This window comes from Mercurialis annua, linkage group LG6, assembly GCF_937616625.2.
Source record: "Mercurialis annua linkage group LG6, ddMerAnnu1.2, whole genome shotgun sequence".
Lineage (NCBI taxonomy): Eukaryota > Viridiplantae > Streptophyta > Magnoliopsida > Malpighiales > Euphorbiaceae > Mercurialis > Mercurialis annua.
In genome coordinates, this window is record NC_065575.1 from 8,286,738 (window position 1) to 8,358,826 (window position 72,089).

General features: G+C 31.3%; 7 protein-coding genes, 1 long non-coding RNA gene and 1 pseudogene across 9 annotated transcripts in view; 3 read left to right on the forward strand and 6 right to left on the reverse strand.

Moving 5' to 3' along the window:
* LOC126686425 (uncharacterized) overlaps positions 1-3,278 on the forward strand; it is a 3,493-nt gene extending 215 nt beyond the window's left edge. The window contains exons 2-3 of the long non-coding RNA XR_008791063.1: positions 1,242-1,314; positions 1,717-3,278. This is a non-coding gene — a long non-coding RNA (uncharacterized LOC126686425). The remainder of the gene's footprint in view (positions 1-1,241; positions 1,315-1,716) is intronic.
* Positions 3,279-12,526: 9,248 nt separating this feature from the next.
* Positions 12,527-15,107, forward strand: LOC126685948 (uncharacterized; annotated as a pseudogene).
* Positions 15,100-16,693, reverse strand: LOC126685947 (putative F-box/kelch-repeat protein At4g22430). The gene has a single exon (XM_050379956.2). The coding sequence runs from the start codon at positions 16,614-16,616 to the stop codon at positions 15,450-15,452; it is 1,167 nt and encodes a 388-aa protein (XP_050235913.1). The 5' UTR covers positions 16,617-16,693; the 3' UTR covers positions 15,100-15,449.
* An 840-nt stretch (positions 16,694-17,533) lies between these two features.
* LOC126687515 (serine/threonine-protein kinase PBS1-like) lies at positions 17,534-23,144 on the reverse strand. The gene is made up of 13 exons (XM_056106317.1): positions 22,748-23,144; positions 22,548-22,636; positions 22,437-22,468; positions 21,379-21,587; positions 21,160-21,248; positions 21,049-21,080; positions 19,976-20,184; positions 19,757-19,845; positions 19,646-19,677; positions 18,556-18,781; positions 18,282-18,489; positions 17,984-18,204; positions 17,534-17,836 (listed from the first exon to the last, which is right to left on the reverse strand). Exons 1-13 carry the CDS (start codon positions 22,809-22,811, stop codon positions 17,534-17,536), a joined length of 1,803 nt encoding a protein of 600 aa, XP_055962292.1. The 5' UTR covers positions 22,812-23,144.
* A 9,784-nt stretch (positions 23,145-32,928) lies between these two features.
* On the reverse strand, positions 32,929-35,050 carry LOC130015680 (putative F-box/kelch-repeat protein At4g22430). The gene is made up of 4 exons (XM_056106318.1): positions 34,987-35,050; positions 34,702-34,813; positions 33,130-34,213; positions 32,929-33,012 (listed from the first exon to the last, which is right to left on the reverse strand). Exons 1-4 carry the CDS (start codon positions 35,048-35,050, stop codon positions 32,929-32,931), a joined length of 1,344 nt encoding a protein of 447 aa, XP_055962293.1.
* LOC126686959 (probable serine/threonine-protein kinase PBL6) lies at positions 34,809-37,963 on the reverse strand. Of its 2 annotated transcripts, none has more exons than XM_056106446.1 (7): positions 37,533-37,963; positions 37,333-37,388; positions 37,222-37,253; positions 36,147-36,372; positions 35,873-36,080; positions 35,585-35,795; positions 34,809-35,437 (listed from the first exon to the last, which is right to left on the reverse strand). In XM_056106446.1, the coding sequence occupies exons 1-6, from the start codon at positions 37,594-37,596 to the stop codon at positions 35,695-35,697; spliced, it is 687 nt and encodes a 228-aa protein (XP_055962421.1). In that variant the 5' UTR covers positions 37,597-37,963; the 3' UTR covers positions 34,809-35,437; positions 35,585-35,694. The 2 variants fall into 2 exon arrangements, with proteins under 2 accessions (XP_055962421.1, XP_050237234.1); XM_050381277.2 differs by having other exon boundaries at positions 37,333-37,421; positions 37,533-37,958.
* Positions 37,964-48,926: 10,963 nt separating this feature from the next.
* Positions 48,927-50,373, reverse strand: LOC126687516 (probable pectinesterase 66). The gene is made up of 4 exons (XM_050382076.2): positions 50,144-50,373; positions 49,891-50,050; positions 49,464-49,676; positions 48,927-49,170 (listed from the first exon to the last, which is right to left on the reverse strand). The coding sequence occupies exons 1-4, from the start codon at positions 50,371-50,373 to the stop codon at positions 49,000-49,002; spliced, it is 774 nt and encodes a 257-aa protein (XP_050238033.1). The 3' UTR covers positions 48,927-48,999.
* A 12,802-nt stretch (positions 50,374-63,175) lies between these two features.
* On the forward strand, positions 63,176-65,779 carry LOC126686958 (uncharacterized). The gene is made up of 2 exons (XM_050381276.2): positions 63,176-64,293; positions 64,819-65,779. Exons 1-2 carry the CDS (start codon positions 63,224-63,226, stop codon positions 65,597-65,599), a joined length of 1,851 nt encoding a protein of 616 aa, XP_050237233.1. The 5' UTR covers positions 63,176-63,223; the 3' UTR covers positions 65,600-65,779.
* A 4,936-nt stretch (positions 65,780-70,715) lies between these two features.
* LOC126687517 (uncharacterized) overlaps positions 70,716-72,089 on the reverse strand; it is a 5,158-nt gene continuing 3,784 nt past the window's right edge. The window contains exons 2-4 of the mRNA XM_056106319.1: positions 71,961-72,070; positions 71,241-71,457; positions 70,716-71,141 (exon numbers count right to left, since the gene is read on the reverse strand). Coding sequence (XP_055962294.1) covers positions 70,716-71,141; positions 71,241-71,457; positions 71,961-72,070 — 753 coding nt within the window. The remainder of the gene's footprint in view (positions 71,142-71,240; positions 71,458-71,960; positions 72,071-72,089) is intronic.

Sequence of the window (72,089 nt, forward strand, 5' to 3'; positions counted from 1 at the left end):
GATTTCTTAGAATGTTTAGATCCTTGCGTTTGAGTGATTTATTCATTAAACACTTACTGATTTCCCTCGATAAATTCATGAATTCTGTTCTTGAATTTCTCGGTTGCCATTGTTATATATGGAGCTCGGTTTTTGAGTGATCATCCATGATTGTTTGATTCACGGTGATCATTTGGATTGTTAGGTTAATGATGATGGGTTGAGTTGAATTGTTAATGTTGTTAGGTTGTTTTGATAGCATGAAAAATTGAAGATCCTTGGCTTGATAATACGATTTCTGCATATTTGGAATGCAGTGTATGGGTTTGTAAACATTGATTAAATGAGGAAGATGACTAGGTGTCATCAAGTGATTGGTTTGTTTAATTGCTTTTTGGTTAAATGATTGTACTAGTCATTGAGTTTTTGTGTCTAAAATATAATGGTTCCTAAACTTATATTTTAACTGTTTTAATTGATTTTTGACTTCAATTTACGAAATTGGTTTCGACTTATTAACAAGCGATTTAAATAATATTATTATTTATAGTTTGGAATTATTTTGAGGTTTAATATTTTTAAAATTAATATTAAATTTATTATGGATTATATATGATTTTATTTTTGACTACTTTAAGTGAGAATTTGGAGATTTTATTTAAATTGAAAATTTGTCAATTTAATTATATTATATTAAGACCTAAAAATAATATTCGAGCTATTTAAAAATTAAATTAATAATTATAAATTATTATTTAATAGTTAAATTGGTATTTTTGGCTTAGAATGCCTTTGGAATTAATTTTATATTTTTGCTTTATTTTGTTATTTAATTATTTGATATATTTGCCGGTAATAATTAATTACTTGGGTTTCAAGCTATTGAGTTCTATTTGAATATTGATTAATATTTTTAGTAAATATTAAATTATAAACTGTGGTTTATAACTCTGGTTTTATGGTTGGGTCGGGTTAGACTTGGGTCGCCCGACATGTGGAATTAGCTTGGTAGTTTTAAGAAACTCGGCTACCCCACTATTTGAGGAATTGATTTTATTTATCAATTAAATATTATTTTAATAATATTTTTGGATTGGATTTAAGTACGAACTCAATAGTCTTGAATTAATTACGGCATTATAATTTATTGAGAATTGTGTTCTTCTGTGATTTATCTGGTTATTTAATTGTGCTAGTCCTACGTGGTGTCTAGTGATCTTAGAGTTAGGGGTCAACGGATTTTAACCTATTTATTATTTTAGACCCGTCGACTGTTCGTGCTTCGGAGTCTACGCAGGGTTAGCTGTTTGCCAAGATCACGTGGATAAGCAAGCAGTGAGTTTGTAGTGCTATTTACCGCTTTATTAAGTACCGCATCGTATTTTGATATTATAAATGCTTTTAAACTGTTTTTACGAATTATGGATCTGGATTGAAACGAGCTACTCGATAGGCTTGTATCGAGACTGTGTGCACCGGTGAGTACTCTGGGAAACGGCGGACTAAAGTCTTGCTTACGCTGGTATATATTTATGACGAGGATTTGTTCCCGTCCACTCTGGGTTTATCAGTATGCTATGTCATACTTACGCTGGGATCATTTCAATACTGTTTTCCATAATCATATTATATTAGTATAAGCTGTTTTGATTTAAGGGTTTTAAACTTAATAAATGTAAATAGTATTGCGAACTCATCTCAGTATATCTGACCCCGTTGTTTTCCCAAATTTTCCAGGTTTATGATTTGAAAGCTGGTCCACTCCGATTCTTTTGATTCCTCGGAGGTTTTTATGTTATTTAAACTAGTTACTGTTTTCGAACTCTTAGACCGCAGTAGAACTAGTTTATACATTACTTATTATTGCACTTTGGGATTGTCGATTTGATCGACTAATTATTATTGGCATATTTACTTTGTAATATTTTATTACTATATTTGAGGCATGCTGTTGAGCATTTCAGATATTTAAGTTATTTTTATTAGAACTGTAATATAAATTGTTAGACTTAGGTTGGAGTCTCGGTTGCCCCCGAGCAGCTTTCTGCAGGTTTAAATGTTTATTTGGTTTCCGCGAGGCTTGCTACGGGTTTTGGTACAACCATACCCATACCCTAGCGCCGGTCACGATTCATGAATTTGGGTCGTGACAAAGTTGGTATCAGAGCTTTGGTTTCAAACCAAGGCCATTTGCTTGCTATGTGTTTACTTTGTTAGGCCGCTATTGAGTCATAGGTACTACTGCGGAATTAGGATTCATGTCTTGTCTTTTGAAACGTCATCATTTGTTTTCAAACCTTCAGCCTACATCCTATAGGTGATGTCTGTCAGTCATTATTTGGTATTGATGTTTTGATTTACAATTTATTTCACTTGGATGTTAATTGCTGTGTTTTATTATGTTGAGATTATTTCACTTGGGTGATTATAATTGCTTTCGATTTCTCGGGAAATCATAGGTTGGATAATTTTTCTAAACTCATACTTGGATATGGTGTTGTGTGATATTTTTGGCGACTATGCCTGATACAATTTAGAATATATGGAATGGTTACGGTTATTTTAGATGATGCGATGAGCTGCTTTTGCCTTGTTAATAAAGTACATCTTGACTTTGGCCTCGATTGTTGATTTTAAATGTGATCGTATGTTGGGCGTTAGCCTTATTTTTCAATTAAAGAGATTTTGGGTTAGATTATAAAACGTGTTTTGATGGTCATGCACTGTTTGACCACATGTTGATTTAAAGATTTTCATTGGGAATATTATTTTATCCGATTTGTGTTTCGACACAAAATCATAAGAGAAGTTTGATATTAAATTCTTAAAAGGTTTGATTTCTGATTGAGTTACCAGTAAAAAGAAATTCTTGTATTTTGAAATATTATGTTTGGTTTGGTGTTAACAAGCGATGATTTCAAAATGATATTTTATGAGATGAGCCATTGTTTTAAGAATTTAACGATGAAATTATTTTATCATGTTGTAATATGTCAGCATTTTAACTTTTTGGGATTTACGGAATAGATGTTGGAGATTAAAGATTTCTCACCTGAGTTTTAAATTACTGTTTAGCGGTTGGGTTAAGTTGAGCTCCCAAATTTGAAAGAGTGGAAATTGGATTAAAATATTTTTTCGAAGTTACAAATATTTTGAATACGTTTTATAAACGATTGTTTTGGGTTGGACTTGGGTCACCCAAATTTAGGAGTTGAGCTTGGTAGTTGTAATGACTCGGCTAGCTCGATGATTTTATGGTTTGAGATACTTGGGTATTCGTTTTAAAGCAACTGATTATTAAGAAGAGACTTTTATAAATTGTGATTTTGTTTTAACCGTGGGGCTCAAAAAAAAAGGGAAGTTTTCGTATTTGACTTTAAATTTCAGAACGAATTTTGAAACGTACTATTAAAGGATGATATAATTACATGGTGATTTTGTAATGAGATTTTGAAAAGATATGCTGTGATAGATACCTGATGTTTGGTTTGAGTGTGAGTCGAACTTTGTTCAGACCCCGTTTTGATATAGTATCAACTGGGGATAAGCTGGGTTTGCTATTTTGTTTTATGAATCGAAATCCTTGGATTTCGATATCGAGGAAGATGAGGGAAATATTCCCTTGGGTTGGATTATGATTTATAATTATCCTAAAACGGATATTGGAAATTCTGAACCGAGAAGATAGATCGGTGTATTAATGCACTGATGTTTCCATCAAGTCTGGTGATGCGATGTGGTAGCTGGCGATAAATTTGGTAGGAAAGTTTTGATGTGTTATTTCTTTGGGAATGAGTTTCAATTAGGGGTTAGGATAGTTTGATGTTTATGCGGAAGAGTTGTAACAGAAAGGTTGAATTGTTTTATAGCATCGAATGTTGCTAGGTTACAAGTAAGGAATTTTGAGAAATATTTTGAGGTTATCGAGTGCACGTCTCACAGAGTGTAACGTCTAGCAAATGTTTTTATTGAGGAATGGATTTCAAAGATTGATTTGCTGAAATGTTTGAAATATTTTCAACACGTAATTGTGCCCAGACATATCATGAACATGCATTTTGAATGTCACGAATAGGTTTGCATTAAACACAGAGTTTGTTCACTAAATATAAGATAAATTAATAATTGATAAATGCATAATAGTACATGCATCACGTGCATAGAAATTATTAGGGTTGGATGCAACTCTTTGGGGATGAGAGATGTCATCACCCTGGCGCACAATTATGTAAAACGGATTTTATCGATAAATTGTTTTGAGGAAGATGTTTTGAAACGAACTCGCGAGTCACATTGTGATATATTTATTTATAAAGTTGTTGGATTTCAAATGATTTTAAACTGTTACCGAAAGGTAGCTAGACAAATACTCTGTGATGATGGTGATGGGTTTTGGACGATTATGTTGTGAGATATTGGTCTGTAGAATTAGAGTCTTGTGGTTATGAGTAAGAATGATTTTGAGATTTGAGATATAGTTGTGCTATGTGCGGTATAGTGTATTTTAGAATAGAAAGTTTCATGATAATTAAGGATTTATGGATTAAGAATGTTGGTTATGCTCCACGTGTATATATACACTATATTTTTGTTTTAAACGAAACTTTATCTTTCCAGATTTGAAATTGTCCAAAGTATTTTGGTGTATTGATATAAAGATATGTTTATAAACAGGAGATTTACAATGCTGATTTTACCTTTCTGAGGAAAGGGAGAGATTTTGTAAAAATTTGGTTCAAAAGAGACAATAATTTTTTTTTTTTCGATTGAACGATTCTTCAAATTTTGTTTTGTGTGAGAAAATTTAGAAGCGACTTAAATTTTGAGATGTTTTGAAACATTAATGTGTATTTTCAATACGAAGTGTGCTTCCACAGTTGGTGTATTTTCAAAAAGGGGATAAATTGATTATAGAAAGTTTGGTTTAAAGAGAACATAAATTTTTCTTTCAAATGAACTGTTTTATAACCGTATTGAAAGGTAAGGGAAAATTTCAGATTCAAATTGTGGATATTTTTGAAATTTTTCAAGGATTTACAAAACCGATGGTTTTTCAACGGTAAAGATATTTCGATTTGAAATGAAAAAGGAGGTGTAAGACGTATAGTCTTTTAAACAGGGTGAAAAAAAAAAATTTATATATAAAATATTTTGTAATAAAGGTTTTATACCCTTAAGGGTTGACATTGAGTATAACTAACTATCCGGTCGCAGTAAACTGGTCGTAGTGATCTCTCGTTGTGTTCGAGGTTTTAGTCAATTGATTGAAAAATTTTGTGTATTTGAGTTCGATTTAGTTATATGAGATAGTTGATTTTGAGAATCGGGAATCACAGTTAAGAGGTTTCGGCAACTATGAGTGGTTGATCGATTTTGTTATAGATGGAATCATCGTAATGATAGATATCGTTGGGTCAGTGGTTGAACCCTTGGTGAGGGCGACAAAATTTTATGTTGTCAGATACAGTCAATGTTCAGAGTAGACGTGGCGTTATGTTTCTGAGTGATTGGAAGAATCATTATGATGGATATTGCTTATCATTGATATAGAAATTTATTTTGTTATCGCGATAGAGGTTCGCTTCTCTCTGGATTGCGTTATGGTTTTATGGTATTGTTGATTCACAAGTTAATAGTATTATCGAGCTGGTACTAATTGTTAGAATTAGATGATTATTATAATGTTTGTTTTAGAACCGAAATATTATCTGAAGTTATTGGGTTTTGTTGCCGGTTATTTTGATGTAGAGATGCTATAAGTGGAAGGATAGGTTTTACTAGTTATATTTGCAGTGTTATTGTTTTGCTTGAGGATTTTAGAATTTGTGGAATTATAGTTGAGCTTAGCGCTTAATCTTGTATTTGACATTGAGGAAATTTATAATAGTTGAGTTTCGAGCTGGTTTTGGAAGTCACTCCAGTATAGAGTAGTTGTGACTCTAAGTTGAATAATTGTGTTATTATTAGTTGGAACACCTAATTGTTAGAAGTGTGTGTTGTGACCGCTTATATTGCAAACCAATGTCAGTTTTGAGTTTCGAGGTTCGTTTTTTTTTATGCTAAGTATATCAGTCGAGTGTTGTGTAAAAGAGTCTGTTTTATCTTAGTTGATCTCAGCAAGAGTGGTGTTATCGTTTATGTCTAGTGGAAGTTGTGTCGGTACTTGGTAACTTTTGAGTGTGTTCGGGTTGTACAAGTGGTGTTATTGAGTTATCGTTCAGGTTGGGTTTTGTTTATGCAAGTGCGTTAGCCGTTGAGACTGTTTTGAAAAACAGAGGTTGTTTGCAGCATAGTTGGGTATCCTGTTTATACATTTTGCGTTGGTTTTATGCGTTTTGTTCGGACAGTAGATAATTTTATTATATGACTTCGTGGGTTAGGTTTTGTTTTAAATTCGAGGACGAATTTTTAATAAGTTGGGGAGAATGTAATATCCCGTAAAATTTTGAAGTTTAAGTTACGAGTTCCGGTAATATTTTAATTGTCGACGTAATTAAATTTGTTATATGAGTTGATTCGGAAATGGTTTAATTTAGGTCCGGGTTTCGAAAGGGGTTAATTGAAGTGCGGGTTTCGTTAATAATTTTGAATCAATTACGTATTTGAAATTTGTATCGGGGTATAGTTCGTGGTTCGGTTCGATTATTGGTTCGATTAAAAAAAAAATTTTAAAAAAAAAAGAAAAAGTTGAAGGTCTCGTTCGAAATCATGATTCTCGAACGAGACCTTCATGAATTTTTGAAGGTTCTCGTTCGAGAACCAAGGTCTCGAACGAGACCTTACTTATTTAGCTGGTCTCAATCCTCCCTCAACCTCACGTAATTTGCGTCCAACTTCTCACGATTTTTACTCCGGATTTTCAGCTAAAGCTTCTCCCATTTCAAACGTTTCTGAACCCTAATACTATCCTCTATATATTCATCAATCTCCAGCCGCCTTCTGACTCCAAATTGCTGTGAAACTCGTATGCTATCCATCACGTTTCTGAACCATAACTCTGTTCTTCAAACTGAAAACGACACCTCCGTTTGTAATCGATATCTCATCCGTTTCTGAGCCAAATTACGTTCCGTTCGATTCCAGAGATTATAGACTCAGTCCTCTACAAGTCCGAGCTTAGTTTTCACACAACGGTACGCTATCGTTCACGTAATTTCTGTAACCGTTGCCGCGTTTACGTAAATTCTGTTTTTGAGTTCTAAATCGATCTCTTTGAATTTCAATTCGTTTGGCAGCCGTTCGGAGGTCGAAATCAATTCCGTTTGTTTCCCGTGAAAATAGACTCACGCATCTACGTTGCTACACTTTTCGTTCGTCAAACGGTACGTAAACGAACTCGTACTAATCGCCGCCGTCTCACCGTTTTTCATTGTATTAAACTGTTTTTGGAATTGAGTTACTGCCTATGTGGTTTCTTTCATGAATATCGTTTTTGATTTCTTAGAATGTTTAGATCCTTGCGTTTGAGTGATTTATTCATTAAACACTTACTGATTTCCCTCGATAAATTCATGAATTCTGTTCTTGAATTTCTCGGTTGCCATTGTTATATATGGAGCTCGGTTTTTGAGTGATCATCCATGATTGTTTGATTCACGGTGATCATTTGGATTGTTAGGTTAATGATGATGGGTTGAGTTGAATTGTTAATGTTGTTAGGTTGTTTTGATAGCATGAAAAATTGAAGATCCTTGGCTTGATAATACGATTTCTGCATATTTGGAATGCAGTGTATGGGTTTGTAAACATTGATTAAATGAGGAAGATGACTAGGTGTCATCAAGTGATTGGTTTGTTTAATTGCTTTTTGGTTAAATGATTGTACTAGTCATTGAGTTTTTGTGTCTAAAATATAATGGTTCCTAAACTTATATTTTAACTGTTTTAATTGATTTTTGACTTCAATTTACGAAATTGGTTTCGACTTATTAACAAGCGATTTAAATAATATTATTATTTATAGTTTGGAATTATTTTGAGGTTTAATATTTTTAAAATTAATATTAAATTTATTATGGATTATATATGATTTTATTTTTGACTACTTTAAGTGAGAATTTGGAGATTTTATTTAAATTGAAAATTTGTCAATTTAATTATATTATATTAAGACCTAAAAATAATATTCGAGCTATTTAAAAATTAAATTAATAATTATAAATTATTATTTAATAGTTAAATTGGTATTTTTGGCTTAAAATGCCTTTGGAATTAATTTTATATTTTTGCTTTATTTTGTTATTTAATTATTTGATATATTTGCCGGTAATAATTAATTACTTGGGTTTCAAGCTATTGAGTTCTATTTGAATATTGATTAATATTTTTAGTAAATATTAAATTATAAACTGTGGTTTATAACTCTGGTTTTATGGTTGGGTCGGGTTAGACTTGGGTCGCCCGACATGTGGAATTAGCTTGGTAGTTTTAAGAAACTCGGCTACCCCACTATTTGAGGAATTGATTTTATTTATCAATTAAATATTATTTTAATAATATTTTTGGATTGGATTTAAGTACGAACTCAATAGTCTTGAATTAATTACGGCATTATAATTTATTGAGAATTGTGTTCTTCTGTGATTTATCTGGTTATTTAATTGTGCTAGTCCTACGTGGTGTCTAGTGATCTTAGAGTTAGGGGTCAACGGATTTTAACCTATTTATTATTTTAGACCCGTCGACTGTTCGTGCTTCGGAGTCTACGCAGGGTTAGCTGTTTGCCAAGATCACGTGGATAAGCAAGCAGTGAGTTTGTAGTGCTATTTACCGCTTTATTAAGTACCGCATCGTATTTTGATATTATAAATGCTTTTAAACTGTTTTTACGAATTATGGATCTGGATTGAAACGAGCTACTCGATAGGCTTGTATCGAGACTGTGTGCACCGGTGAGTACTCTGGGAAACGGCGGACTAAAGTCTTGCTTACGCTGGTATATATTTATGACGAGGATTTGTTCCCGTCCACTCTGGGTTTATCAGTATGCTATGTCATACTTACGCTGGGATCATTTCAATACTGTTTTCCATAATCATATTATATTAGTATAAGCTGTTTTGATTTAAGGGTTTTAAACTTAATAAATGTAAATAGTATTGCGAACTCATCTCAGTATATCTGACCCCGTTGTTTTCCCAAATTTTCCAGGTTTATGATTTGAAAGCTGGTCCACTCCGATTCTTTTGATTCCTCGGAGGTTTTTATGTTATTTAAACTAGTTACTGTTTTCGAACTCTTAGACCGCAGTAGAACTAGTTTATACATTACTTATTATTGCACTTTGGGATTGTCGATTTGATCGACTAATTATTATTGGCATATTTACTTTGTAATATTTTATTACTATATTTGAGGCATGCTGTTGAGCATTTCAGATATTTAAGTTATTTTTATTAGAACTGTAATATAAATTGTTAGACTTAGGTTGGAGTCTCGGTTGCCCCCGAGCAGCTTTCTGCAGGTTTAAATGTTTATTTGGTTTCCGCGAGGCTTGCTACGGGTTTTGGTACAACCATACCCATACCCTAGCGCCGGTCACGATTCATGAATTTGGGTCGTGACAAAGTTGGTATCAGAGCTTTGGTTTCAAACCAAGGCCATTTGCTTGCTATGTGTTTACTTTGTTAGGCCGCTATTGAGTCATAGGTACTACTGCGGAATTAGGATTCATGTCTTGTCTTTTGAAACGTCATCATTTGTTTTCAAACCTTCAGCCTACATCCTATAGGTGATGTCTGTCAGTCATTATTTGGTATTGATGTTTTGATTTACAATTTATTTCACTTGGATGTTAATTGCTGTGTTTTATTATGTTGAGATTATTTCACTTGGGTGATTATAATTGCTTTCGATTTCTCGGGAAATCATAGGTTGGATAATTTTTCTAAACTCATACTTGGATATGGTGTTGTGTGATATTTTTGGCGACTATGCCTGATACAATTTAGAATATATGGAATGGTTACGGTTATTTTAGATGATGCGATGAGCTGCTTTTGCCTTGTTAATAAAGTACATCTTGACTTTGGCCTCGATTGTTGATTTTAAATGTGATCGTATGTTGGGCGTTAGCCTTATTTTTCAATTAAAGAGATTTTGGGTTAGATTATAAAACGTGTTTTGATGGTCATGCACTGTTTGACCACATGTTGATTTAAAGATTTTCATTGGGAATATTATTTTATCCGATTTGTGTTTCGACACAAAATCATAAGAGAAGTTTGATATTAAATTCTTAAAAGGTTTGATTTCTGATTGAGTTACCAGTAAAAAGAAATTCTTGTATTTTGAAATATTATGTTTGGTTTGGTGTTAACAAGCGATGATTTCAAAATGATATTTTATGAGATGAGCCATTGTTTTAAGAATTTAACGATGAAATTATTTTATCATGTTGTAATATGTCAGCATTTTAACTTTTTGGGATTTACGGAATAGATGTTGGAGATTAAAGATTTCTCACCTGAGTTTTAAATTACTGTTTAGCGGTTGGGTTAAGTTGAGCTCCCAAATTTGAAAGAGTGGAAATTGGATTAAAATATTTTTTCGAAGTTACAAATATTTTGAATACGTTTTATAAACGATTGTTTTGGGTTGGACTTGGGTCACCCAAATTTAGGAGTTGAGCTTGGTAGTTGTAATGACTCGGCTAGCTCGATGATTTTATGGTTTGAGATACTTGGGTATTCGTTTTAAAGCAACTGATTATTAAGAAGAGACTTTTATAAATTGTGATTTTGTTTTAACCGTGGGGCTCAAAAAAAAAAGGGAAGTTTTCGTATTTGACTTTAAATTTCAGAACGAATTTTGAAACGTACTATTAAAGGATGATATAATTACACGGTGATTTTGTAATGAGATTTTGAAAAGATATGCTGTGATATTCACGCAAGCAAAACACCTTCAAGAAAACAACAGCAGAAACAAATTCATTCTCAATTTCAATTACAAGAGAAACACTGTTTTTGCATAAATTCTAAATTCTAAACCTAAAATTAGTAAACATGACTCAAAATTAATAACAATTAAATAAAGCTGTTAACCTAGAAGACAACAGTTCAATTGAAACAAAATTATTTACAAATAGCCAAAAGAACCAGATAGTTCCGTCTCTGGTTTATCTTCCTTCCTCACAGGAATCACGATGTGCGTAGCACCAGCTACCGGCCGCATTATATGAAGCAGCGGCGGCGGAGGAGAAATGAAACCGTCAAGTAATTGCGGTGGCGGTGAAGAAGTGGAAGCACCGCCATGATGATGATCATAATGCCGGTAAGAAAAATCAATCAGATTCCCAGACTGTAGCTATCAAAATCGAACCGCTCACTGAGTCGATCCAATTCATCATCTGACGCCCATTTTAATTGATCGAGATCAAATTAAGTACTAAAATAATTAGTGAAAAGAAGGTAAAGGCTGAGTGTTAAAAATAACTAGTTGAGTTCGTTTAAAGCTGTATTTAATAATAGGATGCTATACAAATTCTTATATGATCTACACTTATTCAATTTTTAGTGCACATAACAGAATATAGATGCATTTTTATGTCAGGCCTTAATGTCTTATCATGTTAATTAATATTGTTTGCAGTATGTTCTCTTGTATATTGACGAGAGTTGTTATCCTGTCAACAAAGTATACTACTGTCTGCACTTCCTCAAGGTCTTCAAGGTTTCACGGGAAGAAATGACTTGCTCCCATTTACTAAGTTGGTTGATGAATTTAGCGGACAGTATATTGCCGTTGCAAATGATTCTGAGTTACTTGAGTGATGTGAAATGTGATCTACAAGTAAGGGACCTGAAATCAGGATCCCTACTGCATCGGTTTCCGATTGACATTGGCATAGTCAATGGCATATCTGCACGGCGGAAGGATAGTACATTATTTTTTGGATTTACTACTTTCCTTACCCCTGGTGGTATCATATATCAGGAAGATACTGTTGTATGCAAACACAGGAAGATACTATTTTGAATCGAATAAATAGAAGATTTAGATTCACTTCGGTTATTCAATTTGGTTGATTGTCCACACTCCTTTGTTTTAAATTATACTGTGACATCAGTGACATCAAGCTGCAGGATCTCAGTTCTGCATCCTTACCCCTGATATCATATATCGGTGCAATTTAGACTCTGAAGTTCCGGATATGAAGATATTTTGTGAAATTAGTGTGGCAGGGTTTGACTGAACAGAGTTCCATGTATGATGTACATCAGGAGTTTATCCTCCCTACATTGTTTCGTTGATTTTACTATTACTTCATGGCATCTGCCTATGCTATCTTATACACATCCTGTAAATGAAAATGGAAGATTTGTCTCTTTTCTGTGCATGCATCTGTGTCTGGATATGCACTCATATGGCTTGATTATTTAACCGGGTTCTTTATCTGCAGGTGTTTGTTCCCAGCAAGGATGGTACCAAGATACCAATGTTTATTGTGGCCAAGAAGAACATAAAACTTGATGGTTCACACCCATGTTTATTATATGGATATGGTGGATTTAACATTAATCTGACACCACCATTCAGTGTTAGTTACATCTATCCTTCCAAACAACTGTAAATCTAATTTGTTTGTCACCTAAATGCTTGTCCATAACAGCGATGCAGTATATGATCTAACAAAACTATAATGCTCGGTCAAATTTTACTAAATGCATTGCAAAATAATATACACATAGAATCCTGGTCAACTGCTAGACAGATACGGTGGTTTATAAACATCAGTCTTTCTAGCTTAAGTGCGTATTTTCAGAAAATGAATTTCATGAATGAAATCAGAATACCAACTGACTGCACATGAATGTTGCTGCTTTATGTTAAATGGAAATGAAAATGCTTTGAAGGGAATGAATGCCAAGCATAGACAGAATTAGTCTTAAATGTTAAAGAAATATGTTCATATAGTTTTTTTGGCAAAAAGAATCTAATTCTGTATAGACAGATACGCGTATTTACAATATGGACATAGTCTATTGGCAAACTCCATATTGGTAAACAAATTTAAACAATTGTAATTCAATAATGCTTTTACAACATAATCCCATGTCTAGTTCCGTTTATTTATTATGGTAAATTAAGCAAATAATGAAATTTGTATTGTTAATTAATGATGTTTAGATGTTAATAGAAGTTTGAATGTCTTGAAGAACCAAATACAACAATTATTATGATTTTTATCTTCGTCTCATAGGTTGGAAAAATTATTTGTGATGAGGTTGGAATTGAAAGTAAAAAAACTATTCCTCTCAACCTCATTTAAGATTTATAGCATAACATGAATGTTGAAGATTCAATATTAAGTAATCTGACCTGAATATATATTTTCAAGTGAGAAATAAGACGAATAACTGCACCTTCCTAAAAAAACTCTGCTGCAACAGACATTGATGTGTGATTGAGGTGTTGTGTTGGATATCATTTTGTAAAAATTACTTGATTTTTTGTTATTGTTGAAGCTGTATCTGTTCGGAAGACTAAAGATGGCTTAATTACCACTTCAGATGTCATGCTTGTGTTTGTAACGCTTTTTATGAATACAGAAGAGAATAACAGTTATCTTGAATATGAAAGAGCAAGCAGACGAAGGATCAATAGAACTTTCTACAGTTTTAGAAGTCCACTTGTCTTATTTAGGGGAATCCACTTGTCAAAATAATGTTGAAACTTATTTAGTATGTTGAAACTTATTTTATATAGTATAGATATAGATAGATATAAATATAGACAGATTATAATGTCTTGAGGTCGTGAACTTTACTCTAACACATAGCTATAGTTTAACATTTACGGCATCTTAACTAGGCATATAAGGCTGTTAGACACTTTAAACTTTTGAGTTCTCGAGCCTGATTAAAATATGCTTCAATTTTTAGGATACGAGGGTCTTGCATTAAAAAAATTCCAATTGGTTGCCTTCTTTTTTCTCAGGTATTCTCCACTGCATAATGTGCAAAGACCATGGGAACAGCGTAACGATCAACCTCGTCAGTATCCATCCACCATGCTGCTTACTGCTGATCATGATGATCGAGTTGTGCCGTTACACTCATTGAAGCTGTTAGTGGTTAGTTGTCAGTGTAGTCTCCTCAGAGTGCTATATCATACTATGTCATTTGCTTTTGAAATTTAATCGTAATAGCATAATGAATTAATGAATAGTCTTTCATTTTTAATCAATAAACATTGTTATTTCATGTAGCACCAATAAAATAAGTCTGTGTCACCATGTTTGTATTTATAATTACTTGGCTTCCACTGACATTATGGTTTTCTCACAAAACGTGTGGCAGACCATGCAGCATGATTTATGCACGAGCTTGGAGAATAGCCCCCCAAACCAACCCAATAATAGGTCGCATCGAGTGTAAAGCTGGACATGGAGCTGGGCGTCCAACACGAAAAATGGTATGAGTTCGATGCTATTTACTCTTGCCAATAAAGATCCATACCAGCCTTCAACTTTGCATAAAAATCGTGTTCAAGTTGGTAGTTTTGAATAAACAAACCCACAGCTTGGTGAATTTGGTGGCAAATGACAGGACACATGAAATCACAGATCGGGGTTAAAATGATCCACTTTTACCAAGCTGTGGATTTATTTGCCGAAAATCCCTTTTTTTACACTTTTGATCTTTTGTGCCTAATTGGAAGAATGAAATCGACTTTGTTGATTTACTTGTGTTGAATCTTGCTATTTTTTGAATGTGGAATCGTACTAAACTTATCGTGTCATTTTACCCTCGTGTAGATTGATGAAGCTTCTGATCGATATAGCTTCATGGCAAGGGTGTCGGACGCTACTTGGAACGATTAGTAGCTCACTTTGTTGTAAGAAACGGACAATAGTTCAACAGATGAATGAAAAAAACGATGCTTTTCCCCCTTTTTAGCAACTAGAAAGGAGTGATTACCACCATAAATATCAATTACAGATCCATTAGATTTTTACTTTTTTCAATTCTATAACAGTAATGTATTTTTTTATACTTCAAACGCAAGCAACAGTGTTTTGCAAAAAAGGTCATGTAACATCACTGCACTGTTGTATGCAAACGCAGGAAGATACTATATTGAATCTAATAAATAAAAGCTTTAGATTCACTCCGATTATTCAATTTGGTTGATTGTCCACACTCCTTTGATTTTAATAATACTGTGAAAACATGTAGTTCAAAACCTCAAAATTGAGGTGGAAGGAACAGAGCATTCTAAGTCAAACTGATAATATCTGATTTTTTTCTACGCGTTAATGATGAAAAATCAGTAAAAAAATATAGGAAAATAAAAATGAAGAAAAAAGGAAAAACAAATAAACAGCGACGGCTGCGACGAACAAAGCCTAGATGATGACAGACGAAGATGGAGCTGCTTCTTGTTCAAGACCACAGCGATGGTGGATTTTTGTTGTTCGGACTAGGCATAACTTTTAGTGTTTGCCACAACAAAACATATAGTGTCTAAGATGGGAATGGAGGCAGTGGAGTTGGCCAATGTGGGATCAAAAGTGAAACAACACTGGGAAAAAAAAACTGATATGGAACCTTTCCAATAATTTTGAAGGTAAAACGTCTTAAATTGCACGAAACAAGAAGAGTAGTTGAGCCTAACATAACGTAGACCGTGTCTTGATCATCACAGCTTAAAGCTACAACATATATATCTTTTGCACCTGAACATCCGGGATTCAAGACTCTCAAGTTAACTTTGTGCACCATACTCCACTCCTTGTGATCGTCAAGCTCCCAAATTCTTAGGAAACATCCCCACGTATGAGATACCCGCAACGAGTTTTGACAAACACCGAGATATGTTCCCCCAATGTATGTTGTTGGAGGCCCGTCAAAGCAGTGAGCCTTGACAGTGTTGGGATCATAGACGAGAATTTTCTCAGCGGAAGCCGGCCAATGCATCATCTGATTGTAAATGACAGCTGATCGAGAGATGTAGAAACAGTTAATTAAACAAAGTTCATCCGCTGCAGGTACGGCAACATATTCTTGAACCCATTCTCCACTTTTGGATGAAAATATATCCATCTGAATGATACGGGGATTCGCATAAGATGTAACAAAAGTTCTAGAAATAGCCACCACCTTAAATTGTAGACAATCAGGACTGATGATGCCGACACGCCCTTGGTCATCCATATCATAGTAAGGATCACAAATCAAACCTATATATGAAGGTTCACTCGGAAGAGAAGGGATTTCAGCCCATTGCTTCGTAATAGGATTGCAAATAAAGCATCGTAACGTAATAGCATCAAGGCATAACAATAAACCATTGCAAGAAGCCACAATTTGGACATATTCGTCTACTCGGGGACTTAAAATCTGATGCACTTTCTCACTGTACGTCAACAACTCTTGTCGTGGGAGGCGGTTTTTGGTTCGGTGGGCAATGAAGGCTGTGATAAAATCAGGATTGTTTATAAGATTGAACCAACGTTTACACACTAACTTGTATTGGATAATAGATTTGCTGCAACTAGTGCTGCGATTCAGAATTTCTAACAAAATATCGTCATTCATCACATCGTTCATGCATATTCTTCCACTATTATCACCACTGCTCAGACAGGAACACCCTACTTTTTTCTTTATCTTGCTCCAACCAATACCCATTCTGCGATAAAACCAACTTCAGAATTGCAACATAAAATTAAGTGTTCTGGTTATAAGTAGACAAAAGAATTCACCAAAATTAGGGTATCGGACTCCTTTACTAATACAACCACATGACCCTTCCTCTAATAAAACACTATAAGACTCCTACTTTATTTTACAAGAAATTTAAATTTAAGCTGCATTCTTTATATAAAAAAGAATGATAAAATTTTACAAGAATAAATTAAATATTAAAGTTTATAAGTTTCTGAACCGTTACTAATATAAAAAAGCTGAAACGAAATAATGTAAAAACATTTTATATGTCATTGATTTAAAGTTTTGAAATTTTAAAAGCAATTTCAGAAAGAGAGAAAATATTGAAACTAATGGCTACTTCGCCATTGATTACACTCTATCTTCTTCCTCAACTAATGGCTACTTCAATGCATATTGAGACACACAGAACCTCACCATCAGCCTCTTCAATCCGGACCGGCCGTTCGAACATGAAGGTCAAAAAGTATATTTTCAGCCTAAAACAATCAATTCTAGGGTGAACATTGCAATCCACTCAATAACAGAGATATCAAACAAGTATAAAATATCCAGTACAAACATTTTCTGGTTGATCCAAACACATTCGCCGAATGCATTGGAAAACTCATATTTACCTGAAAAACCAAAAGATTATCTCATTTGTATCAGTAGCACCATATGATGATACCTCTGTACAACCATATTACCTAACTTTATGGAAGAAATATTGTAAACAAATCTACAGATCCCATCTCAAATGTACAAGACTTATGAAATCACCTTAACCCATAATGCAAAATCTACACACTAAGATTGAAGAATTCTACAATAGAATCTCCATGTTCAAAATTTCTTCTGTCTATATCTACCATTTACACACCCCAGTACTAGCGAAATCACGCTAAGTGTTCCCAGTCTTCATCAGAACTCTTCTCCGATCCGTCCTTCGTTGGCTGGCCATCCATGGAGGACTCATGAACAAGATCATTGCTCAAATACACAAAGCCATCTTTCTTCATAGACATTTCTTCCAGAACTCCAAATAGTTCTGATAAAGCAGGTTGCCTGCTAGGGTCCTCCTGAGCACATTGTTGAGCAAGGTTGAGAATTTGATGTAGTTCTTCAGGAGGGTACTCACCAAACAGAAAAGGGTCAACCATGTACACAGGATTCGTGTTATTAATGAGCATATCTTTGGCCTGCAAATAATTCAATCGAGCTCTGCCATTAGCCGAAATATCTGAGCTATAAGGAACTGAGGATTTACAATTCGCTCATACATAACACATGGTCAGCAAGTTCAGTGTTAACAAGCAATAAAAACAATCAAATAATCACAATCTTACCCAGTCTACTAGGTTTTCCAGTCCACTACTTTTATCCTTGACGGGCTTCAGGCCAGTTAAAAGTTCCAAGAGAAACATCCCAAAGCTAAAAATATCACATGCCATTACCCTCAAATCACCGCAAATCATTTCACTGTGCATACTTTGCAATCCCTTTGCAGCGGCTACAGCGATGTTAACTCTCGTGTTCCAGTCCAGTTCTTGTTGAAGTTGTGGATAATCTGTAAAGAAAATGCATAAACATGGTAATAGAATAAAATATTTAGGCGTGAAAACTCTAATACAGTGACTGACATACCATGGAGATAACTTTCATAAAAACCTATAGGCATGAGCTCAAACAAGGGTACAGTATGACCTTCCGCGAAATAGACTCCAATCAATTTCACAAGATCTGGATGACCTGGTTTTTTCAGTGTAGCCATTTGAACTTCAAATTGCCTCCTCCGTTGTGGTCCGTGATAAAGAGGCACCCCATCGAAACCAAGATGCTTAGATACAACCACCTAAAAATTCTTACTCTTAGAACATGCTGAAAGCAATCTAAAAAGAGAAAAAATACAGTTACTGACCTTTCTAATTGTAGGCAAATATCCCTTGTAGGAGTACTCTCGACCAAAAGGACCTACAATTAGGCAATATTCTGGTCTAGAGTTATCTGTTGCTACAGAGGAGGTGTGTGATATAACCGAGGAGGACTCCGATTTTACAATATGATTAACGAACGATGAGGGGCTCCTCCAGTCAGTAATTTGCAGTGAAGAGCCATCAGTGGCGGATGAGGGATTGCCTTCAACTCTGCGAAAACATAAACAGCACAACTCACTTAAAATGAAAGAAAACATGACACGTAGAATGTAGATTAGTGACAGCCTAGGTGGCACGCACACTTCATGCAATTACGGTATCTAATAAAAATCTAATTGATTTTTCAGATTTGCTACAATACATTAAAGCAATCAAACACATCTTTAACACCAATGCAACCGCACTTATTCAACACCAATGCAACAATTCTAATAATATCAAAGGCTCCATGAAAAATCATACCACATAAATCACCACAAACCCGAAAATAGAAATTAAGAAATTCATGGTTTGCAAAAGTTATGCTCCTCAAGCCAATGGCCAACACCATTCAAGTAAGCATTTTTGAATCATAAGAAACTTGATCACTTTGCATTCATTTCTCTGATTAGCTATACCAGACACGCACACATTTATGCCCGTGAATAAAAAGATTATCTTAGCAATTAAACACACAGAACAAAACATAACATGAACAAACAAATCCCGAATGTTGAGTTACAAAAATATCATAAAGTTCATCAAAAGGATGAATAAATTAGCAGTTCATGCTTGTCTCAGTTTCACGATCAAAGAAAGCAACAACAAAACAATAGAAATATATAAGATGAAACCTAATTGGGCATAATTTTCTCAGAATTCAGTCGTACCCTTGTATGCTTAGCACCGACTGAAAACCTCCGTGAATTTCTAAATCAATGATAATTTGGATAGTCCAAACGGATGTTACTGACCAAACCGATTACTTTCAGTTGACTCGTTTTAGTGATACATTTTGATTATGTTGATTCACAGATGATTTCTTACATAAACAACTACTGAAAGATTGAGTTAAGAAAGTGAGAGAAGGCTTACTGCAATGTGGCTGGACCATGAAAGTGTGCGAGCTGCAGGAAAAAAAGAATAGATTAATTAGTTTACACCACATGTGTTTAAATACCTCAAGATTCAAGAATTACACAATACCATGATGTCTTCTTGTTCAGCAAGAGGAACCAACTTCTGATTCTCAGCAGTCTCCTCTGGTGGAGAAACATTTGGACAGGGCAGGGTCGCTGAAGAAACACAAACAAAGGAGATTAAGATTCAGCAAAGAATGATTGAAAAGAAAAAAGAAAAACAAGAACAAAGAAAAGTTGGTATCTTTAAGCAACATCAAAAGAAAAGAAAAGAAAGCAAGATTACCTTGATCAGTAGTTGGTTCGACTCGTGTGGAGTTATCTACAATTAGGCAATATTCTGGTCTAGAGTTATCTGTTGCTACAGAGGAGGTGTGTGATGTAACCGAGGAGGACTCCGATTTTACAATATGATTAACGAACGGTGAGGGGCTCCTCCAGTCAGTAATTTGCAGTGAAGAGCCATCAGTGGCGGATGAGGGACTGCCTTCAACTCTGCGAAAACATAAACAGCACAACTCACTTAAAATGAAAGAAAACAGGACACGTAGAATGTAGATTAGTGACAGCCTAGGTGGCACGCACACTTCATGCAATTACGGTGTCTAATAACAATCTAATTGATTTTTCAGATTTGCTACAATACATTAAAGCAATCAAACACATCTTTAACACCAATGCAACCGCACTTATTCAACACCAATGCAACAATTCTAATAATACCAAAGGCTCCATGAAAAATCATACCACATAAATCACCACAAACCCAAAAACAGAAATTAAGAAATCCATGGTTTGCAAAAGTTATGCTCCTCAAGCCAATGGCCAACACCATTCAAGTAAGCATTTTTGAATCATAAGAAACTTGATCACTTTGCATTCATTTCTCTGATTAGCTATACCAGACACGCACACATTTATGCCCGTGAATAAAAAGATTATCTTAGCAATTAAACACACAGAACAAAACATAACATGAACAAACAAATCCCGAATGTTGAGTTACAAAAATATCATAAAGTTCATCAAAAGGATGAATAAATTAGCAGTTCATGCTTGTCTCAGTTTCACGATCAAAGAAAGCAACAACAAAACAATAGAAATATATAAGATGAAACCTAATTGGGCATAATTTTCTCAGAATTCAGTCTTACCCTTGTATGCTTAGCACCGACTGAAAACCTCCGTGAATTTCTAAATCAATGATAATTTGGATAGTCCAAACGGATGTTACTGACCAAACCGATTACTTTCAGTTGACTCGTTTTAGTGATACATTTTGATTATGTTGATTCACAGATGATTTCTTACATAAACAACTACTGAAAGATTGAGTTAAGAAAGTGAGAGAAGGCTTACTGCAATGTGGCTGGACCATGAAAGTGTGCGAGCTGCAGGAAAAAAAGAATAGATTAATTAGTTTACACCACATGTGTTTAAATACCTCAAGATTCAAGAATTACACAATACCATGATGTCTTCTTGTTCAGCAAGAGGAACCAACTTCTGATTCTCAGCAGTCTCCTCTGGTGGAGAAACATTTGGACAGGGCAGGGTCGCTGAAGAAACACAAACAAAGGAGATTAAGATTCAGCAAAGAATGATTGAAAAGAAAAAAGAAAAACAAGAACAAAGAAAAGTTGGTATCTTTAAGCAACATCAAAAGAAAAGAAAAGAAAGCAAGATTACCTTGATCAGTAGTTGGTTCGACTCGTGTGGAGTTATCTACAATTAGGCAATATTCTGGTCTAGAGTTATCTGTTGCTACAGAGGAGGTGTGTGATGTAACCGAGGAGGACTCCGATTTTACAATATGATTAACGAACGATGAGGGGCTCCTCCAGTCAGTAATTTGCAGTGAAGAGCCATCAGTGGCGGATGAGGGACTGCCTTCAACTCTGCGAAAACATAAACAGCACAACTCACTTAAAATGAAAGAAAACAGGACACGTAGAATGTAGATTAGTGACAGCCTAGGTGGCACGCACACTTCATGCAATTACGGTGTCTAATAACAATCTAATTGATTTTTCAGATTTGCTACAATACATTAAAGCAATCAAACACATCTTTAACACCAATGCAACCGCACTTATTCAACACCAATGCAACAATTCTAATAATACCAAAGGCTCCATGAAAAATCATACCACATAAATCACCACAAACCCAAAAACAGAAATTAAGAAATCCATGGTTTGCAAAAGTTATGCTCCTCAAGCCAATGGCCAACACCATTCAAGTAAGCATTTTTGAATCATAAGAAACTTGATCACTTTGCATTCATTTCTCTGATTAGCTATACCAGACATTTATGCCCGTGAATAAAAAGATTATCTTAGCAATTAAACAAACAGAACAAGACATAACATGAACAAACAAATCCTGAATGTTGAGTTACAAAAATATGATAAAGTTCATCAAAAGGATGAATAAATTAGCAGTTCATGCTTGTCTCAGTTTCACGATCAAAGAAAGCAACAGCAAAACAATAGAAATATATAAGATGAAACCTAATTGGGCATAATTTTCTCAGAATTCAGTCTTACCCTTGTATGCTTAGCACCGACTGAAAACCTCCGTGAATTTCTAAATCAATGGTAATTTGGATAGTCTAAACGGATGTTACTGACCAAACCGATTACTTTCAGTTGACTCGTTTTAGTGATACATTTTGATTATGTTGATTCACGGATGATTTCTTACATAAACAAGTAGTGAAAGATTGAGAGTGAGAGAAGGCTTACTGCAATGTGGCTGGACCATGAAAGTGTGGGAGCTGCAGGAAAAAAAGAATAGATTAATTAGTTTACACCACATGTGTTACAATACCTCAAGATTCAAGAATTACACAATACCATGATGTCTTCTTGTTCAGCAAGAGGAACCAACTTCTGATTCTCAGCAGTCTCCTCTGGTGGAGAAACATTTGGACAGGGCAGGGTCGCTGAAGAAACACAAACAAAGATTCAGTAAAGAATGCTTGAAAATAAAAAAGAAAAACAAGAACAAAGAAAAGTTGGTATCTTTAAGCAACATCAAAAGAAAACAAGATTACCTTGATCAGTAGTTGGTTCGACTCGTGTGGAGGGTGTTTTGGGGCCACAGAGACAGTTCCCCATTAGTAACTTTTAAAGAATATTAAAATGGCGAGTAACGAGGGTTTAAAGAAGTATTAAAATGGCGAGCTGAGTTTTAAAGAAGTATTAAAATGGCGAGCTGAGTTTTAAAGAAGTATTAAAATGACTTTAAAGAAGCTGAGTTTTAAAATGGCAGGGTTTCATCTTTCTTTCTGCACCAAATGCTTTCTTTGGGAACGCTCAGTTGTTTGTAACTGCGCTCCAAATAAACTTTATATTGACAAATGTACCCTGGCCTATATTTTTCCGAAAACAACAATGCAAGTCCTTTAATTTCAGAAATATAACAATACACAATTTAGTCATTTAAATTATATTTTTTATTACTCTCACCATTCTATATAATTAGTTTCATAAATTATAAAGTACACAAATTTATAATTAAGATGAGCATCTTCATTAAAATATTTTAATTAAAAATTACTCTATTTGAATATTTATTTATTTGCAATTCAATATTAGTTGCTCTAATTATTTATTACTTGGACCAAATTTGCACATTTATATTGTACATGAATCCCGATCCGACTTTGATATGAAACTTATTTTTACATGGAACTTAGGGGGTGTTTGATAACCTGAATAAATAATTTTGGAGTGCGAATATTAATAGTTGGAGTGGGGAAATCGCTACCCGCTTTGTTTCTTTCTTTTACTAATGTGCTCACGTGGCAACTCTCTCACTTTATTAGATCCCTAAAACGGTACCGTACAAATGTCATCTTTTTCTCTTCCCTAACGGTAATTTCTCCATCCCCCAATTTATGTGTCGCCTCTATAGCATCGCTGCCCCAACTCCAGTCTCATTATTTTATTTTTATTTTTTTGCCAAAGAGTCTCATTGTTTTATGGAAAAAGGGTCAAATGAGCCCTTCATGTTTGACCTGAGGAGCAGATTGACCCTCTATATTTAGAAAGGTGCTAAAACACACTCAACGTTTACAAAACAGCTCAAGTAAGCCCCTCCTTCTAACACCGTTTTAAAAACCGTCAATTCTTGCTTAGGTTGAACTTTGAGGTGGTTCAAATATGCCTTTAATGTTTGACATGTGGTTCAAAAACATGCCCTTCATATATAAAGGGCTTTTTTGAAAAATACTCTATTTATATAAAATAATTAGAAAAATACGCATTATTAATTATTTTTGGGAACAATACTTAATTACTTAAACTAATTGCATTTGCACGGATTATCTGAAATAATTTGCAGCAAACACGTGCTTCCGCTCCTACCGTTAGATTTGTATTCCTTAAACTTTGACTAAAAAAATGGAAAGGCAATAACCGCTTAAATGGGCATGTGTTGTCCCTTCCCAAATATTATGATTTTGATGACGTGGCCTATGTTGTTCCTCTCCTCTCTCATGTGCATGCACTTTTTTTTGTCTTTAGTTGCTTTTGGCTAATATGTTGAAATGTAGCTCCACTGATGATAGAACGGGTATCCCTCTCCAAGATTATTCATTGCACTCTTTTTTTTTTTTTGAATATTCGTTTCTTTAAAATATAATGGACTTTCTTCTCAAGAAAATAAAAAAACTAGAATGGAGCAATTAACGAGTTAAGCACTAAGCAATTATAAGATAAATAATATATCAAAAGCATACAAAAATAATAATTTATTTTTAAATATATTAAAAAACCAACATTATATACTAAAAATTAACAAAAAATCAAAATTATATATATTTTAAATTAAAAATATATAAAAAGTATATATAAAATATACGCATTGCATATTAAAAATGTACATAAAGCATAATATGGATATATCTTTTATATATTTTTAGTATTTAGTAGTTTTATTTATATAATTCAATTATAAATTAATATTAAATATAACAAATAAATTTTTTTATTTCTTATATGTAAAAAATATATCAAAATCATGCAAATAGTGTATTAAAGCACACAAAAAAATTAGTTCTAATACGATTTTACATTTTATTTACATCTTAAATATACATTTAGTATATCATCCGCATATTTTTGGTATATTTTGTTCATATTTTATATATATCGTAATTATATAATTTTTTTATACTTTATGTATATTGTAATTATGAAATTTTTGTATATTTTCTGTATACTTTATATATACCATAATTATGTAATTTCTGTATACTTTATGTATACTTTATATATACTGTAATTATGTAATTTATGTATACTTTATGTATATTTTATATATAGCGTAATTATATAATTTTTGTATGCTTTCTGTATAATTTATGTATACATAAATTTTGTACTTTATGTATACCATAATTATGTAATTTTTATACTTTATGTATACCATAATTATGAAATATATATATATATATATACTTTATGTATACCGCAATTATATAAAATATGTATATTTTATGTATACCATAATTATATAATTTCTGTATATTTTACGTATATTTTATGTATGATGTAATTATGTAATTTATGTATACTTTATGTATACCGTAATTATGTAATTAATCTATACTTTATGTATACCGTAATTACTTAATTTTTTTTGTTTTATGTATACTGTAGTATAATTTGTGTATGTTTTATGTATGCTGTAATTATTTAATTTTTTTTTATTTGATGTATATTGTAGTATAATTTGTGTATGCTTTATGTATACTGTAATTATTTTATTTTTATTGTTCTGCTTGCAGAATTTTGAATTATATATATATGCAGAAAATATACATATTATATAAAAAAAATATACGTCTTGTATAACAAATCAAATATTAATATTAAGTAGGCAGATACTATCACTATAAAAGTATACACAAAAAGTACACAAAATATACATAGAGTATATATATATTTTTTTATGAAATATTTTTTTTTATAATTGGGGAGGGGGGGAGCGCTTGTGGGAGGATTTGAACCCACGACCTTGACAGTTTGCTGTCTAGCGCTTATACCATTTGAGCTACAGCTCGTTTATGAAATATATACTAAAAACACACAAAGTATGAGATTTTATTGTTGCTTCATCTCTTCGAATACAGTTTGCACATCTAAATACCATGTAAATAAATGCAATAAGTGAAAACGGATAAACTTGAAAAGCAACGCATTCTCCAAATAGACCAGAATCAAAAATGCTATTGTCCTAATGGCCTAGGTTTTTGATTGATGTCAACATAAATTGGTTCACTTTGAATGAGATGCTAAAAGCATAGTTGAAGCCTTGACAGATATCAATTGATGTAGTCACTGATGTGGTCATTCAAAATTGTAAAAAGCTTAGTAAACCTTTTCCTTTCTTTACTTTTAATTTTGTTAGAAGGTCGACTAATTGGGTGGCACATTCCGTTATTAAGAAAGCCCTTTAAAATTTTAGTTTTTGTTGTAATTTTCAGCCCAAATGTATCAAATTAATTTTTTTTAAATATTATTTTAAAAAACAATATTATTGCTCTCTATAAGTGGAGACGCCCTCTAAGTCACATACACTATAGCGAAAAAACAATATCAATCTTATTCTTATCGTATGTTAAAAAGAGATTATCCTAATTAGTTTTATTAGTTTTGCTAAAACTAATACTGTAATAACATAAAAATTTGATATATTTGAGGAACAAATACATGGAAATCAGGGATATGTAGCCACTAAAAACCAACAAAAAAATCATTAACCACATCATCATCATCATCATCATCATCATCTATATCCGTCATTTAGCTATCAGTTCTAAATCTTGGCTCCAATTCTAAACTTTAATCCATCCCTCTTTTCCTCATTTCTTTTTAAACAATACCTCAAAATATTAGAAATCCAAAATCCAACACACACTTCTGCAGAATTGATCAAGAAACTAACTCGGTGGGTTCAACAATTACATTTCAACTGGTCAAAAAATGAGGGTTTCCAACAGATATGAATGAAGGTGTTGACAGTGGATTAGTTGAGTGGAGGAAGGTAGCGTGGCTGTACACAATTTTCTCAAACTTTAATTCAAAGAAAAATCATCAAGGCACCCATAATTATTGTTACTTTAAAATTTGAAGAAAATGAATTAATTGATGAAAGTGAATAAAATAATTTGAACCAGAACAAAATGACAGAGAAAGAAAGTTAGAGATAGAAAGAGAAAGTAAAAGAGAAGAAGGGAATGGAGAGAAATAAAAAGAAAAGAAAACATGAGTTATTTCAAATTAAAAAAATTAATACGTGCCCAATCAAAATGAAAAAAGTGCCAGTACGTGGTAAACAAATGGTCTAAACTTTATTTGCAATAAATTAGCTGAACACGTTTTTTTGGGATTATTTTTCCAAATCACGTGTCCTGCCTAATTTCCTCATATATAAAAGAGTTCAAATATGCACTTCAAGTATAAAAAGGTTCAAATATATGCCCTTCATGTATAAAAAAGGTTTAAATTAAATTTAATCATCAAAATACTCAACTTATAAGCCTGCGAGTCTAGTCAAGTTTTAATAAATCTTTTAATTTTTTATTATTAAAAATATAAACACAATATCTTTATTTTTTTATAAAACTAAATTTTTAAATATTTATACAAATAATCCTGTCGAATCGCGCTCGAGTGTCAACTCGAGCTTCTATAATAATATTTGTTGAGTTTGAATTAAATTTTAAAATTGAATTGACCTCGAAAGTGATTGTATTTTTCTTAAAATCTACTCGATTACATTGCTAATATCAAGTGATAATAATGTCTTTTGATACGAGACAGATTTTCCAAGACTTCGATAGGCCATTTCATGTACAAGTAACAAAATAAGTTCAAGACCAAACAAATAAGAAATTCTCATCAAAACTAAATCAATTGAATAAAAAAATAAAATCAAACTAACCGAATAAAGCGCTAATTCGGCCATTTCTGTTAAAACCGACAAAAATACAAAAAAAAAGTCAAAATTTTGGCTTATTCGGTTAATTTGGATAATTCAAATCTCAAAGCGAACCAAAAATTAAAAATCTATATTTTTTTATCAAACCGACCGAAAAGTCATCAATTTTGTTGGTTAATTTTGTCGATCGATAATTTTACTCACCCTTACTGGTAATGTTTGAACCTGTTCATATATGAAGCGCATATTTGAACTTATTTGTTTATATATAAGGCATATTTGAACTTTTCATATATGAAAAATACATTTGAACATTTTCATACATAAAGGACATATATGAATCGTTTTATACATGAATGACATACTTGAACTGTAGGTCAAACATTAAGGCATATTTGAACCACCTCAACTTCAAAAAGTCACGTTAGATTCCACCTAAGCAAGGATTGACAGATTTTCAAACGGTGTTGAAAAGAGGGGTTTATTTGAGCTTTTTTAAAAACATCAAGTTATTTTAACACCTTTCCAAACATCAAGGGCCAATTTAATCCTCATGCTAAACATGGAGGGCATATTTGACCCTTTAAAGACACTGAACTAAAAATTAATTTTTTAATCAATATGTACTTAATTAATATTTAATCAAACAAATATTATCGACATGCCAAAATTTACAACTTTTTAATCACGTCGCCGCCATATTATAACGCTATCAAACGCAAACAAAACACAATTAAAATATTAGATATTCCACCCATCTCATCATTCCAAGAAACTTTCAATTAAAATATTAGATATTCCACCCATCTCATCATTCCAAGAAACTTTCAAATTCAATTACCCTCATCACCAAACCAATTAAAAGCAATTTCATTGTCATCCAAGAAACACTTGTTAGGAGGGACATTTGAATATGCCAAGAAATTCCCACCACCTTTAACTTCAATCTTGACAGTGAATTCACCATTTTCACTCTGGAAGTACTTGAGTTCTAGAATCGTTCCGCCATTGTTGAACATATCGGTTAGCCCAACCGGAGAGTAATTTAACGCCTTTGACAATGAAATTTCCGTCGGATAAATGGAAGTTATCGTTAGAAGTCTTTGATTTGAGTGTTTTAACGAGTGATTTAGCGGGATTATTCGGTGGAGTCATAATATAAAGAAACGGAGTAAAAAACAGAACAAATAACAGAGTAATTTGAGGAATTTGTCTTAATGAAAGATTTTGAAGGTGGAATTATAATGTCAAAATGATATGTTGTTGATCAAAATGTAGTGAAATGGTATGAAAGCTAATGAAAACAAAGAGAGGAAAAAATTGATATGTATACTTGTTAGTTGCTGCGAGTGTCACTTGCTATGCATGCAACTCAAATATTTTGCATGTATGTCAAACTTTCATATAATCTTGGCTTTGTCTTTTTTTTTTTTTTTTTTTTGCCAAAGATGGCAATATATAAATATATAAGAAGAAAGGCCATTTCTTGAAGATGATGAACCATTCTTAAACAAAAAATAAAAATGGACTTCGCGGCTACTATTGAGCCATCCAAATACACATTCGTTTAACAAATTAGAACGCCAAAGCGTAAATAATTTGCTAAACAAACGGTAGCAATATAGAATAATAAAAAACTTAAAAGAGGAAATTACTTACCATTGAAAAAGATATTAATATAAGTATTACCTTAATTGTAGAGCGCAGTACTCAAAGATGGCAATATATAAATATATAAGAAGAAAGGCCATCTCTTGAAGATGATGAACCATTCTTAAACAAAAAATAAAAGTGGACTTCGCGGCTACTATTGAGCCATCCAAATACACATTCGTTTAACAGATTAGAACGCCAAAGCGTAAATAATTTGCTAAACGAACGGTAGCAATATAGAATAATGAAAAACTTAAAAGAGGAAATTACTTACCATTGAAAAAGATATTAATATAAGTATTACCTTAATTGTAGAGCGCAGTACTCAAACATGGCAATATATAAATATATAAGAAGAAAGGCCATCTCTTGAAGATGATGAACCATTCTTAAACAAAAAATAAAAGTGGACTTCGCGGCTACTATTGAGCCATCCAAATACACATTCGTTTAACAAATTAGAACGCCAAAGCGTAAATAATTTGATAAACGAACGGTAGCAATATAAAATAATAAAAAACTTGAAAGAGGAAATTACTTACCATTGAAAAAGATATTAATATAAGTATTACCTTAATTGTATAGCGCAGTACTGAAATGTCGGGACCATACAGAACAAAACACACCTGCATAACTTACCTGATAATAGCAGAGTTCCACCAACTGACGGCCGAGGACGAAGTTAGAGGGGCAATTGAGAAGCACCTCTAACGTAATAAAAAAAACTCTTCATGTATGATATGAACACCCATAAAGAGAAAATGAATACCCAATTGGGGGATGATTTTTTTTTTTTAAATGACCCGATTGCTATGTTTATAACTCTGCTAGCCATTACATCCTTTTTTCATAATAAATTCTAATTTCACATCCTAACATTAAACTCCCTTTTAAAATCTCACAAACTCATCTATTACTAATTTATAAGAAAATGATTAGTTTTGACGGTTTTCATTTCTTAAAATGATATATAACAAAATAATATGAATTCAGAGAACTAATTTATAAGAAAATGATTGAATTATAAACCAATGAGACGACAACTAGGAAAATGGTTCATAAAAAGAATCAGTTTTTTCATGTGCAAGATGCCAATGAATAATGAAGAAACAGACATAAATTATAAAAAAATTAGTTTTAATTTTGAAAATTGCAGGAAGTAACAGATACCCATTGAACATTAAAAAAAAAAAGAAACAAACCTTAAAACAGACATTATATGTGCATAAAAGTAATGCTTAGAATAAGGTGGGTTTGGTTGATCAACAATTGGTTCATTGATCATCATCGCCATTTCAAAAATCATCAGGAAATTGTTAATACGCAATTAACTATAGTTAAATATATAATTAATTAATATACTCCCTCCGTCCCACTTTAGAAGTCCCATTTGACTTTACACGCAAATTAAGAAAACATTAATTATTCTTGTCTTTTCATGTTTTTTAATGTTTTGCCCCTATTAATGATAGTGGAATTTTCCATAAAACTCTTTTAAGATAATTAAAATAAGGGTAAAATGGGGTATTCAATGGAAAAGTATTCTAAAAATAGTAATGAGATTTTTTAAATGGGACATCCCAAAATAGAATATGGGACTTCTTAAATGGGACGGAGGGAGTAATAGTTAATGATTGGTTATCACATTTATTATTGTCATGTATCTCACGATGAATGAATGATTCATACTCTTATGTAGCGAACTTGGTTCACACAACTATTTCTCCATTATCTAATATATTTTTATCATCATTTAAAAAAGACATTATTTTTGTTTACATAAATATTAATAAAATTACAAAATCTTTCTTGCGTCTAATTAAATTTTTTTATTTATTTTTATCACACAATTTAAAAAATATAATTAACATCTTATTATTTTCTATCTATAATTTTTTAGATATAACTAATTAATGAAATTTGATTTCGACAAATTTCAAAGGAAACCGAACCAGAGGGTTCGTCTACTTTAAATCATACCGAACTTCACATTGACTCGCCAATACAAAGAGTCCCTCTTAATTAGGAGATCTTTCCTAACCAGGACTCTTCCGATATGGTAGGTAAGATAGACCTGCCACGATTCAAGAAATCACTTTCCTTATCAACCTTCTTTTTAAAATTATGCATTATAGAAAAATACTGTAGCCTACCTTTTCATGTTGTAATATATTATGTTTTATTATATTGTAAGCATTAGACGACCTATTTAATAAACAATTTAAGTTTTTTTTCATTAACATTAATTATTCTAGTTTTATGACGTGTTTTTATCGTACATTTATTTAAGTGATTCCTATGAATTTATGATTGCTCTTGTTAAAATGGCAAAAAAAAAATATGTAAGAAAAAAAGTGTAAAATTCTTAGATTTGTAATTTAATAACAAAAAAAATCTTTGCCGTCTTTCTATTATTTTTTCTCTTTAAACATTTTAATTTTGTTACTGCTGATTATTTTATTAATCATTGTGGTCTATTTTTTATATCAGTTTAATATTTAGTTTATCTTTATTCGGACTCTTTTGTCATTCAATTTTTTGTGGTTGAGCTAATGTAGTGATCACTTATCTAAAAAAAAATTATATTTGCTATTTTTTGTGGATTCTTTTTTGAAAATTATTTTATATTCTCCCCGTTTTATAAATGTATAAATTTTCTTGACACTTTTTGAATTGTACGTAAATTAGAAAATATTATTAGTGCTACATATTTTGTTTATAAATTTTTTAAAATAACCTCAAAACTTATTCTAAAAAGTGTATTTCTAATGCTACAAATAAACTATCCATTGAAACTATTAATATTATTCCATAATTGTGACTATCCATAAAAATAGTTAAGAATTTTTTTTAAAAAAAAAATCTAAATAAGAACATTTAAAATATAACAAAAACAATTATCAAAAAAAAGTATAACAAAAGATAAAAAAAAACAATATATTTTGAGACAATTCAAATAGAATTTTCTTATATATATATATATACATATATATATATATACATATATATATATATACATATATATATATACATATATATATATATATATATATATATATATATATATATATATATGTATGTGACTGAAAAAGTATTATTACTGATAATCTTTTTATTTTTATTTTTATTCCATCACACTCATTTAAAGATCAAGTTACCGACGTATGCTTTTCCCCCTTTTTAGCAACTAGAAAGGAGTGATTACCACCATAAATATCAATTACAGATCCATTAGATTTTTACTTTTTTCAATTCTATAACAGTAATGTATTTTTTTATACTTCAAACGCAAGCAACAGTGTTTTGCAAAAAAGGTCATGTAACATCACTGCACTGTTGTATGCAAACGCAGGAAGATACTATATTGAATCTAATAAATAAAAGCTTTAGATTCACTCCGATTATTCAATTTGGTTGATTGTCCACACTCCTTTGATTTTAATAATACTGTGAAAACATGTAGTTCAAAACCTCAAAATTGAGGTGGAAGGAACAGAGCATTCTAAGTCAAACTGATAATATCTGATTTTTTTCTACGCGTTAATGATGAAAAATCAGTAAAAAAATATAGGAAAATAAAAATGAAGAAAAAAGGAAAAACAAATAAACAGCGACGGCTGCGACGAACAAAGCCTAGATGATGACAGACGAAGATGGAGCTGCTTCTTGTTCAAGACCACAGCGATGGTGGATTTTTGTTGTTCGGACTAGGCATAACTTTTAGTGTTTGCCACAACAAAACATATAGTGTCTAAGATGGGAATGGAGGCAGTGGAGTTGGCCAATGTGGGATCAAAAGTGAAACAACACTGGGAAAAAAAACTGATATGGAACCTTTCCAATAATTTTGAAGGTAAAACGTCTTAAATTGCACGAAACAAGAAGAGTAGTTGAGCCTAACATAACGTAGACCGTGTCTTGATCATCACAGCTTAAAGCTACAACATATATATCTTTTGCACCTGAACATCCGGGATTCAAGACTCTCAAGTTAACTTTGTGCACCATACTCCACTCCTTGTGATCGTCAAGCTCCCAAATTCTTAGGAAACATCCCCACGTATGAGATACCCGCAACGAGTTTTGACAAACACCGAGATATGTTCCCCCAATGTATGTTGTTGGAGGCCCGTCAAAGCAGTGAGCCTTGACAGTGTTGGGATCATAGACGAGAATTTTCTCAGCGGAAGCCGGCCAATGCATCATCTGATTGTAAATGACAGCTGATCGAGAGATGTAGAAACAGTTAATTAAACAAAGTTCATCCGCTGCAGGTACGGCAACATATTCTTGAACCCATTCTCCACTTTTGGATGAAAATATATCCATCTGAATGATACGGGGATTCGCATAAGATGTAACAAAAGTTCTAGAAATAGCCACCACCTTAAATTGTAGACAATCAGGACTGATGATGCCGACACGCCCTTGGTCATCCATATCATAGTAAGGATCACAAATCAAACCTATATATGAAGGTTCACTCGGAAGAGAAGGGATTTCAGCCCATTGCTTCGTAATAGGATTGCAAATAAAGCATCGTAACGTAATAGCATCAAGGCATAACAATAAACCATTGCAAGAAGCCACAATTTGGACATATTCGTCTACTCGGGGACTTAAAATCTGATGCACTTTCTCACTGTACGTCAACAACTCTTGTCGTGGGAGGCGGTTTTTGGTTCGGTGGGCAATGAAGGCTGTGATAAAATCAGGATTGTTTATAAGATTGAACCAACGTTTACACACTAACTTGTATTGGATAATAGATTTGCTGCAACTAGTGCTGCGATTCAAAATTTCTAACAAAATATCGTCATTCATCACATCGTTCATGCATATTCTTCCACTATTATCACCACTGCTCAGACAGGAACACCCTACTTTTTTCTTTATCTTGCTCCAACCAATACCCATTCTGCGATAAAACCAACTTCAGAATTGCAACATGAAATTAAGTGTTCTGGTTATAAGTAGACAAAAGAATTCACCAAAATTAGGGTATCGGACTCCTTTACTAATACAACCACATGACCCTTCCTCTAATAAGACTCCTACTTTATTTTACAAGAAATTTAAATTTAAGCTGCATTCTTTATATAAAAAAGAATGATAAAATTTTACAAGAATAAATTAAATATTAAAGTTTAGAAGTTTCTGAACCGTTACTAATATAAAAAATCTGAAACGAAATAATGTAAAAACATTTTATATGTCATTGATTTAAAGTTTTGAAATTTTAAAAGCAATTTCAGAAAGAGAGAAAATATTGAAACTAATGGCTACTTCAATGCATATTGAGACACACAGAACCTCACCATCAGCCTCTTCAATCCGGACCGGCCGTTCGAACATGAAGGTCAAAAAGTATATTTTCAGCCTAAAACAATCAATTCTAGGGTGAACATTGCAATCCACTCAATAACAGAGATATCAAACAAGTATAAAATATCCAGTACAAACATTTTCTGGTTGATCCAAACACATTCGCCGAATGCATTGGAAAACTCATATTTACCTGAAAAACCAAAAGATTATCTCATTTGTATCAATAGCACCATATGATGATACCTCTGTACAACCATATTACCTAACTTTATGGAAGAAATATTGTAAACAAATCTACAGATCCCATCTCAAATGTACAAGACTTATGAAATCACCTTAACCCATAATGCAAAATCTACACACTAAGCTTGAAAAATTCTACAATAGAATCTCCATGTTCAAAATTTCTTCTGTCTATATCTACCATTTACACACCCCAGTACTAGCGAAATCACGCTAAGTGTTCCCAGTCTTCATCAGAACTCTTCTCCGATCCGTCCTTCGTTGGCTGGCCATCCATGGAGGACTCATGAATAAGATCACTGTTCTGAGATAACCCCGATGAGGCTAGGATGTTACCTGTTTGGCTCGAGAAAGCAGACTTGCTCAAATACACAAAGCCATCTTTCTTCATAGACATTTCTTCCAGTACTCCAAATAGTTCTGATAAAGCAGGTTGCCTGCTAGGGTCCTCCTGAGCACATTGTTGAGCAAGGTTGAGAATTTGATGTAGTTCTTCGGGAGGGTAATCACCAAACAGAAAAGGGTCAACCATGTACACAGGATTCGTGTTATTAATGAGCATATCTTTGGCCTGCAAATAATTCAATCGAGCTCTGCCATTAGCCGAAATATGTGAGCTATAAGGAACTGAGGATTTACAATTCGCTCATACATAACACATGGTCAGCAAGTTCAGTGTTAACAAGCAATAAAAACAATCAAATAATCACAATCTTACCCAGTCTACTAGGTTTTCCAGTCCACTACTTTTATCCTTGACGGGCTTCAGGCCAGTTAAAAGTTCCAAGAGAAACATCCCAAAGCTAAAAATATCACATGCCATTACCCTCAAATCATTTCACTGTGCATACTTTGCAATCCCTTTGCAGCGGCTACAGCGATGTTAACTCTCGTGTTCCAGTCCAGTTCTTGTTGAAGTTGTGGATAATCTGTAAAGAAAATGCATAAACATGGTAATAGAATAAAATATTTAGGCGTGAAAACTCTAATACAGTGACTGACATACCATGGAGATAACTTTCATAAAAACCTATAGGCATGAGCTCAAATAAGGGTACAGTATGACCTTCCGCGAAATAGACTCCAATCAATTTCACAAGATCTGGATGACCTGGTTTTTTCAGTGTAGCCATTTGAACTTCAAATTGCCTCCTCCGTTGTGGTCCGTGATAAAGAGGCACCCCATCGAAACCAAGATGCTTAGATACAACCACCTAAAAATTCTTACTCTTAGAACATGCTGAAAGCAATCTAAAAAGAGAAAAAATACAGTTACTGACCTTTCTAATTGTAGGCAAATATCCCTTGTAGGAGTACTCTCGACCAAAAGGACCTACAATTAGGCAATATTCTGGTCTAGAGTTATCTGTTGCTACAGAGGAGGTGTGTGATGTAACCGAGGAGGACTCCGATTTTACAATATGATTAACGAACGATGAGGGGCTCCTCCAGTCAGTAATTTGCAGTGAAGAGCCATCAGTGGCGGATGAGGGACTGCCTTCAACTCTGCGAAAACATAAACAGCACAACTCACTTAAAATGAAAGAAAACAGGACACGTAGAATGTAGATTAGTGACAGCCTAGGTGGCACGCACACTTCATGCAATTACGGTGTCTAATAACAATCTAATTGATTTTTCAGATTTGCTACAATACATTAAAGCAATCAAACACATCTTTAACACCAATGCAACCGCACTTATTCAACACCAATGCAACAATTCTAATAATACCAAAGGCTCCATGAAAAATCATACCACATAAATCACCACAAACCCAAAAACAGAAATTAAGAAATCCATGGTTTGCAAAAGTTATGCTCCTCAAGCCAATGGCCAACACCATTCAAGTAAGCATTTTTGAATCATAAGAAACTTGATCACTTTGCATTCATTTCTCTGATTAGCTATACCAGACATTTATGCCCGTGAATAAAAAGATTATCTTAGCAATTAAACAAACAGAACAAGACATAACATGAACAAACAAATCCTGAATGTTGAGTTACAAAAATATGATAAAGTTCATCAAAAGGATGAATAAATTAGCAGTTCATGCTTGTCTCAGTTTCACGATCAAAGAAAGCAACAGCAAAACAATAGAAATATATAAGATGAAACCTAATTGGGCATAATTTTCTCAGAATTCAGTCTTACCCTTGTATGCTTAGCACCGACTGAAAACCTCCGTGAATTTCTAAATCAATGGTAATTTGGATAGTCTAAACGGATGTTACTGACCAAACCGATTACTTTCAGTTGACTCGTTTTAGTGATACATTTTGATTATGTTGATTCACGGATGATTTCTTACATAAACAAGTAGTGAAAGATTGAGAGTGAGAGAAGGCTTACTGCAATGTGGCTGGACCATGAAAGTGTGGGAGCTGCAGGAAAAAAAGAATAGATTAATTAGTTTACACCACATGTGTTACAATACCTCAAGATTCAAGAATTACACAATACCATGATGTCTTCTTGTTCAGCAAGAGGAACCAACTTCTGATTCTCAGCAGTCTCCTCTGGTGGAGAAACATTTGGACAGGGCAGGGTCGCTGAAGAAACACAAACAAAGATTCAGTAAAGAATGCTTGAAAATAAAAAAGAAAAACAAGAACAAAGAAAAGTTGGTATCTTTAAGCAACATCAAAAGAAAACAAGATTACCTTGATCAGTAGTTGGTTCGACTCGTGTGGAGGGTGTTTTGGGGCCACAGAGACAGTTCCCCATTAGTAACTTTTAAAGAATATTAAAATGGCGAGTAACGAGGGTTTAAAGAAGTATTAAAATGGCGAGCTGAGTTTTAAAGAAGTATTAAAATGGCGAGCTGAGTTTTAAAGAAGTATTAAAATGACTTTAAAGAAGCTGAGTTTTAAAATGGCAGGGTTTCATCTTTCTTTCTGCACCAAATGCTTTCTTTGGGAACGCTCAGTTGTTTGTAACTGCGCTCCAAATAAACTTTATATTGACAAATGTACCCTGGCCTATATTTTTCCGAAAACAACAATGCAAGTCCTTTAATTTCAGAAATATAACAATACACAATTTAGTCATTTAAATTATATTTTTTATTACTCTCACCATTCTATATAATTAGTTTCATAAATTATAAAGTACACAAATTTATAATTAAGATGAGCATCTTCATTAAAATATTTTAATTAAAAATTACTCTATTTGAATATTTATTTATTTGCAATTCAATATTAGTTGCTCTAATTATTTATTACTTGGACCAAATTTGCACATTTATATTGTACATGAATCCCGATCCGACTTTGATATGAAACTTATTTTTACATGGAACTTAGGGGGTGTTTGATAACCTGAATAAATAATTTTGGAGTGCGAATATTAATAGTTGGAGTGGGGAAATCGCTACCCGCTTTGTTTCTTTCTTTTACTAATGTGCTCACGTGGCAACTCTCTCACTTTATTAGATCCCTAAAACGGTACCGTACAAATGTCATCTTTTTCTCTTCCCTAACGGTAATTTCTCCATCCCCCAATTTATGTGTCGCCTCTATAGCATCGCTGCCCCAACTCCAGTCTCATTATTTTATTTTTATTTTTTTGCCAAAGAGTCTCATTGTTTTATGGAAAAAGGGTCAAATGAGCCCTTCATGTTTGACCTGAGGAGCAGATTGACCCTCTATATTTAGAAAGGTGCTAAAACACACTCAACGTTTACAAAACAGCTCAAGTAAGCCCCTCCTTCTAACACCGTTTTAAAAACCGTCAATTCTTGCTTAGGTTGAACTTTGAGGTGGTTCAAATATGCCTTTAATGTTTGACATGTGGTTCAAAAACATGCCCTTCATATATAAAAGAGTTCAAATATGCACTTCAAGTATAAAAAGGTTCAAATATATGCCCTTCATGTATAAAAAAGGTTTAAATTAAATTTAATCATCAAAATACTCAACTTATAAGCCTGCGAGTCTAGTCAAGTTTTAATAAATCTTTTAATTTTTTATTATTATAAATATAAACACAATATCTTTATTTTTTTATAAAACTAAATTTTTAAATATTTATACAAATAATCCTGTCGAATCGCGCTCGAGTGTCAACTCGAGCTTCTATAATAATATTTGTTGAGTTTGAATTAAATTTTAAAATTGAATTGACCTCGAAAGTGATTGTATTTTTCTTAAAATCTACTCGATTACATTGCTAATATCAAGTGATAATAATGTCTTTTGATACGAGACAGATTTTCCAAGACTTCGATAGGCCATTTCATGTACAAGTAACAATATAAGTTCAAGACCAAACAAATAAGAAATTCTCATCAAAACTAAATCAATTGAATAAAAAAATAAAATCAAACTAACCGAATAAAGCGCTAATTCGGCCATTTCTGTTAAAACCGACAAAAATACAAAAAAAAAGTCAAAATTTTGGCTTATTCGGTTAATTTGAATAATTCAAATCTCAAAGCGAACCAAAAATTAAAAATCTATATTTTTTATCAAACCGACCGAAAAGTCATCAATTTTGTTGGTTAATTTTGTCGATCGATAATTTTACTCACCCTTACTGGTAATGTTTGAACCTGTTCATATATGAAGCGCATATTTGAACTTATTTATTTATATATAAGGCATATTTGAACTTTTCATATATGAAAAATACATTTGAACATTTTCATACATAAAGGACATATATGAATCGTTTTATACATGAATGACATACTTGAACTGTAGGTCAAACATTAAGGCATATTTGAACCACCTCAACTTCAAAAAGTCATGTTAGATTCCACCTAAGCAAGGATTGACAGATTTTCAAACGGTGTTGAAAAGAGGGGTTTATTTGAGCTTTTTTAAAAACATCAAGTTATTTTAACACCTTTCCAAACATCAAGGGCCAATTTAATCCTCATGCTAAACATGGAGGGCATATTTGACCCTTTAAAGACACTGAACTAAAAATTAATTTTTTAATCAATATGTACTTAATTAATATTTAATCAAACAAATATTATCGACATGCCAAAATTTACAACTTTTTAATCACGTCGCCGCCATATTATAACGCTATCAAACGCAAACAAAACACAATTAAAATATTAGATATTCCACCCATCTCATCATTCCAAGAAACTTTCAAATTCAATTACCCTCATCACCAAACCAATTAAAAGCAATTTCATTGTCATCCAAGAAACACTTGTTAGGAGGGACATTTGAATATGCCAAGAAATTCCCACCACCTTTAACTTCAATCTTGACAGTGAACTCACCATTTTCACTCTGGAAGTACTTGAGTTCTAGAATCGTTCCGCCATTGTTGAACATATCGGTTAGCCCAACCGGAGAGTAATTTAACGCCTTTGACAATGAAATTTCCGTCGGATAAATGGAAGTTATCGTTAGAAGTCTTTGATTTGAGTGTTTTAACGGGTGATTTAGCGGGATTATTCGGTGGAGTCATAATATAAAGAAACGGAGTAAAAAACAGAACAAATAACAGAGTAATTTGAGGAATTTGTCTTAATGAAAGATTTTGAAGGTGGAATTATAATGTCAAAATGATATGTTGTTGATCAAAATGTAGTGAAATGGTATGAAAGCTAATGAAAACAAAGAGAGGAAAAAATTGATATGTATACTTGTTAGTTGCTGCGAGTGTCACTTGCTATGCATGCAACTCAAATATTTTGCATGTATGTCAAACTTTCATATAATCTTGGCTTTGTCATTTTTTTTTTTATGTTTATTTATTGCCAAAAATAGCAATATGTAAATATATAAGAAGAAAGGCCATCTCTTGAAGATGATGAACCATTCTTAAGCAAAAAATAAAAGTGGACTTCGCGGCTACTATTGAGTCATCCAAATACACATTCGTTTAACAAATTATAACACCAAAGCTTAAATAATTTGCTAAACGAACGGTAGCAATATAGCATAATAAAAAACTTAAAATAGAAAATTACTTACCATTGAAAAAGATATTAATATAAATATTACCTTAATTGTAGAGCGCAGTACTGAAATGTCGGTACCATACAGAACAAAATACACCTGCATAACTTACCTGATAATAGCAGAGTTCCACCAACTGACGGTCGAGGACGAAGTTAGAGGGGCAATTGAGAAGCCCCTCTAATGTAATAAAAAAAACTCTTCATGTATGATATGAACCCATTAAGGGGAAATGAACACCCAATTGGGGGATGAATTTTTTTTTTTTAAATGACCCGATTGCTATGTTTATAACTCTGCTAGCCATTACATCCTTTTTTCATAATAAATTCTAATTTCACCTCCTAACATTAAACTCCCTTTTAAAATCTCACAAACTCATCTATTACTAATTTATAAGAAAATGATTAGTTTTGACGGTTTTCGTTTCTTAAAATGATATATAACAAAATAATATGAATTCAGAAAACTAATTTATAAGAAAATGATTGAATTATAAACCAATGAGACGACAACTAGGGAAATGGTTCATAAAAAGAATCAGTTTTTTCATGTACAAGATGCCAATGAATAATGAAGAAACAGACATAAATTATAAAAAAATTAGTTTTAATTTTGAAAATTGCAGGAAGTAACAGATACCCATTGAACATTAAAAAAAAAAAGAAACAAACCTTAAAACAGACATTATATGTGCATAAAAGTAATGCTTAGAATACTGTAATGAATATATGATTAGTGTTATAATTCAAACCTGTAAGTGGCAGGCCAACGATATGATGATGGTTATTGAATCATAGTTAATACTTTCCTCCTCCCGTGACAGTTGTCGGCCAATAAATTTCAATTATTAAACAACATACTCTGAAATTGGAGGATAGAAAACCAAAAGAAGAGAGATCCAAGTTGATGATGTAAGAAAATGGCAGTGGTGGGTTTGGTTGATCAATAATTGGTTCATTGATCATCATCGTCATTTCAAAAATCATCAGGAAATTGTTAATACGCAATTAACAATAGTTAAATATATAATTAATTAATATAATAATTAATGATTAGTTATTACATTTATTACTGTTAAGTATCTCACAATGAATGAATGATTCATACTCTTATGTAGCGAACTTGGTTCACACAACTATTTCTCCATTATCTAATATATTTTTATCATCTATACTATATATAAAAGCACGGATGGGGGGATAGGCAAATTTACTGAATAATCCTTTTCAGTTTGTTACTAAATAAAGGTTTTATAGTCATTAACTAATTAATTATTTAATTAATCACTATTGTAATTAAAGTCCTAATTAAAATAGGTAGCTAAATTATCTCCAATTTTGTTTTTAGTATGTAAAAAATAACTAAATTGTCTCCAAATTAGTAGGAATACATATCTTTTAGTTTGATTGACCTACAAAATTAAAACACTGTATTTGGTCAATATATTATTATTTAAATTTTAATCTTATTATTTTTAAAGATATTATTAATAAAATTAAATTAATTATTTAATTATGGTTAAATTCAGTATGGAAAAAAATTTAATAACCGAACATATTATATTTACTTTTATAAATATTCTTAACTAATTTTTTTTGGTAGAGAAAATATTAAACTATTAATGTACTATAGTATAGATTAATTATAAATTAAAAACTAACGTAGATAATTTCTACTAAACTACTGAAACTATAATATAGAGTAATTGTAAATTATGTTTTTTACGTTTTTTAATGCAAACCTCATGCCAACAATTTTGTTCTCCGATTTTTGCTGAATGAGTAAAAACGTATGTTCAACGGAATGAAGCAATATCAAGTCTAATTCTTTGTTTCAAATTTAGAGGACTCTATGCACGTATCTTTGGTAACAAATTGATACTTTTGCAAACCATAAAGATCAAATTATTCTAAAAATAAAACTATGAATATCTTTTTCTGCTTATTATTAATGACACATCTTAACCATGTATGTATAACTTAGAATATCGTTTTTTCCTTGTTAATGAAAAAAGTGTTGCTCAAATTTAGAGGTTCATGCATGTGACTCATCAAAAATTAATATCTTTAGCTAATGATTTAAATTGTATATAAATTAATTTAATTTAGCTAATACTAATTTAAAAAAATTTATAGTCACGATTAATTAAAGATAGAATTAAAATAAAATTATTTTAATATTAAAGTTAGAGTCCTATTTAATAAGGAATCGAGATATATTTTAAAAAAAAACAGTAAATTAAATATTGAATAAAAAAAAGTTATAAATACGTTGGTATAGTCGTAAAGATATTTTCTAATTTAAAAAATCTAATCAATTTAATATTAATTATACACAAAATACATTGGTACATTTATAAAAACTATAAATAAATGTTATTAACATCAATCATTTTATAAAATTAATAAATTAAAATTTAATTTATTTATAATAAAAACACTAACACTCTTCCTGGTATCCTCATGAGGAAGAGGTACCGTCTGTATTAGAGGCTACATTAACCGAAGGCGATTTTAATAGCGAAATCCTCCGATTTTTAAAGAACATGTATTTGATTTTGATTATAAATAAAATATATTGATATTATTAATAATAAATTTAATTAATATATAAATTGACGAGTCACATTACAGGCCACGTGCGTAGCACGTAATGCGAAACTAGTCATTTAAAAAAGACATTATTTTTGTTTACATAAATATTAATAAAATTACAAAATCTTTCTTGCGTCTAATTAATTTTTTTATTTATTTTTATCACACAATTTAAAAAATACAATTAACATCTTATTATTTTCTATCTATAATTTTTTAGATATAACTAATTTTGAAATTTGATTTCGACAAATTTCAAAGGAAACCGAACCAGAGGGTTCGTCTACTTTAAATCATACCGAACTTCACATAGACTCGCCAATACAAAGAGTCCCTCTTAATTAGGAGATCTTTCCTAACCAGGACTCTTCCGATATGGTAGGTAAGATAGACCTACCACGATTCAAGAAATCACTTTCCTTATCAACCTTCTTTTTAAAATTATGCATTATAGAAAAATATTGTAGCCTACCTTTTCATGTTGTAATATATTATGTTTTATTATATTGTAAGCATTAGACGACCTATTTAATAAACAATTTAAGTTTTTTTTCATTAACATTAATTATTCTAGTTTTATGACGTGTTTTTATCGTACATTTATTTAAGTGATTCCTATGAATTTATGATTGGCTAAATACATCTGCGTATCCCTGCACTTTTCTGTTTTTGCATATAAGGTCCCTGCACTAAAGTACCCCATTATTAAATCCCTACACTTTAACTTCCATCATCTCAAGGTCCCTCTGTTAAGGTTCTGTTAACGCGTGCAGTACACGCGCCGTTAATGAGACTAGTATTCAGTTTTATAGTTTGATATATACAAATAAGGTCCCTGCACTTTTAATTTATACAAATAAGGTCCCTACACTTTAATTTTATATAACAAAGTCCTTGTAATTGTTTTCATATAAAAATTTATTTTAATATATATTTTTTAAAAAATATATAATTTTAATTAATAATATAAGATGCTAATGCAATTTAATTAACTTTTTATAATGTTTAAATTAACAATAAAGATATTTTTAAATTAATAAAAATATTATTATTTTCTTACTTTTTTATTAGAAATGAAGCAGTCAGTTTTGTCTTGTAAGTTTATATAAGATACTCAAATTCGAAATTGACATATATGAGGATCGACATCTGTTTACTTTTTTTCCCCCTTCAAAATACGTCAGTTTACTTCTGTAAATGCGATGTTGTTATGTATTATTTAAAAAAAATCATTGGTATAAAATATCATTTTAATAATTTAATAAAAAATATTAAAATTAGTTTTATTTATGTTAGTTAATATTTACTTTTAAAAATAAAAAATCTAGTTCACTTTTATTTTTTAATATAATTAAAAATTAATTAATTTTATTTTTTATTTAAAGTTAAGTAATTTATAATTTAAAGATTATTAAAATTATATTAACGATCATTTTATCAAAATAAATATGATTTAAGTATTAGAGTACATTTCGTGAATGAGGCCCTTATTCAAGAAATATTCAAAGTTAGTTTTAAAAAAATTAAAGGTAACATAAAAAATTATTAAAAAAATTAGAAATTCATTCAGACTTTCGCTTGATATGTCTACTTTAAAAATGGAAGTAGACAACTCGAACTTGTATGCTTATATAACATACTCAATTTTGAAATTGACATATATCAAGATCAACGTCAGTTTACACCTCTAAGTGCAATGTTATCATATTATTTAAAAAATAAAATTTATCGGTATAGAATATTATTTTAATTATTTAATAAAAAATATTAAAATTCGTTTTATTTCTATAAGTTAATGTTTATTTGTTAAAATAAAAATTAAATTCACTTTTATTTTCAACGTAATAAAATAAATAAATAAATTATATTTTTTTTATTTATAGATGAATAATAATACATTAAACATTCAGTAAGAATGAATAAAATAATAGCTAAAAGATATAATTTTTGACATTATTATTATTTAAATATATTAAATTCATACCCTTTAAAAAATATTAGTTTTAATATTTTATACTTAAATTTAGTTTTATTAAACTAAAAATTAATTCATATTTATACATAATCTCAACATTTAAAAGTGCAGTAACGTAACATTAAAAAATTAAAAGTGCAGGGATCTAAAATTAAGAAAACTGAAAATGCATTAACGGCGTCAACACTCGCCTTAACAGAGGGACCACGGGATGATGAAAGTTAAAGTGCAAGGATTTAATGATGGATATTTTAGTGCAGGGACCTTATGTGCAAAAACAGAAAAGTGCAGGGACACGCAGATGTATTAAGCCTTTATGATTGCTCTTGTTAAAATGGCAAAAAAAAAAATATGTAAGAAAAAATGTGTAAAATTCTTAGATTTGTAATTTAATAACAAAAAAAATCTTTGCCGTCTTTCTATTATTTTTTCTCTTTAAACATTTTAATTTTGTTACTGCTGATTATTTAATTAATCATTGTGGTCTATTTTTTATATCAGTTTAATATTTAGTTTATCTTTATTCGGACTCTTTTGTCATTCAATTTTTTGAGGTTGAGCTAATGTGGTGATCACTTATCTAAAAAAAATTATATTTGCTATTTTTTGTGGATTCTTTTTTGAAAATTATTTTATATTCTCCCCGTTTTATAAATGTATAAATTTTCTTGACACTTTTTGAATTGTACGTAAATTAGAAAATATTATTAGTGCTACATATTTTGTTTATAAAAATTTTAAAATAACCTCAAAACTTATTCTAAAAAGTGTATTTCTAATGCTACAAATAAACTATCCATTGAAACTATTAATATTATTCCATAATTGTGACTATCCATAAAAATAGTTAAGAATTTTTAAAAAAAAAAATCTAAATAAGAGCATTTAAAATATAACAAAAACAATTATCAAAAAAAAGTATAACAAAAGATAAAAAAAACAATATATTTTGAGACAATTCAAATAGAATTTTCTTACACACACACACACACACACATATATATATATATATATATATATATATATATATATATATATGTATGTATGTATGTATGTGACTGAAAAAGTATTATTACTGATAATTTTTTTATTTTTATTTTAATTCCATCACACTCATTTAAAGATCAAGTTACCGACGTATGGTTTCAAATTAAATTTGAGTGGAACAGACGGACAATTGCTATTTTAATGAGTTTTGTTTACTGGAGAATATAAATAATTTTTTTTATTTGAGTAATTTTTTTATTCTTTACTTCTTGAATGTGTGTTTTTTGGTTTAATTATTGATTAAGTTGTATTTATATTTCTTTATTAATAGAGCATCCATAACACACATATGAGGTTAAAGTAAGGGGTGGCGGTTTTAGCACTCCAACAGTTAATAACCGCACTTCAAAATTATTTAAAAATACTATTATACCGTTCTTATAAGTCAACGTGTCCCATTTTCTTTTGAAGGAAATATATCTCCTCTAATTGGCAGAAAAAAACTTCTTTTAAATAAAAACTACAAAATTGCAATACATGTAGTTTATTTAAATGTAATTTTATGTTATTACTATTTTAATATTTTTATATATTTTATTAGTTCCATGTCTTTTTTTCATTATTAATATATAAAATACTATGTTACTGTATTTTTAATTTTTATTATATATATTTTAAATTTCACTAACATTTTTCATTTTTTATGAAAATGAAATATCAATTTATAAAAAAAAAATCAATTTAATTAAAATTTCAATTTTACATAACTAACTTGATTCGATTTTAAAAAAAAAAATCAAGTATACCTTAATTTAAAAATTCATTTACTATATATAAGAATATTCATATGAAATTAAAACTAAAATTAAGATAATAAAATAAAAAATACTAATATTAAGCTATAAAATATAAATAAACTAAAATTAATTATTGAATCTATGATTATATAATTATTAGTATTTTTTTCAAATAGATTTATAAGAAATCTGATTTTTCAGAAAACTTTTAGTCAAATAAACATAAATTTCTTTTGAACTGAATTAGAAAATTAAATATACATAAAAATATAATAATACAAATATATGATATATTAAAATAATAATAACATACAAATATGTTTAAAATTAAAACTACAAGCATTATGTTTACAATTCATCGATCTTATCATTTAAAAAGAAAAAATATTACCCAGTGAAGAAATTAATAAGATATAAGTCAATGTATTAATAATAAGGACAAATTAGTCTAATCGAATAATTTTGGAGTGCGATTATCAACTGTTGGAGTGGAAAAATTGCTACCCTAAAGTAAGACCAACTAATTAAAAATTAAAAATTTAAAAATAAAAGATAAGCGATAAAGATATTTGTTTTAATTATGATTTGTCAAGATTACATTGTTTTAGCAAACAATTTATATCAATGATATTTTATTTTTTAAAATATTCTATTTCAAATATTTTTATTTTTACTTTTTAAAATTAATATTTATCTTTTCACAAGTGTATTATATAAATAGTTTTAATTATTTTTTAATCAACGAATTGACAATGTATTTTAGATTTGTTAATGTGTCAATTCACATTTTTATATATAGAAGCTATTTATTATTCCGAATTTATTAACATCATAGAAAATTTTAAATAAATGTGATGTTTATTTTTATCTATTTAACATATGGGGGTTGTAAAATTGTTAAAAAAACTGAATTTAAAAAAAATACAAGTTATACACAAATAATGTATTTAGAAAATTTCAGACACGATCTTTTCGAAAGTGAAATTCTTAGGAGGTATTAGGTAAATTAGTAAATTAGCCATCCATCCATCTGAATCAATGTAAGAAATATCCAGAAATTTGTTGAGTTCATTAGTATTAAGTTTCTTCATCCAAGGTACCCGACTCGAAGTGTGCTCCTGCTCCTTTATTTTCAGCCTCCACATACATAAATTTTTCTCTGCATTTTTGTAGTAATACAACAATTAATTAATATGAAATTAGTGCACTAATTAATTAGTATAACATTTAGTAAAATGATCATGTAAATTACTTTTCTATTAAAATTATTCAAAACTGTAGTAAAACCTAATTGTATGAGTAGAAAGAAAAGAATTGAAAAAAGAATTAATGTTTTATTGAATTTTATAAAATTGAAAGATATTTTTGAATTTTTTTTTGTTTTAAAACAATAAATTTATAATGTTTAGTCTTTTTGAATTTTCAAGTAATATTTCATAAAATTAAGGAAAACCGCAGAACTACCAATAAAAACCGTTGATTTTCAAAAATACGATTTAGCTCAAAACAAAATCTTTGCCTACATATGATTTTTTTCTTCCACTTTTTACGATTTTATTTTTATGTAGAAAAGATATATCGTTTATACGTATCATATTTCTCAAAAATACATTATTGATATATTTATGAACATTTAAAATACGGAACATGCAAAGTGTACATTTTCTGGATACAAAGTGAAAACTTTTCTGGAAAAACGTATTTTTAAATTTTTTTTTGACCGGTTTTAGGCTATATTTACGATAAGAACGGAAATAAACGGTAATCTTACTCGTGCAGGACGTAATCCCAGGCATTCCAACCTTGAGGCAGAACAACATCAGATAAAGTTGTGTTATGAATAATTACAGTAGAATAAGGTCCCCATGCTCTTCCAAGATAAGCTTTACCAATTCCTCTAATTTCTGAATTTTTGAACACAAATCCATTTTCATGTTCCCTTCTCTTTTTTGTGCTGTTATATATCCTTTCAATTCTGGCTTGTATCTTCCTATGTTCACATATATTAAACATCTCTGCACACACGGGCGGAATTAGAAATTTTCTAAAATGAGGTGACTGGTTGGTAAAAAATTTATTTGAGAGGGCGAATTATACAAAAAATAAATTATAATAACCATATTTTAAAAAAGAAGATTAAGTAAAGGAGTATTTTGTTCTTTTCAAAAAAATTGAAGGGGCGAACGCCATCTCAGCCTATAAGGCTGCGTCCACCCCTATCTGCACATCCATAATAAATTGTTAAAAAAATGAAGCAAAAATGTATTAAGGAACGAACAAAATATGTGTCAAAAATGGTGAATCGAACCTCATAGATAGATTTGGCTTTGCCGAAAATGAAATCAACGGAACCTTCGATGTAACATTTTTTGAATAAATGACAGCCTTTTTCGTCCCATAACGTATCTTGTACTCCTTGAAATGCACAGTGATAAAATGCTGATTTATCTCCCCGTATTCTTGCTGCCACGGCTTGTTTCCAGTCACGCCTATTCGGTTTCTCTACTAAATTATATGTATTCTAAATCAAAATAAAAAAAAATGTACATTGTCAGCATTGTTTTTCATAAAAAGAACATTTATGTCACTACACAAACTGTCACATATGGGCGATTTATATAATTTTATTATAATTAGTTTTCAACTACCAAATTAACTATTTTAGTTTAATTTTGACTTTCAATTAAACCCGTTATATAAAACGACACAAGCAATTGAATATATACAAAATGTACCTTGAATGTAATCCCTCTAGCTATGATATTATCAGAAAATGAAGTGAAAGTTGCACTAGTATTTGTAGTTTCATGATCTCCCCATTCAATAATTGTCAGCTTTCTGCCAGCACCTTGGAGAAAAATGCAAGGCTTGTTCTCAGGAATTGTAACTTTTTCTCTGTATCCAAACACAACTTTATGAGACATTACATACCAAAAAAAAATTATGAATCAAAATAATTTATCTTTGTTTTCGATTCATTACCTATACCTTTCCGGAGAAAATTGGATACGAATCCACCGAGAATTCCTGTCAGGAATTGAATCAATTGCAGATTGAATTGTAGTAAAGTTTGCTCTGCCTGACTTATGAACACTAATTGTATATGCAACATTTTTAAAATCATGTAATTGACAATTTAAAGCTTTACATGTAGTTGCAGTAATATAACAAAGAATTAACATGATTACATTCAACAAATTTGAATCAAGAAGCTGCATTTTTTGAAGATGCTTTGAATTGATTTTTTATCATCAATAAACTAAACCAATTATATATATATTGGTGTAGAGGTGAGAATTAAAATTGACTTACCATAAAATATTAATTAGGCAATTTGGCAATCAACTTTTTGACATTTGAAACAGTGTTCTAGCTTAAAACTTTAATCAGCAAGGCTTTGGAATCAAGAAAAAGAGAATTGTCTCATATTTTGATGGCCCATGTTAGGCAAATTGCAATAGTAGGGTAATTTATCATGAGGTCATTATAGTTTGCATATATTTCATTTTGATTATTGTACTTAGATTAATTTCATCTTGATGACTAAACTATAAATTTATTTCAACATGGAGGTATTGGACTTAAATAGCAACGTGCCCCTTCAACTTGTAAGCAATGGACAATTAATGCATAAATTAACTTTGTGGACAAATCAGTTAACGAACTTGGTGATTATGGGCAATTAGCCCCATTTTGACAAATTAGCTTACAAGTTAAGGGATAAAATTTCTAATTAAGGGACAATTAGCTTACAAATTGAGGGATAAATTGACAAAATGGGACTAATTGCCCATAATCACCAAGTTCGTGTACTGATTTGCCCACAAAGTTAATTTATATCTTAATTGCCTATTATTTACAAGTTGAGGTGCCATATTGCTACTTATGTCAAGGATTATGTGTGTACATAAAATCGTAAAATATAGAAAAATATTCTTAATTATCAGAAATTACGTCTCGTTTTCTAAATATACCATGATATTAAAATTTTGTTAGTTTGGTTCATCAATTTTATAGAGTGTTGCCAAATATATCCATTTATAGTTTTTAAATGGCATAACAATATATGTCAAGTAAGATATATTTTGTACATTTAGACATGTAATATTGTGCCATGTCATTTCTAAACAAGTTTTGAGTATATTTGGTAAAAATTAAAAAATGATGGATCTAACTGATAAAAATTTAAAATCATAGTATATTTAACAAACGAACTATAGTTCTAGGTAGATAAGAATATTTTACCTAAAATCTAAGGTATAATTTGGCATAAAAAATCAAAAACCGATTGTTACGTACAAATAATTTGGCCAAAATTATCTTAAAAACCTCCCGATGTCACTAAAAGCATAGTTCAATAATCAAATTGAAACATGTTAAAGTACGATCATCAATTTGAAATAAGTATAAAATATAATAACGCCATAATCAATTAGCCTTCAATTGCATGATTCTTTTCTTTTCTTTTCTTTGACCAGACAGAAAAATAAGATGATTATGTTTGAATCTTTTCTAACCAAAATTTAGGCAATTTTTTTTTTAATCAAAGGTGGGAATCGACTCTTTCGAATCTCATTTGTTAGTTGTTAGTTACCGAGGCGTGGTTCGAACCCACAACCTCTTGATGCACTTAGAGGTGTCTTAACCATTCAAGTTAAGCCCACATTGGCAATTTAGGCAACTCATATATGTCAATTATGGTAGTTATGAATTACCTGAATGTTTCCCATCTTTTGACTAAACACAAATCTATTTATGTTACGTACCAAAAATGTATATTAATTGCCTAAGGTCAATTTGATTAATTCTTTTCATTTATGACTTATTTTAGAGAGAAGATACATATCCAGTTCCTATACTTTTACTCAATTTTCATTTTTAACCCTAAATTATTTTATGTCGACTATACATCCTTGTATTTTTATTCTACCAGAAGTTTCAATTTAGATTAAAAGTATCTGATTTAAGCCTCACTTGATTCACAAATGTATAATTTTCGAAAAGTGTACTTCTCAGGAAGTTAAGTGTTGAAGAAGCTAGTGTGAAGAAAATAGATTATTTTTACTTGGTTTACTTATTAACTTCTCGCGAAGTTGTATTTCAATTTAAATTAATTTGAATTTCAAGATAATATTATCCTCAATAACTAATTAGACTAATTAAATGTAAGAATATAATCGTACTTTACATCAAGTTATTTAGGGAATTTCTATTTATCTAGGTTTGGTTAGGGAAGTCATTTTCCTAATTAAAGGGAAGTCAAACTCCTAACTTTCCGAAAAATAAAACACATAATTTGAACTAAATAAGAAAATTCAGCTACTTTTCGAGAAGTGAAACTTCCCTCACCTACTTACCCGTAAATAAATTAAATAACTGAAATATTTGCCGAATAGCGAAACTCAAAATGCACAATATTCGTGAACTTTCATGCCTAAGAGTCTCCGTGATACAATTTTTTCAATCAATCAACTGGTCAATGAACCAGAGACTATAAATTTAAAAGCTGATGTTATGTGATTCTGGGTATTGTTTAAAACTGACGTTATGTGATTTTTGGTAGTTTAGAGAGAACAGGCTTTAACATTCTGATATATTCAGATTTTAATTACTTTTGTTTATTCATATCCTTTAGGTTGATTTCAGAGTTCATTAACACCATGAACTCTCAAAATAATCTGACTGGAATGTCCTCCTAGCCCCAGAAGAATTTTCCAGTCAGTATATAAAAAGACAGAATGTTAATTAAAATGAATGTTAGGAGTGTATACCTTAGTTATAAATGTCGTTTGCTCCCTTGAATGCTGCTGGCTTGCTTGTTCGTTTGAGAGCTTGTCATTATTTGAGTTGCTGTAATATGCCATTCCTCTCTTTTGGCAGAAATCTTATTGATCATAGCTGCAATGTAGGATTTTGAGTTTGGTGTTTGAGATTTCGTTTTACTGGATTTATGACTATGAAATCTTAGATTTTGATTCTATTGTATTAGGTATTGTTTTGAGAAAGATTGTTAGAATTTCGATTTGCAAGAATAAATGGTTTGTAATTCAGATTTCTGTATTTTATGAATTTGATTCATTTGCTAGCCATGAACACCAAAGTTAACAAATTTAAAGAAACGTTTTTGTTTCTTTTATGTTTGTGCTGAGATTTAGTTATAGAATAGTGCAGTGTGTATGGTCTTGGTTATGAGTGGCTTCTTTTCTCTCTAACTTTGAATACCGAAACTGAAAAAGATCTGAAACTCTACTTTTTGGTGAAAATTTCTATCTCTTGAGCAGATTATCTCTTTTATTTTTATGCATTCTCATAATTGATTTTGAGATGCTACTTCCATGAGTTTTGAACCCCAAAACTGCTTGAAGGATTCTACATTTTGCCTAAAGAGAATTTTTATGGTTTGACACAGTTTTTGGAGAGTCTATGCTAAAGGAGAGGAGGAAAAGAAAGACTTTGATCTCAGCTAAGTAGAAGAAAATGACAGAAAAAGCGGCAGAAAGTGTGGAGTGTCTCTTCGAGCATATTGCTATGTGATTCCCAGATGTCTTTACCCATGAGTTGGGGCTGTTTATATAGCAAATGTCAGTGGCAGTTTTATAAATATGTAAATATAATTAATTATGCCTAATATGATTTAATTAGATATAAATGTGTTTAAGTTATATTGAATCTAAATTATTGATGCAAATCATGTTTTAGCTACAGTGTTTTCACTATTCCGAAACACCGTAGCAAATAGTGCCACAAAAGATAAAATTTAGAAAATTGTTTGTTTTGATCCTTCATTTTAACATATTGTCCAATTGGGTCCCTGAATATGAAACTTTGGCAATTTAGTCCATGGCGAGATGAATTACAGAATGATCCCTGGCTAAATTTTAGTTCAGTCCCTGAAGAAAAAAATGGCAGATTGGCTTTTTGGTAAAATTTCCATTTGATCCTTGAGGTTTAAAAATTGACTTAATGGTCTCTTTATAAATTCATGTTTAGTCCCTGAAATTAAACAACAAATTAATTCTCTAGTGAAGTTCTCTAGCAAAGTTCTATTTGGTCCCTAAAGTTTAAAAAAATTATTGAATAGCCCAACTATTTATGTTATCTTTTGAGATGCAGGATGTATCAATTTTGTCCCCCTCTTTTCCATTTTTTTTCCTAATTTTGTAAGAAGTCAAAAATAATAAAAGGAATTGGTTGCCTCACTTTTATTGTCGTATTTATTTGCTTTAATTGGACTATTAGTTAAATAAGTCTAAAACTGACGTTATATGATTTTTGGTAGTTTAAAGAGACAGGCTTTAACATTCTGATATATTCAGATTTTAATTACTTTTGTTTATTCATCTCCTTTAGGTTGATTTCAGAGTTCATTAACACCATGAACTCTCAAAATAATCTGACTGGAATGTCCTCCTAGCCGCAAAAGAACTTTCCAGTCAGTATATAAAAAGACAGCTAAAAAAGATGTACGAATGTTAATTAAAATGAATGTTAGGAGTGTATACCTTAGTTATAAATGTCGTTTGCTCCCTTGAATGCTGCTAGCTTGCTTGTTCGTTTGAGAGCTTGTCATTATTTGAGTTGCTGTAATCTGCCATTCCTCTCTTTTGGCAGAAATCTTATTGATCATAGCTGCAATGTAGGATTTTGAGTTTGGTGTTTGAGATTTCGTTTTACTGGATTTATGACTATGAAATCTTAGATTTTGATTCTATTGTATTAGGTATTGTTTTGAGAAAGATTGTTAGAATTTCGATTTGCAAGAATAAATGGTTTGTAATTCAGATTCCTGTATTCTATAAATTTGATTCATTTGCTAGCCATGAACACCAAAGTTAACAAATTTAAAGAAACGTTTTTGTTTCTTTTATGTTTGTGCTGAGATTTAGTTATAGAATAGTGCAGTGTGTATGGTCTTGGTTATGAGTGGCTTCTTTTCTCTCTAGCTTTGAATACCAAAACTGAAAAAGATCCTGAACTCTACTTTTTGGTGAAAATTTCTATCTCTTGAGCAGAGTATCTCTTTTATTTTTATGCATTCTCATGATTGATTTTGAGATGCTACTTCCATGAGTTTTGAACCCCAAAACTGCTTGAAGGATTCTACATTTTGCCTAAAGATGGTTTGACACAGTTTTTGGAGAGTCTATGCTAAAGGAGAGGAGAAAAAGAAAGACTTTGATCTCAGCTAAGTAGAAGAAAATGACAGAAAAAGCGGCAGAAAGTGTGGAGTGTCTCTTCGAGCATATTGCTATGTGATTCCCAGATGTCTTTACCCATGAGTTGGGGCTGTTTATATAGCAAATGTCAGTGGCAGTTTTATAAATATGTAAATATAATTAATTATGCCTAATATGATTTAATTAGATATAAATGTGTTTAAGTTATATTGAATCTAAATTATTGATGCAAATCATGTTTTAGCTACAGTGTTTTCACTATTCCGAAAAACTGTAGCAACTAGTGCCACAAAAGACAAAATTTGGCAAATTGTTTGATTTGATTCTCCATTTTAACATATTGTCCAATTGGGTCCCTGAATATGAAACTTTGGCAATTTAGTCCATGGCGAGATAAATTACAGAATGATCCCTGGCTAAATTTTAGTTCAGTCCCTGAAGAAAAAAACGGCAGATTGGCTTTTTGGTAAAATTTCCATTTGATCCTTGAGGTTTAAAAATTGACTTAATGGTCTCTTTATAAATTCATGTTTAGTCCCTGAAATTAAACAACAAATTAATTCTCTAGTGAAGTTCTCTAGCAAAGTTCTATTTGGTCCCTAAAGTTTAAAAAAATTATTGAATAGCCCAACTATTTATGTTATCTTTTGAGATGCAGGATGTATCAATTTTGTCCCCCTCTTTTCCATTTTTTTTCCTAATTTTGTAAGAAGTCAAAAATAATAAAAGGAATTGGTTGCCTCACTTTTATTGTCGTATTTATTTGCTTTAATTGGACTATTAGTTAAATAAGTCTAAAATAATCAATAAAATTATCGACGTCAAAAATTGGGTATCAACAGCCAATATCCCTTTAAAATATTGAATGAACTTATTTAACTACGTAGTAAATATGAAAAATATATTCAGATTATTCTAGAATAAAAAACATCCAATCTAAAATTATAGATATAACTGAAAATTAAAAAGTATAGTAAAATTAACAATTTTATAATACAATTAAAAAAAATTATAATGGCGAGCTTTCTTGGGTGACTAGTTCCAAATCTATACTATATATAAAAGCACGGATGGGGGGGGGGGGACAGGCAAATTTACTGAATAATCCTTTTCAATTTACTATTAAATAAAGGTTTTATAGTCATTAACTAATTAATTATTTAATTAATTATTATTGTAATTAAAGTCCTAATTAGAATAGGTAGCTAAATTATCTCCAATTTATTTTTTAGTATGTAAAAAATAACTAAATTGTCTCCAAATTAGTAGGAATACCTATTTTTTAGTTTGATTGAACTACTAAATCAAAATGCTGTATTTGGTCAATATATTATTATTTAAAATTCTATCTTATTATTTTTAAAGATATTATTAATAAAATTAAGTTAATTATTTAATTATGGTTATTACAAAACGAAAAGAAGAATAAATTATTTAATAACCGAATATATTATATTTACCTTTACAAAAATTCTTAACTAATTTAATATTAATTATAAATAAAAAATTGATATAATTATAAAAAATTTATTAATATGTTCATTGAGGAGTTACGTTACGAGCCACGTGCATAGCACGTGATGCGAAACTAGTTAACATAAACAAAAGAACCAATAAAAATAAATTGTAACACAAAATGCATATATAGGGACTCATTATTAACCATTATTCTTCCCAACTTACTCCTCTCTGCTGGACGCCAGCAATAGCATGGACATGAATGTGAGTTACACAATTATTCTTCAATTTTATACATTAAAATAAATATAGTATGGCTTCAATTTTATACATTAAAATAAATATAGTTAGTTATTAATTAAAACTTGAACAACATTTTTCCACGGTGGAATTGGTGCTAGCAAATCCATGTGACTTGGAAATAAATTTGATTCAAACGATAACATACTGATGTTGGACTAACCGCTTTCTTAAATCTTGCAAACTTATCGTAATTAAAGAGAAAGCAAAGACTTAGAATGATGAACTAATTGCTTTCTTAATCCGCTACTTAACAATGAAAAAAAATAGTTTATTCTATATATATCTATCTATCTTAATTTATAATCATTTTGCACAGAATAATTATATAATGCAACGGTTGCGTCACGTCATTCATACAACAAACCAATGAGGCGCTAGCCATGTGCAAATGTTTAATGATAAAAAAATAAGTATAAATAAAGATTCATTATCGTAAATTTTTATTAGCTTGTTCTAAAAATGACGTGGCACATCCGTTGTGTGGGATAAACACCCGTTTGTACAATTATCCATAGGACTTGCATTTTGGTGTAATGCCATTAATCCCATGATGTCTAGATGCAGAGGTTTCATGGGCCAACTCATTAATCTTCTTTCAATTATTTCCTACGAGAAAGGAGCATTTCAGGAGTCAAACTGCCTAATGCAAGTCATGTTCTTGCCGACATGAACCGAAACAAATACGAGATATGGTCAATTTGGTCAATAAAATTGTGAAACAAACATCAGTTATGCTTAATTTATTTATTAAGATCAAAAGGTTTATAGTCTCATGTGAAATGAATTTAAATTTCCTTATCATTCTATCTTGATTTGGTTATGATTGTTAGAATCCATTTTAAAACCAATTGTTATTAAGCGAAGGTGTCCAATTAATATTTAAACACATGTTTATTCACACACACAACCAATGTGGGATTCCCACTTCAACATTCTCCACGGCATTTACATATGGCTGTTGTGAAGCGAATTATTCACTATCTATATGGTACCCCTCATCATGGTCTTTTCTTCCATGCTGGCTGTTCTCTTAAACTGGTTGCTTATAGTGATGCCGATTGGGCGGGATGTCCTGATACGCGCCGCTCTACAACAGGATGGTGTGTATACCTTGGTGATGCTTTAGTTTCCTGGAAGTGCAAGAAGCAAGCTAGGGTCTCTAAATCCTCAACTGAAGCGAAATATCGTGCCATGTCTGCCACATGCTCGGAAATAACTTGGTTGCGTGGTCTGCTCTCCAAATTGGGCTACCATCAAATTGATCCTACTCCTCTCCATGCTGATAATACTAGTGCTATTCAGATCGTAATAAATCCCGTCTTTCATGAACGTACAAAGCATATTGAAGTCGATTGTCACTCCATTCGGAAATCCTATGATCATGGTTTTACTACGCTTCCTCATGTTTCTATCGATCAACAAATTGCCGACATCCTTACCAAGCCTTTGCCTTGTGCTCGGCAGCAGTTTTTCATACACAAATTGATGTTGTTTGATTCACCTACATCAATTTGAGGGGGGATGTCAACTATAGCTGTCATATATATTGTTAGTTGTGTAAATATATGGATATTAAACTCTGTAGATCATTAGACTTTACTCAAATTACAGAAAGATCACTAAAAAAACTTTTGTTACAAAATGGTCATTGAACTATACCTTTTACTGCAAAAATGTTTATGTTGTTACAAAAACAACACTAAACTTTTCGTGAATTACAAAAATGTCACTAGATAATACCTCTTATTACAAAAAGGTCACTGAACTATGTTCTTTTTTATAAATTTGGCTTGCCACGTAAGCAAAAATGCTGCGTTTTTGCTTAAAACGCAACGTTTTAGATGGTTGAACCCCTTTGCAATAAAAAAAATATAGTTCAATGACCATTTTGTAACAAAATACATTTTAATGACCTTTCTGTAATTTGAGGAAAGTTTAGTGATCTATAGAGTTTAATATCCGTAAATATATGCTTTCCTAGAATAGATTGTTGTGTCTTAGGAGTTGATTTGTTGTAATTAAGGAATGTAATATTATGTACTATTGCTATATAATGGAGAGAAAAACTCAATGAAAGATATCAAATTATACACAAACTTCTCTTGTCTTGTTAATGATAACGTACTAAAAGCGAAGCAACCTCAAATTATAGATACGATCAAATCCAACAAAATACCAAGACTAGTCTCAAAGGCTCAACGGGGTCAAAGGTCCACAGGCCTACAATAGAGAATTGAAACATATAAGGCTAATATCGGTTCAACAAACCTAGGAAGACATATAGGGAATAATATCAAAGGACTGAGATAAAAGATAAAGCGGTATTCCGTATAATAAAAGGAGAAACCTCGGACCCATCATACTTGATGGTTTCTCTGCGGTGGGTTGGATCTTTTCCTTTGACCTGATATCAAAATAACAGGTTAAAATGAATTGGATCGGTTGAGTCTGACCATATCTTATAACAAAAGATAATTGAAATAGTAAAGAGAATAAATTAGGGTTTGTACTTTAATTTTGGATCCTTATATATAGGGTTTTGTCTTGGTATTTGACTTGAAGTCATCTTTGTGGCCTTTGTATTATATCACTTAGAATACATATTTGATCCCTGATTTGTAGGGATCCAGATATCAGTTCGGTTATAATCCTTATCTTGTTGGTTTTAGGTTTTGTATCAGTTCTAGCCGATTTATCAATTCACTTATAATCTTTATCTTATCAGTTTTAAGTCTGGTTTGAGTTTGGTGACCGGTTCATCTTATGACTGCTTCATGTAAGTCGTCTACATATCCATCTTTAGCCGCCCCTCCCTCCCCCTCCCCTACCTCCACTCCAATTACGTTTTGGCAACAACTTATGGTTGTTTGTCTGTGTTTGAGGATTTTCCTTCTTTTGGGGTAGATTAGTTGTCGTTTTTTTAAAGAGATAAGTCTCCATTTCATGCCTTAAAGGAAGAGCCACGTTTCTTCTCCTTTATTTAAAAATTCAAGTTTTAAATGAATTGCCACGACGCTCTTTTTTAACCACGTATATTGTGGTTATTTCCTCCTTTATTGCACGCGTATGTCTTTTTATGACGACTTTTAATAATGTTACTGTCATGATCCAAATTTCACCCGAAATCACGAGCTGACGCTAGGGAATGTGAGTGTTTGCTCTGAAACCCGTAACAAACCTAAAAATATTTATAAATTTTTTGCGGTTTGAAATCATAAAAAGGATTGTAACCTCGTTGTACAAACACTTTTAAACCTTTATTGAAAACGCGATCGTAAAACCATTATTATATTTCAAGAAAATAGAGCGCAAACATCAGTCTCTTATTATGTATCTGCTCTGTCTCCAATACAATGCGAAAATGTTAAAACGTAATATTAGTGTAACATTTTAAACAACTGGTAAAAGCAATTTACACAAACGTGCAGCTTTTCTAACATATATCATATATAATAGTTCAAATAATAGTCTATCAAAATATAGTAAACTACTGAAAACAAAAGAAAAACCTCTCGATACCCAACTACTTGCAGCTCTAAAGATATAGACGACGACTTCCGGAATTATTGTGGAAGGCTGACCTCATAGCTCTATAACCTGAAAGGGAAAACAGTGGGGGATCAAAAATATAATATTTCTAAGTGAGTTTATTTTACTAATGCATATTAAAGAAAATAAGATTGCATATAGCAAAACCATTCATAATACATAGCCAAATATTCAATTTGATCGTAACTTTAATTCAAAGTGTACACACTATACTCATGTTAGATCAATATCGAATAAAATCAAACTTAATTCAAGTGGCATGGTCCAGAGAATATCAACCGAGTTAACGATACCATGTGGCACTGTCCCGAAAAATTCCACCAAGTTACCAATACCATTTCTCAAATCCAAGTTGTGAGTCCTGAGAATCTCTACCGAGTTACTCACTAGATACAGGTCCTGGAGAATTCACTCGTACCGAGATCCCAGTCCCGAGAGCTTCTACCGAGTTACCTCGTATCTAATAAAGGATGACCAATTTATACCCTTATGAATCACAAGACACAGATACATAAGACTTAAACTAACACTGGTGATTACACACTCCTGTTGACACCCAATAGGTAGCTCGTTTCTTCGGATCTTTATACTGATTTTCATACTACTATACAAAATCGCAGTATAATAATCAAAATACATAATATAATATGCGATGCATTCTTTATATTCATATAATAAATAGCTTTAAATATTAATACGCAAAAGTAATTGTAAACTCATAGAACTGATATCCCCAAAGCGTACGCACCTGATAGTTCGCTAGTCAAACACCTCGGTGTCTTGACTCGATAGATCGACTACTCGTCGGATTTAATTAGGTTTCAAAAATCAAAATATAATCGAGTATCGAATCCCTAACTTTAACTGTATGCATAACTTATAAACTTAAACAAATACAAATACAAATTCAAATTCGGCTCGGCGTTAAACACCTCGTTTAACTTTTCGAACGTCCTCGTTTATATTTAACGGTATGTTAAATTTAAACTTAAAAGTTCCGTTTTAAAACGTTTTCAAGAGAAAAAGCCCCAAAAAGTCCCCTATTTTAAACGTCTAACCTGCCGTGCGAACCACGACAGCACGTTCGGGCAGCAAGAGCTGCACATAAGTGTAGTCCATGCTCAGCCCATTTCCAGTCATTCCGACGTGTTCAAAAGTTTAAAATTGCTCCGAACAACACCACGATGTCCAATTCAATCCAATTTCGAAATCGAAACGTTAAACCAATATGAATTCAATCAATTCAATATGGTCGACGTTATAACTTTAATTATAATTTTAATTATAAATAACTGAATTTAAATTAGTGGTTATTAACTCGAATACTAGCGAATTATCGAAGAAATTGGAGTCGGAATTGAAAAACGAACGAAAATAATCAAAGACCTAATTTTGCGTCCTTTGTTGCGCAAGGAAGCAGCTGAATTAGAGAGGAGGAGAAGAAATGAGGTCGCTCACCCATTTCCTCAAATCTAATGTTATATATATATATATAGTGTTGGCTAAAGATAATACTAGTTTAATTATGCATTTTAATTCAATTTTTTAATTACTCGTCTGTAATTCAGCAGAGATTAATTCTAGATTTCGCAAAACTTTATCCAAAAATCCAATAAAATATAAAACAAATAAAAATATAATTTTTATTTGCACCGGACTTATATTTTATTTTTAAAAAGAAAATTTTAATAACTGAGGTCCCACTCAGTCAAATGGAACTTTTAAAACTACGTCCAAATCTCATAAAAAATTTACTTCTCTTACTTTTTATTTTAATTTTTGTTACTCCATTTAAATTCTAAAACTAAAAAAATTTAAAACTAAAAAATAATTTGAAAAAAATTAAAACATCAATAAATATTTAAAAATTAAGTGAAAGTTTTACCTCATAAAATCTCATAATAATATAATTTTTATTTAGACATATTACAAATAAAATTTTAAAAATTAAATTAAAATTAGTTTTTTTATTCAGTTGACTAACACCAAAAACAAACAAAATGACTAAAATATTGACGGAAATAAAAATAGAGAATCATATCGTTTGGCTTTGAAATAGAAGAAATGAAAGTATAAATAATTACATATATAGAAAGATTCAGAGTAATTTATTTTAAAATTAATTATAGATTTATTATTTTGATATGTAGATGAAGTTATATAATAAAGGCGATAGGAAAATTGTCATTGAAATGATCTTAAGTTAATGATATTTTATCCCAACAAGAAGTACATTCTAAGCTGTAAGATTAAGAATATTATAATTTGGTCTTGGAGTTGTAGGTTTAAAAGTCTTGAACATTTTATAAAGGTAACAAACTGCAAAATACAATGTAAATAAGTAGAGAGTTTTTTTAGATGAAAAGCAGAGTTCTCATGAATTATCTCTCACATTTCTCATAGAATCCATCATTCATAGAATCTATAAAGTGAACCTCGTAAAAGTACAGCTACATCAAACTCATGAAAAAATAATTATTTAAATTGAAGTAACCAACAAAGTAACAATATAATCAAATTGAGTATAAAACCATCTACTTGAAGTCCAGTCATCCCCACGATAGTTTACACCCCAACATTCATGGATCCACCTCCCCTTCCGCCCCTCCCTACTTCCACGGTCTCCGGCACCGCGATACACCTGAACTACCCCGACTCGGTCGACTCTTCTCCCCGTTCCCACACAGCCGAAACTTACAATAATGAACCTCTCCCTCCTGTCCCGGGTGCTAAAATTCGCCTCATGTGCAGCTACGGAGGCCACATTATCCCCCGTCCGCACGACAAGTCTCTCTGCTACGTGGGCGGAGAGACGCGAATCATAGCCATCGATCGTCACTCGACGCTCTCCTCGTTGTCGTCCCGCCTTTCGCGACGTCTTCTTGATGGGCGGTCTTTTACTCTAAAGTACCAGTTACCTAATGAAGAACTTGATTCTTTGGTATCCGTAACTACGGATGAAGATCTTGATAATATGATCGAAGAGTATGATCGGGCGGCTCGCATACGATTATTTATTTTCTTTAATAAGCCCGAAACTGCAGCTTCCATGGGCTCACTACTTGATGATGCTAAATCAGAAACGTGGTTCGTTGATGCACTTAATGGTTCTTTGCTTCCAAGAAACTTATCAGATTCTGCTACAATGCAATGTTTAGTGAATCTTGATAATGATCAGGACTTGGAAGAAGAGAACAAGCAAGAAATGATGATTAAGAATGATTCTCCACTGATGGACAACGGTACTTCCTCGTTTGGTTCGTCTTCTTCCTCTCCTTCGATGTGCAACTTACCGCCTATTCGTGTTCGTGTCGAGGATCAAAAAGTTGGACTGGAAGAACAGTTTGCTCAGATGAGCTTTGCTCAAGTTGTGCAGCAACAGAACCAAGATGATGGCTTTGGTCTTTTGGCTGCTGCTGCTGCGCCTCTGCCTCCTCTTCCAACTAGTATTGCTGCTGTTGGGATGGTCCCTTCGATTAGTCCGGTAGGCGGTTCAAGTGACCGTTTGAATCGAGTTTTATCAGACGATGAAAGATCGGATCAGGGTGCGCCTATTAATTTATGCAGAAAACCACCGTTGCCTTTGCAGCTTGTACAAAACAAATCTGGTGCCTGCAGCTATAATTTGCCTTCACCTGACTCAGTTGCAAGGTATGTGATACGCAATCTGATTAGTTCTTTTCATTTCAATTTTCCGAAAGGCGGTAGGCTCAATATTCAAAAACGTATATCATGTCATTACTATAGAGAAATAATTCACGGCACAAGTTATTGGCGGAATTAGGATTTTTTTCAGTTCGGGTTAAATTTTATCTGACCATTTAGTTTATTTTATTTTTCCGGCAGTCCAGTCTTATCTTTCATCTATCACGATAAGTTGTACCTTTTTCCCTTAAAAAGGTTTAAATTTTTTCTAATAATTGTGAAAAATTTCGATAGCAACCCAGACTAAAACCTACTTCAGACTTAAGGTGGTTCCGCCCCTAACAGACTGTAGCAAACCGTTACTAACTATACTAATAATATTACATATCTACTTTAGAAATCTCTAATATGCTATATTTGTCGCGCCGCAGTAATAAATATCTGATTGATAGTATAAGAACTTTATTAATCATTTGGCTTGAAAATTGGCTAATACATGTTCATTTCTGGATTGGTGATTAAACAATGCAGTGAAACAAGTAGTATTGCATCTGCCTCTTCTCTATCTAAGCCAATGTATTATCAAGAACAACACAACCACATAGCAACAGGAGATAACAGGACTCAATCTATCAGCCCCGATACAAATTCTACATACGCGTCGCAGACGCAATTCGATCCGCAGCAGCAGCAGCATTATGTACACACAACAGGCACACATTTCATCCCACATCCAATGTCATCTTACTACCCAATCTACGCCACGCAGCATCAACAACAGCCTCATCATCAACCAATTGATCATCAGCATCAACAGCATCAGCAGCAGTACCCTGTATATCTAATGCCTATTGCACAAACTCAGCAACCATACATGTCCTTTCAATCTAATCTCATAGATACTAATCCAGTTACCACCTCAAGCCGCCCCCCAACAGCGCCTAACTTACATCCTCCGCCCCTTTACCCTACAAAAGAAATGGCTGCAGCTATGCATCGAACTGTGACTCCGTCATTAGTCCCCATGGCAACCACTCAATTTCAGCAGCAATATATGGGATATGCTCTGAATCCGATGCAGCCTCCGCCTCAGTCTATTTCCGGAGCTCATGATGATAGTGGTCGAAATTACGGTTATGAATATGCAAAAGGCGCAAGTGATCAAGTTTATTACGGTCAGGTTCAAGCTGCACCAGTGCCTTGTCAGTATCAAAGTATGAGTCCTGCTGTAGCAGTTGCGCTAGCGGATGCTTCAAATCAGTTGCCGACGAGCAATAACATTCACCAAATCGGAGCTTCGCAGCCAATTTGAATACTGTTGTGTCATTTCCTTCTTGCTAAATTCATTCATAATGATATATTATATATGTTACAACTTACAATTTCTTTGATTTTGAGTATAAGACAAATCCAATAATATAATATGTACCACTAAGATTGCTTGTTATTTGAAAATTTTTATCAAGCATAAATATTTAGCTTTACCAGTTTATTAGTGAAAATGTAATTTAACATACTTGACAACATCTATAACTTATCTTTTAAGAACAGATTCAAACAGTTTTTTCTATTTGTCATGATTAATAATATATATATAACAAATTAACTAGTACTAAGTTAATAATACCAATTCATCAAAAAAGAAGATGTTAGTATTACCAAATTTATGAGAGGTCCATGAATTTTAAATAAATTTGATTTTGAATTATAATAACATCAATTTTATATATATTAATTTATTTCGGTTCATTTTCGCATACCCTTAAGGACTAACATTGGAGTTGTTTTAATAAAGTGCACATGTTGGAATGGTGCAATATGTTAATGTTAATGTTATGAGTTATGACTAATGACCCCAACAAAACATAATTAATTAAACGTCGACTGTAACGAACACCAACCTGAACTAAATGACAAAATTTTGTGTTAGATCTAGTTTGGGGACTGACGAACCTGTTTCAAAGATCTAGTTTTTGGCTGCACGTGAATTTTGGAGTTCGTAACTAAATATTTATTATGACACTAAATTATATAAAAAAAATTCTCAGGAAAAAGCACAAATTAAAATTTTATTTTGAGAAGGTAGTTTTGAGTCGGTTGAAAGAATTTTTAACCCGATAAAGTTGTTGGTTCCTTGATAGATCCTAAGATCCTCAACTCAAACAGAAGAATAAATAGAGTTTTTGTAGTTTTTTTTTTTTAGAAACTTGAAAAAAAAAATTAAAGAACTGGTTTCTTAGGGGCGTTGAAAACCACCTTCTAAATCTAACTAGTGGTTTTTTCAAAACTATAAAGTTGAGATCTTTAATTTAAATTATGTATGGGTGCTTGTTTAATGTGTTATTAGATCTATCTTGTTGGATTCATTTTGAAAATGCGGATGGAGTTTTAGGTGCAAGCGGTTTTATGATATAATCAAATGGATATAATGGATTAAGACCCCGCATCTCGGGCAAAGCGCTATGTTTATATTTGTGGAATTTCGGCTTTAATTTATTTCTTTTCGATTAATTTTTTGCTTATTCTTTATAACTTTAGATGTATTTTGTTATTAGATTAGAGTTTTAAAAGTTCATATGGTTTGTTGTTTATGACTTTTATCTTGTATTTTAATCTTTTCTAATGAATCTATCTTTGAAAAAAAATTATCCCGTTTTTTTAGTTGTCGTTTAGCAAAGTTGTCTCTAATTAGTTGTCTATTTAAAATTTGAATGCGAGTTTAGCTATTATCTTCCAAATTTATCTCTTCTTAATAAATGACTCTATTAGAGCTGGCCATGGGCCGGGTCAGCCCGTGAATAAGCCCGGTCAAACCCAGCCCAGAACCGGTCAAACCCAAAACCGGATCAAAACCGGCCCGGAACCGTGGACATACCGGTTTCGGGCTGGTTCCAAAAATTTGAACCGTGCACCGGCGATTTCGGGTCGGAACCGGCGGTTTAATGGTCATACCGTCCGATAAAAAATTATATTTGGTACATCATATTTGAAAATCAAAAGATTTGATACTTCAGTTTTAATACCGTTAACAATTAAAAGCTTCTATTAATTCCATTAATAATTTGGTATTCACTTTCAAACAATTTGATACCTCTGTTTTAATTTTCAAAACACCTACAACTTTATGTTGAATATAGGTATCAAATTGTTAACGAAATAAAATGTGAGTTATCAAATCGTTTGAAAATGAGGTACCAAATCATTAACATAATTGAAAGTGAGGTACCAAATCGTTAACATAATTGAAAGTTAGGTACCAAATCGTTTGAAAGTGAATATCAAATTATTAATGGAACTAACAGAAGCCTCTAATTGTTAAGGGTATTAAAACTAAAGTACCAAATTTTTTTATGTTCAAATAAAATGTATCAAAATATAAATTATAATAAAAAAAACTCTTAAAATAATTTATTCTTAAATGAATAAGTTTATTACTCCATCCGGTTCATAATATTTGGCGTATTTGAGAAATATTTTTGATTCATAATATTTATCACTTTAAAATATGAGTTAATATCAAAAAAATCACAAACTTTACACGTTTTTTCATTTTAATCACGCAGTTTAAATTTTCTCATTTTCATGCACGAACTATCACTTTTTATCAAATTCATGCACGGTGCTGAAGTGGCACTCATTCATTGGTGTAAAATGATCTCCTTCTCAGCAAATTACACCAATGGAGCCGTGACGCCTCAGCACCGTGCATGAATTTGAGAAAAAGTGGTAGTTCGTGTATGAAAATGAGAAAATTTAAACTGCGTGATTAAAATGAGAAAATTTATAAAGTTGGTGAATTTTTATGACATTAACCATTAAAATTTTAATAGAGGATTAATTGTTATTTTTCCATTCTCGTCCCTCATTAATTTATTGTAAAAATATAATAAACAAATAAAATAATAGTTATAAATGTAAATATATTTTAATGTAGGGTTAATTTAGTAAAATTGTCATTAAATTAAAACATATTAATTATTTTCCTAATTTTTATGTCAATATCAAATGCGACAAATATTATAAACCGGTATGAGTAACTAAGAGAGGATATTAAACCACCTAGGTCACTGAGTTATTCCAATGTTACAGAAAGGGTACTAAGTTTCAAATCGTTAAAAAATGGTCACTAAATTATCAAATTATTTCACGGAATGTCACTCAAGGCAAAACGCACCAAACGTTTTGCGTTTTATCCTACGTGGCATGCCATAATTAACAAAAGGTGTATAATTCAGTATCAATTTTGAACAAAATGGTATAGCTCAGTAACCATTTTGTAATTTGCGATAAACTCAACGACCTTCTTTTAAAACGGTGACCTCTTTGAGAAATAATTCAATAATTTAGTGACTATTTTTTAACGATTTAAAATTTAGTACCCTTTTTGTAATACTGGAATAACTCAATGACTCGGGGAGTTTAATATCCAACTAAGAGCTGACAGCTATTAACAACAGGTAATAACTAAGTCAATTAAACAACCAATATACAACAGCTGAATTAAACAACCAATATAGCATTTCTGAATCAAACATGCCAATATAACATTTCTTTAATATGAATGATGTATTTGTCTTTCTTTCTTTTTTTAAAATAATTTTAGGCGCTTTTAATATGATTAGAGGCATTTCTTCTGTTTAAGAGAAAATTAGCCCATATACTGTTTTTGGGCTAAAATATTATAATTTATACGGTGACCAAATTCATTTCAACTTTTTACGGGTACAAACTTTTTTTTTTTGATTTAACAAGATAAGTTTCACACAAACAAATTTTTAAAATTGACAAATACAGTGCCGTTAATGCAGCAACATCCACGATCAATCTGTTACTTTCCTTTTGCTTAAGATTTTCTCTAGATTTTCGGAACCATTTAGCACATTTTCTAATTAACCAAATATTACCAAAAACATTTTGAATGTAGGTTGAATCAGTTTTGTAATGGCGAATACTAGGGCTGCCACCTCCAAATCGCCTACCGTTAAATCTCAATCAAAGAAAAACCCGCTTATGAAGTCGAAAGTTGTTGCAACTAAAAGGAAGGTTGATTTCAAAGATATTCCTTCTTCCAGCAAACAACGTAGGCTTCAGAATGATGAAGAAGAGAGTGACAGTGATTTTGAGACTGTCAGTGATAACAAAAACAAAAAGGACAACAAAATTACTCTTCCTTCTCGCTATATTAGGGTTAGTGTTTGTACCAATTAACTTTGTGATTTCTTTAATTGATGGTGTTTATTATTTATTTTTTTCAATTAATTGTTTTATTGTTGTTTAATGAGTTGGTATTTGGGTGTTTTGTGAGTTTGTATTTAACTATATAGGAACTAAGGGTTAACTAATAATTATATACTAATCTTCTTTTAATTTCAATTTAATGTGTATGAATTATCTCTTTTGTGGGTATGTAACTATATGGGCACTAAGGGTTAACTAATAATGATTACTAATCTGTTTTTATTCTCAATTTAATGTGTATGAAGTATGTTTTTTGTGTTCTGATAACTATATTGGAACTAAGGGTTAACTTATAATGATGTATTAATCTTTTTTATTCTCAATCTAGCGTGTATGAAGTATGTTTTTTGTGTTTTGTTGCTTTTTGTTAAATCTGAGTAAGTTTTAAATAACTTATGTATAACTATATGGTCACTGATGGTTAATTATTAGTTAACTAGACTACATTATATTACAGTTTATTAATAAGTTAATATCATTAATGGTTTGTCAATTGTTTTCTTTATAGGATGGGGATTACTTTATCAAGCCTAATGAACATTTTTCAGTCAAGGTTCAGCATTTTAAAGGGGTAAATGTTATATCAAATATTAAGAAAATTTTGTCACCTCATTGACAGTGATGAGGAGGTGGAACCCAAACCAAAGATGAAGGGCGTTATCAGAATTTAACTCTGTTTTACACATTGGAATTGTTTTTTTTTTTTTAGATTTACAACATTAATAGGTGTTTAACTGTTTTTATCCGACCTTGTTTTTTGCAAACATTCGTTATTCAATCATATATTGTATTTTGTTATATATTATCTGTTTTATTTAAATTATGTCGTACATTTTTTTAAATTGTTGTTTATTACAAGTTATCTTATATGTCACTATTAGTTAACTAAGACTTTTTATGTTTAAAGAATATTTATACAAAATTAATAAATATCTATTAAAAACCATACTAGTTAACTAATAGTTAACTACACACAGTTAAGGAATTAACAATAAATTTTAAAACCATACTAGTTAACTAATAGATAATTGCTCATAGTTAAGGGATTACTAATAAATTTTAAAATTAACATGGTAAGGGTTTACTTTTTTTTATTAAAAATGATAACAATTTTGAAATATAAATAAATCACTTAAAATCATCTAAAATAACATTATTCTTCTTAAATTAGAAATATGACAAAATTAACTTCACTTTGGAAGATTACGGCATGTTTTTTTGTTATGCCCCCGGTTTCCACATCTGCTACATGTATTTTTTTCCTTTCTCTTATGACATGACTTCAATCTTTGTTTCTTCGGTCGTCCTGCTGGAATTTTTCCCATTGGCGGAAGAACGTCGGTATATTCCATGTCTTCTGCGTCATCCCAATCGCTTTGGCTAGGCATCGGAAAAACAATAGCCTCATATATTTTCACTAAATTTTCTTTTTTGAAAAATTCTGCACAATATTGATAGGGATCCATGTGGTATTTGCAAGACACTGCAACTGCATGTGCACAAGGTAGCTCATCTTTTTGGAATCTACAACAACTGCATGTCCTCTCAATGAGATCTACTATTGAAGTCCTTGTGCCATCTTGCACACTGCATATACATGTTACTGATGGGATAACCTGTATCATTTTAATTACATTTTTAGTTAACTAGAAAATTACTAAAAGTATTCTACAAGTTAAATGTATAAATATACTTGAAATAACATCTGATGTTACCTTCATTCTTCTAGCTAGTGAATAGTTTTCCCTAAGTGCTTCTTCTGCTTTATTTGTCAGTTTTGTCATAGTATAAGAAGCTATGTTTCTATTTTTGTAACTCCACTCTTGAACTAATACCCTCAAATATTCCAGAAGTGTTGCAACTGGTAATTCCCTTGCTGATTTAATTGCTGCATTAAAAGACTCAGCAATATTCGATGTCATTGTCCAGTACCTGATAAAACTCCAATGATTAGTATTAAAAAACTAAATTAATGGTTAACTGTAAGTACCCTTGATCTTATAATTTGAGTAGTTTAGATTTTCATCCCATACTCCATCATAGTATACAAGAACCTTCAATGTTGTCATTCCTGCAGTTTTTGAAAAAAATAATTTATGTCATCGGTTACTTAAGTTAACCTTTAGTTTACGATTAGTACACTAATAGTTCACTTGAAAAAAAAATGTCATTTAATATCATCGTTAATATGCATCATTCAGGTTAACAATTGCACGCAAGTTCATTAACAATTTTTTCTTCAATATACATGTAATTCACTACTTATAACTCAAATTTTAAGCTGATGAATTATTATATCGTTGGTTTTGAATCACTAATGTTTTCGAATCATCACTGATTCGAATCATTAGTAAACACCTAATTCACCGTCTATAATAGATAATTTCAGCATAATATATATGAAATTTTTTGTTTTAATTCAAGAAACCACTTACCCGTTTGAAATGCTGATTTTATGAAGGTCTTCTTCTGCTTGAAATTTACTTTTTGTCAAATTTTGACTTTTTGATTTTCTTCTTTTGCTTGAATCTCCGTTTCCTGTGGTCTTTTATTAGCAATTAAAG

Coding starts and splice junctions, on each gene's coding strand:
- LOC126685947 (XM_050379956.2), bottom strand. CDS start 16,616: ATGGGTATTGGTTGGAGCAAGATAAAGAAAAAAGTAGGGTGTTCCTGT.
- LOC126687515 (XM_056106317.1), bottom strand. CDS start 22,811: ATGGGGAACTGTCTCTGTGGCCCCAAAACACCCTCCACACGAGTCGAA. Junction 19,846..19,975: donor CGAACCAACTACTGATCAAG/GTAATCTTGCTT, acceptor GTGTTTCTTCAG/CGACCCTGCCCTGTCCAAAT. Junction 18,782..19,645: donor CATGGTCCAGCCACATTGCA/GTAAGCCTTCTC, acceptor ATGTTTTCGCAG/AGTTGAAGGCAATCCCTCAT.
- LOC130015680 (XM_056106318.1), bottom strand. CDS start 35,050: ATGGTAGATATAGACAGAAGAAATTTTGAACATGGAGATTCTATTGTA. Junction 34,214..34,701: donor GTTATTGAGTGGATTGCAAT/GTTCACCCTAGA, acceptor GTTTTATCGCAG/AATGGGTATTGGTTGGAGCA. Junction 33,013..33,129: donor CCTTCAAAATTATTGGAAAG/GTTCCATATCAG, acceptor AAACACTAAAAG/TTATGCCTAGTCCGAACAAC.
- LOC126686959 (XM_050381277.2), bottom strand. CDS start 37,596: ATGGGGAACTGTCTCTGTGGCCCCAAAACACCCTCCACACGAGTCGAA. Junction 37,422..37,532: donor CGAACCAACTACTGATCAAG/GTAATCTTGTTT, acceptor GTGTTTCTTCAG/CGACCCTGCCCTGTCCAAAT. Junction 37,254..37,332: donor CTGAACAAGAAGACATCATG/GTATTGTGTAAT, acceptor TTTTTCCTGCAG/CTCCCACACTTTCATGGTCC.
- LOC126687516 (XM_050382076.2), bottom strand. CDS start 50,373: ATGCAGCTTCTTGATTCAAATTTGTTGAATGTAATCATGTTAATTCTT. Junction 50,051..50,143: donor ATCCAATTTTCTCCGGAAAG/GTATAGGTAATG, acceptor GTTTGGATACAG/AGAAAAAGTTACAATTCCTG. Junction 49,677..49,890: donor CTAGAGGGATTACATTCAAG/GTACATTTTGTA, acceptor ATTTTGATTTAG/AATACATATAATTTAGTAGA.
- LOC126686958 (XM_050381276.2), top strand. CDS start 63,224: ATGGATCCACCTCCCCTTCCGCCCCTCCCTACTTCCACGGTCTCCGGC. Junction 64,294..64,818: donor TCACCTGACTCAGTTGCAAG/GTATGTGATACG, acceptor TAAACAATGCAG/TGAAACAAGTAGTATTGCAT.